Source organism: Rana temporaria, chromosome 3 (genome assembly GCF_905171775.1).
Source record: "Rana temporaria chromosome 3, aRanTem1.1, whole genome shotgun sequence".
In the NCBI taxonomy this organism is placed as follows: domain Eukaryota; kingdom Metazoa; phylum Chordata; class Amphibia; order Anura; family Ranidae; genus Rana; species Rana temporaria.
The window spans coordinates 370,647,815-370,714,589 of record NC_053491.1 but is presented as its reverse complement, the minus strand read 5'-3'; the positions used below and the strand labels follow the sequence as shown (position 1 = coordinate 370,714,589).

At 43.7% G+C, this 66,775-nt stretch overlaps 1 protein-coding gene across 4 annotated transcripts; it reads left to right on the top strand.

Moving 5' to 3' along the window:
- The first annotated feature begins 13,802 nt into the window (after positions 1 to 13,802).
- AEBP2 (AE binding protein 2) lies at positions 13,803 to 48,987 on the top strand. Of its 4 annotated transcripts, XM_040345461.1 has the most exons (11): positions 13,804 to 14,066; positions 26,652 to 26,780; positions 33,263 to 33,467; positions 34,635 to 34,742; positions 34,916 to 35,099; positions 40,738 to 40,785; positions 40,881 to 41,005; positions 43,465 to 43,532; positions 46,034 to 46,147; positions 46,256 to 46,322; positions 48,193 to 48,987. In XM_040345461.1, exons 1-10 carry the CDS (start codon positions 13,852 to 13,854, stop codon positions 46,308 to 46,310), a joined length of 1,251 nt encoding a protein of 416 aa, XP_040201395.1. In that variant the 5' UTR covers positions 13,804 to 13,851; the 3' UTR covers positions 46,311 to 46,322; positions 48,193 to 48,987. The 4 variants fall into 4 exon arrangements, with proteins under 4 accessions (XP_040201397.1, XP_040201395.1, XP_040201398.1 ...); XM_040345463.1 differs by lacking the exon at positions 40,738 to 40,785 and having other exon boundaries at positions 13,803 to 14,066; XM_040345464.1 differs by lacking the exon at positions 26,652 to 26,780 and having other exon boundaries at positions 13,807 to 14,066.
- Positions 48,988 to 66,775: the final 17,788 nt, after the last annotated feature.

Genomic DNA, 66,775 nt, shown 5'->3' with positions numbered 1-66,775 from the left:
CCCCTCTTATGGGGACCATTTTGGGAGGCATACTGCTTGCTACAAAACTGAGGTACTCCTCCTATGGGAGGGGGTTATATAGGGAGGGGCATTTCCTGTTTGAGATTGCCAGTGTCCATCACCTGAAGGTACTCCATATAACCCACATAGTAATGAATATGCCGCTCTGTGTCCCGTGATGTACTCCAAAAAAAAGATTTTACAGGTAAGCTGTATTAAAAATCTCTTTTTTGTAATTTGTTGGTAGTTCTATAACTGCTTGCCAACCAGTCGCCACAGTTATACTACAGCAGCCTGGGATGGCTGCGCAAATCGCCATAGCTATATGCCGGCTCTTTAAGAGAGCGTGTCCCTGGAGCCAATGCGTGCGCCCAGGGAATGAACGAGAATGGGGATCTCTGTGTGTGTGTAAACACAAATACTGGTTCTGTCAGAGGAGAGGAGACAGATCCTCTCCTCTCCTCTGACAGATTCCTACTAAGTATCTCCCCACAGTTAGAAACACACCTAGGGAAAACATTTAACCCCCCTTCCCTGCCAGTAAATTTTTTACAGTAATTGGTGGCTATTTTTAGCTCTGATCGCTGTATAAATGTCAATGGTCTCAAAAAAGTGTCCGATCTGTATGCCACAATGTAGAAGTCCCAAATTAAAAAATCGCAGGTCGACGCCATTACTAGTAAAAAAATAACTAATTTATAAAGATTACAAATCTATTACTTATTTTGGAGACGCTATAACTTTTGCGCAAACTAATCATTATACGCATATTGCGATTTCTCATATTTTGTAAAAAAAAAAAAATGTAGCATACATATCGGCCTAAACTCGGGAATAATTTTTTTATGGGGATATTTATTATAGCAAAAAGTACAAAATACTGTGTTTTTTCAAAATTGTTGGTCTTTTTTTGTTTATAGTGCGAAAAATAAAAACCGCTGAGATGGTCAAATACCACTAAAAGACAGCTCTATTTCTGGGGGGAAAAAAAGACATAAATTTTGTTTGGGTACAGCGTTGCATGACTGCGCAATGGTCAGGTAAAGTGACGCAGTGCCGTATCGCAAAAAATGGCCCTGTCAGAAAGGGGGCAAATCCTTCTGGGGCTGAAGTGGTTAACAAAGGCCTGATCACATTTAGCGCACTGCAATGTGAAGTGCGTTTTCTATGCATACACATTCACATTGTACCCTAATGCAGGGCATAACACAAGGTTGGTTGCAGTTCACTGTAGTGAAAATAATGGGTACAGGTGCAGTTTTTCTGTGTTGGGACTCATTTAAGGGCTCTAGTACACAGTGGTGCTTACTTGCTTTGGTAATGCCCATTAAACATGAGTCAACAGATTTCCATCCACCTTATTGGTGACATATGAATGACTGTTCTGAGACTCGTGTTGCATTCGTCTGAATACAATCTGATTCAAAATGGAATCAATTTGTGTTGCAGGCAAAGCAGGTCAAGTGTAACCCTCGAAGAATGAATGCATGCACTTGTATTGCACTGTGTTCCAGTGTAAAATCTACAAGCCCTAAAAATGAGCAGACTGTGGTGGGGGGGGGGGGGGGGTGGGTCGCAGCTCACAGTCTACAATGATCACAGTACAGACAGCCGCACTAAGGCTCTGTTTCCACTAGTGTGACTTGTCATGTGACTTTGGACACAGTCACATGACAAGTCACAGCCCATTGATTTCAATGGCATCCGTTGCCATCTATGCGACTTTGAAAATCAGAGACTTTGAAAAGTTACACGCACTACTTTGATGCAACTTTGATCCAGAGAGTGTAAAGTTGGATCAAATCTGCACTCAGTCACATCAAAGTCGCACTCTAAATCACACAACTTTGGGGTCGTAATAGTGGAAATGTGACTTGTCATGCGATTGTTTCCAAAGTTGCATGACAAGTCACAGCCCATTCATTTTAATAGTACCTGTTCCCATCTATGTGACCTTGAAAAGTTACCTGCACTACTTTGATGCAACTTTTGATGCGACTTTGATCCAGAGAGTGAAGCTCGTCACCCAAAAAAGTTCAGAAGCTACTTTTGGGTGAGAAGCTTTGGGCAATGCGGTTTGCTGTGACTGCAGTGCGATTTATCATGGCAGATCTGCACCATGTTTTTAGGTGTCATTAAAATGAATGGCACCTGAAATTCGTGATGTGCGATTTGTCTACCACAAGGTTTTGAAATCGCAGTCAGAATCACGAAATTCCAACAAATTTTCTTTAGAAAATCAGGAATTGTGTGGGTTTTGTTATGCCATGGTACCACCATTGATTTCTAAATTCGACCAACCATGTCTTTAATTTTACCAACCTAGTTCTTTTTTTTTTCTTAGTGGCCGGGAATCTTTTCTTTCTGTGAATTTTCAATTTTTTCCAGAAATTTTTCTTTTCATGCACATTTTCTTTTCCGATTCTATTTCTCACACGATTCTACCATCATTGATTTTAGAATTATTATTTTTTTCTTTATTCTAACATGCTGATCATTCAAATTCGATGGCCGCATGAAAATCGGCTGTTGCTGCAGCCCATTAATGGTGCGAAATTCAAACGAAAATTCTTGGATGAGATTTTCGAAAAGAAAATTCTATTGGAATTCGACCCATGTACAGAGGTCATGTATTAACCTGTGCAGTGCCATACTGCGTGTCTGATGTTTGAACTGCTGACACCAAAATGTAAAGATTTATCCTACTATCGGCTGCGCATACAGAGCAACAACAGGAGAAATGCACATCTTATGCGGTGAAGGTAGCAGAAGTTATATTGCCTTTGAGACCCCTTTCACACTGGGGCAGCCCATGCGTTGGCGGTAAAGTGCTGCTTGTTTTTGCAGCACTTTACCGCTGTTTAAGCAGTGCTTTTCGGGATGCTTTTAACACCTGCTAGCGCCCCAAGGAGGTGTTAAAATACTGTAGCTGCTGACTTAGGACACCTACCTGTCCAAGGTTCCTGCAATGTCTGCACCGTGGCCAATTTTCGAATCGGCTTTTGGGTGCTGCCGCCACCATTCATGTTAAGAGAAACCGGCAAGTGAAGCCTTCAGGCTGCGCTTTCTAACTGGCCCGGCGGCCATTTTATCCGGTGCCGGTGTAGGCACGATTTGCGGTAAAGGTGGAAACATAGCTGGGCATCACTGCAAGAAATTATCTATTAAGGACTTTCTTATCACATATACATATATATTTTTTATTTTCTTTCTGTATATAATACATTTTTCTTGGGGCACATTCAATCTGTGGATTGTAACAGTAGCATATTTCAAATCTTTTTGGATTTTTTTCAAATTTTTTGATGGATTGAGAGATTCATATAGTTTGGCACAGGGCACTGTATTGGTATTTATTGCACACTATTTGTTGATTGTTTGCACATTAATTTATAACCATAGACACATGTATATACTTTTTGTTTTTTTAAGGTAACAAGTTCACAGGATCAGTTGTGGTAAAATGTTTATATAAATATAAGTTAGCGCTATTTACTTCACAAATTTAAACCCAACCTTTTTGAGGTTGCATTTTTATTGCAGCAAGACTTAATAAGAATATTGATATCATCTTGGCGCCAGTAACACACAAAACATATTCTAAATGTTAGAGACAGAATATTAACCTAAAATCCAGGAAAAACACATAAAACAAATGCTATAAATTAAGTTGCAGTGAGTAAAATAACTTTGATCCCCAAGCAAAACTGACTTGGTTTTTGTTGGAGAAACCCTTGTTGACAACCACAGATCTAAGACATTTATTTTACCAAAAGTTTTAATATCCATAGCAACTTCACAGCTTGACAGTGTAATGGATACATCATGAATAACCATAACAGAAAGATAGCATTTTATGAAGAAAATTAAAAATGCTAATAATAAAAAAGGTAAAAAACAAATGATAGATAAAGATAATTGGATATGCCTAGATCACAGGAATGCCAGAAGGGCATTGTCCAATATTTAACAGATGTTTAACAAAGTCTATCTTAATGGGTGCCCAACTGTGAACAGTATTGGGCATCTAGGCATGTAACCAATTCATCCAGGCCTATGAGAAATAAGTAGTGAAAGGGAGAAGAAAGAAGAAGCAGGGTCTAAGATTAGCAGAGATGAAAAGGGTTAAGGGGGGGGGGGGTCCTTGCGGTGGGGAGCAAGAACACATCAGATCAGAAGGGTGGTGTCAAATCTAGACGATTTAGTATAATCAACCCAGGGCTGCCAGACCCTCAGGAACTTATCATGGGTGTCTGAGAGGATAGTCGTCAGCTTTTTCATTAACCATTATATTGTCCATGTGATTTTTAACCCCCTCAAAACTTGGCATCGGTGTCTTCCATGCCCTTGCTATTGTTAGCTTACTTGCAGTAAAGAGGTGCAGAGCCAGTTGGCGTTCCAGGCGAAGCTGTTCTGCATTAAGGTTACAGAGAAGAGCCTCAAATGGATTTTTTTTTTTAAGGTCAGTATGGAGTATGTTTCGAAGGAGGGAGTAGACTCTGATCCATAACCTTCAGACAAGTCCACCAAATGTGCGCCATGGTGCCCTCCTGCGAGCACCCACGGAAACACAGAGGATAGTAGGCTGGAATAAAACGATCTGGCCAGTGTAGTGTGTAGTACCAGTGTAGTGTGTAGTACCTTTTTTATAGGCATTTTCTAAAAAGAGAACGTTCTTTGAGCATTTGGATCTTGTTAAAGTCATGACCTGCCAGTCCTCAGAGTCCTCCGAGTCTAGCTGTCTCCTTAGTTCTCTTTCCCACTGGAGGTCATAGGGTCGTATCAGTGTTTTTTTTAGAGGCAATAATAGAGGAGTAGATCAGTGATATCAAACCTGAGGTTTGGGGTCGAGCCCTGCAAAAGCATTTAAAGGGGTCAGGGTCCAAAGGTTGGCCAAGATTTTATAAGTCCCTAGAAGAGATTTCGAATCTGTAGGTAGCGAAAGTGTTCTCGTAAAGGGATCTCGTGTGAAGAGCATACCTTCTCGGATATTATCCTGGTGGGGGTAAACAAGGAGTGGATTTTGATATAACCGTTAGCCTTCCACCAGGAGAACTGCTGGGGGTTATCGCACCCCGGTGGGAACAATGGGCAATGGAGGATTTGGAGTAGAGGTAGATAAGGGGAAATCAGACCTGCCGAGTACTTGATCGAGTCCCATAGACAAAGGGAATGAGACAAACATGGTCCAAAGGGAATTTTGTGGTTTGCAAAGTAGCGAGTGACATATGACTAAAACAGGGTTGAGGTCTGACCAAGGTGCTGCCAGGACAGAGGCAGACACTACTAAAGGAAGATGTTTCTGCAGAACAAACTGGAATTCTGGAATGGGAATGATGGGAGTAATGGATGTAGTCCCTACCTATGGGATGAAGCTCTCTCCAGATATCTACCAGGTCATGACTTTGTAAAGAATGTGTAAAGTTTTTAGCATCCGGTGATGTAGCTTTGTCTTCCTTATCCAAAGCAGGATTCAGTGTGACATTGGAGTCACTCGCTAAGAGGAGAGTGCCTCTTTGGTGGGACTTCAACAAGGAGCAGATATGGGTGAGAATATTTGGTTAATATTTGGAGCATAATAAGATAGGATAGTGACTTCTGTGTCCTGAATAGTACCTTGTAGTAAAAGGTACCTACCGTTTGGATCAGCAATCTCCTTACTGCAACTGAAGGGGACCGACATGCGTATGGCTATTAGGACACCCATCTGTTTAGTCGGGCCATTGGCCAGAAAAACTTGAGGATACAGGGCATCAAAGTATTTGGGACAAGAGGAGGATGAGAAATGGGTCTCCTGTAGGCATGCTATATCCACTTTTAGTTTTTTAAGATATTTAAAAACCTTCACCCTTTTTTGGGGGGAGTTCAGTCCCTGTATATTCAGGGACAACCAGTTAAGTGTCATGATACATGGGAAGTTAACCATATAACGTCTCTGTTCAGCCACCGCAAGGACCTAGGGAAAATAAATGAAGTAGAGAGGAAGGGAAGAAAAGAAGGGAGAGAAGTAGAAGGGCATACTGCAGTGCATAAAAGGGCCAGGAAAAATGTGTAGCATATTGTGCTGAAAAAGCATGAGTGCTACTAGTTGTGAGACAAAAGGCCCAAAAGGGGGTCGGATGTTGGTCGAAACTGACGTCTCAGCCAAGTGCCAATGTATGGGAGGAGCAGTGGTCTGTTAAAAACCACTGGGCATTGTTTTTTTTAGTAAAATTAACTGTATAACTATGAGCACAAAACTTGGTGCACCAACTAAGGCACTAAAGAGGAGCACAAACGCTTCTGCCTCAGAATTAAGGGAGGACGTGGCCATAACCAGCCAGACCCTCCAAGAGTTCGGGTGGGTCTTGAACATTCAGAAGTCGGTTCTGGTTCCGACTCAGCATTTGGAATACCTGGGGTTGATTCTGGACTCCTCGAAAGCGAGGGTCTTTCTTCCCCTGGAAAAATTGCAGATGCTCCAGTCTGCTGTGAGAGCTTTGACATCCCGCAAGTGGTCGTCTCTTCGGTTTTGTATGCGAGTTCTGGGCCTCATGGTGGCCTCGTTCGAGGCGGTACTGTTCGCCCAGTTCCATACCCGAGTACTACAGAGGGAGATCCTGTCCAAGTGGAACAGATCCCCATCATCTCTGGATCGTCAGATTCAGGTCAGCCAGCTGGTCAGGACTTCTCTGAATTGGTGGTTGAGATCCCCGGCTCTTCGGGCAGGGAAGTCTTTTCTCCCCTTCCAGTGGACGGTGGTTACGACGGACGCCAGCCTCTCGGGCTGGGGGGGCATCTGGGGGGTCCAGTCGGCCCAGGGTCGTTGGACTCTAGAAGAGTCCCGTCTACCGATCAATGTCTTGGAACTTCGGGCAATCAGGCTATGCCTCTCCTCGTGGTCAAGGAGGTTGCAGGGCCGCTCGATCAGGATCCAGTCGGACAACGCCACGGCGGTGGCTTATATCAACCATCAGGGGGGAACCCGAAGCTCGGCTGCAACGTCCGAGGTCGCTCACATCCTAAGGTGGGCAGAAGGAAGCGTGCCGGCACTGTCGGCCGTCTACATCCTGGGCGTGGAGAACTGGCAGGCAGACTACCTGAGTCGCCAGATGCTGGACCAGGGAGAATGGTCGTTGCATCAGGAGGTGTTTCATCTCATTTGCAGGAGATGGGGAACTCCGGATGTGGATCTCCTGGCCTCTCGTCTCAACTGCAAGGTGTTGAGGTTCGTGGCCAGGTCCAGGGATCCCTGGGCAGACGCGTCAGACGCGTTGGTAGCCCCATGGGGTCAGTATCGGTTGATCTATATGCCTTTCCCCCACTGAAGTTGCTGCCTCGACTGCTCCGCAGAGTGGAGACCGAGGGGATCCCAATGATCCTAATCGCCCCGGCGTCCGTGGTACGCCGATCTCATGCGCCTAGTGGCGGATACGCCCTGGCGGCTGCCAGTGCGGGAGGACCTTCTGTCCCAAGGTCCTATACTCCATCCTGCTTTACAGTCGCTGGCTTTAACGGCATGGCTATTGAAAGCCAGGTTCTAAGGGACCAAGGTCTTTCTGACTCGGTCATTCCAACTATGCGGCGGGCTAGGAAGTCTTCCTCTAGGAAGATTTACCGTCGCACTTGTAAGGCCTAGATCTCTATGTGCGAAGAGATGGATTGGTGTCCACGGACGTATTTGGTATCCAGAATCCTGCTGTTTTTACAGCGTGGCGTGGATCAAAAGCTTGCCTTAAGCACCATTAAGGGTCAGATTTCAGCCTTGGCTGTGTTCTTCCAGCGGCCTTTGGCGGCTCATTCGCTGGTGGGTACTTTTGTGCAGGGGGTTCGTCATGTACTTCCCCCTTTGAGACCACCTCTTCCCCCATGGGATTTGAATCTGGTGCTCTCGGTTCTTCAGAAATCTCCCTTCGAGGACATCAGAGAGATTCCTCTCTTGACGCTTTCTCAGAAGGTGGCCTTCTTGGTGGCCATTACGTCTGTCAGAAGGGTTTCTGAGCTGGCGGCCTTGTCCTGCAAGTCACCATACTTAGTTCTCCATAGGGACAAGGCGGTGTTACGTCCGCGACCTTCTTTTCTTCCGAAGGTGGTTTCATCTTTCACCTTAACGAGGACATTGTGCTTCCGTCCTTGTGTCCTAAGCCAGTGCATGCTAGGGAGGTTGCACTTCATTCCTTGGACGTGGTACGCGCTCTGCGGTTGTACCTGTCAGCTACGGCTCCGTTTCGGAGGTCTGACTCACTTTTTGTGTCGGTATCTGGTCCACAAAGGGGCCTGACGGTCTCGTCAGCCACCATTTCTCGGTGGATTAGACAGATTGTCATACAGGCTTATGCTCTTAGGGGTCGGGCGCCCCCATTTCCGGTCACGGCACATTCCACCAGGGCAATTGGTGCTTCCAATTGGGGCTTTCCGACTTGGTCGTCCGTTCACACTTTTTCAAAAGTTTACAAGGTTGATGTGAGTGCATCTTCAGATGCTTCCCTCGGGCGCAAGGTTTTGCAGGCGGCTGTTTAAAGTTGCATCTCCTCCGTTGAGGAGCTCTGCCTGTTTGGGGTGAACTTGTGTGTGTGTTTTTTTTTTTTGACTGATACTGTTCCCACCCCTCATTTTTTTTACACTGCTTGGGGACGTCCCACTTTGTCATGAATGAAGAGGCTGTGTCCGTCCATGGACGACAAGAGAAAATAGGATTTTTTGTACTAACCGTAAAATCCTTTTCTTTGTCGTCCATGGACGGACACAGCACCAACCCCTCCTTTTTAGGTTTGTACTGCTTGTTACGAACTGAGGCTGCATGCTGCTGGGAGGAGGGTTATGTCCGGAGGGACCGCCCCCTGGGTGGGGCTGTTCAGCTCTGTTTTTAAAATGATATGTATCTAACATGTTCTGCCTAGTCCTCTCCTGTAGACAGGGAACATAACCCACTTTGTCATGAATGAAGAGGCTGTGTCCGTCCATGGACGACAAAGAAAAGGATTTTACGGTGAGTACAAAAAATTCTATTTTTTAGGAAAAAATACACCTTCATTAATAAAAAAAAAAAAAAAACGAAACTGTAAAGTTAGGCCAATTTTTTTATAATATGAAGGAGGATGTTACTCTGAGTAAACAGATACCCAACATGTCATGCTTTGAAATTTCACACACTTGTGGAATGGCAACAAACTATGGTACGTAAAAATCTCCATAGATGGCACTTTAAAGAAAAAATGACGGTTACCAGGTAAGAGTTACAGAGGAGGTCTAGGCCTAGAATTATTTCTCTCACTCTGACGATCGCGGCGATACCTCACATGTGTGATTTGAACACGTTTACATATGCAGGCGCCACTTACCTCTGCGTTTCTTTGCTGCGGGTGCTCGCGGGGATGGGGGCGCTTTCCATTTTTTTTTTTCAATTTATTTTATTTTTATTTATTGCTTTAAAAAAAAAAATCACATTTGCTGTCACAAGTAATGTATTATTGAGCAGTGATTTTTTTTTTACACATCCATTACTAATATATGTTTAAAGGGGTGGTTCCCCCTTAAAAACAAATTTCTAACAATACATTTGGAATACTGCTTACACTGCGGGTAGGCTGGCTTTTTTTTTTTTGTACATACCTCGATATCGCCGTTTCATCCCTCAACTTCCGGGTATGAGTCTTGTGGCGGTGGGCGTTCCTAGTTGATTGGCGTTCCTCTGACCGACGCATACTTGACGTCACGACTTTCCGAAAGAAGCCGAACGTCGCTGCGCAGGCGCCGTATAGAGCCGACTCTATACGGCGCCTGCGCAATGACGTTCGGCTTCTGACGGAAAGTCGTGACGCGCAGTATGCGCCGGTCGGAGGAACGTCAATCAACTAGGTCCAGCAAGACTCATACCCGGAAGCCGAGGGATGAAACGGCGATATGCGATATGATCGAGGTATGTACGAAAAAAAAAAAAAAGCCAGCCTACCCGCAGTGTAAGCAGTCTTCCGAATGTATTGTTAGAAATTAGTTTTAGGGGGAACCACCCCTTTAAATGCATCCCCTGTAGCCACGCTTCTCAATATTACATATGCCCCTTTGAGAAAAGTACTGCCCATCATGCGGCCTCTTCTGTATGCATCCGCCCCTTGTTGTATTAAATGAATAACCCACCCGAGTATCGTGAGCGTGGGGCGTGTTGATTGTGCAGGCGCTGTGTACAGCTGTCGAAAACAGCTGTTCATGCGGCTCCGTTCGCGCCTGCGCAGTCAAGCCCGCGCATTATCCGACGGGGACCCATCTTTTCAGAACACCGGATCGCGGACCGGGTCTCCCGATGGGACGGGAGGCTCGGTAAGAGCAGCGGGAGTGTGGGGTGCTGAAGGGGAGCCCACACTTTCTTTAAAGGTACAGGAGCACACTGAGTATCCAGTGTGATGGACAGCTATAGGCCTCTTTTTTTGTATCACGGTCATGTGTATTGGTCAGGCAACACACCGACACCTTTGCAGCCATTGAGCTACTTGTTGGGTGCTCAGTGTGCTCCTGTACCTTGTTAGTTAGCGTTGAGTACCACAGATACTAGGGTGCTGTGGCGAGGATCTATGGCTTACGCATGCATTTGCAAATGCGTGTGGACTCAACCCCTATTTTTAACGCATACTGTTGGACAGGTTTAATTGGTTGTCTGCGAGCTGATCAGTAAGTAAGCGTGGTCTTTTTTTCACCATGGATTGATCTATGGCCCCAGTGGCGTAGCGTGGGTGGGGCGAGGGGGGCCGCAGCACCAGGGCGCAACATTTAGCCCCCCCGCTCCGTCCTCCCAATTTTGATCTGTGTCCCCACGCTTAGGCCCCCATGTTTAATTTTAGGCTGGCGCTCTGTGATTGAATGAATGGGGTTACGTGCGGTGGCAGGGCTGGCCTATCCCTGATTGCTGGTGAGCGGGGCTGGCCTCCACTTAGCTGTGAGTTGCGGCTGTCGTCTTCTCCTCCGGACCAGATCCCAGATCGTTGTACCATCAGCACTGATGGAAGAAAAGCAGCAGGTGAGAGACTCCCTCGTGAGTCATGCTGCTGGCCCAGGGGAGTGGACATGGTCTGTCCAGTGTGTAGTGTAGTGGTCAGTGTGTTGTGTAGTGTAGTGTAGTGGTTGGGCCAGTGTGTAGTGTAGTGGTTGGGCCAGTGTGTAGTGTAGTGGTTGGGCCAGTGTGTAGTGTAGTGGTTGGGCCAGTGTGTAGTGTAGTGGTTGGGCCAGTGTGTAGTGTAGTGGTTGGGCCAGTGTGTAGTGTAGTGGTTGGGTCAGTGTGTAGTGGTTGGGTCAGTGTGTAGTGGTCTGGTCAGTGTGTAGTGTAGTGGTGTGGTCTGTTCAGTGTGTAGTGTAGTGGTTTGGTCAGTGTGTTGTGTAGTGGTGTGGTCTGTTCAGTGTGTTGTGTAGTGGTGTGGTCTGTTCAGTGTGTTGTGTAGTGGTCTGTTCAGTGTGTTGTGTAGTGGTGTGGTCTGTTCAGTGTGTTGTGTAGTGGTGTGGTCTGTTCAGTGTGTTGTGTAGTGGTGTGGTCTGTTCAGTGTGTAGTGGTGTGGTCTGTTCAGTGTGTAGTGGTGTGGTCTGTTCAGTGTGTAGTGGTGTGGTCTGTTCAGTGTGTAGTGGTGTGGTCTGTTCAGTGTGTAGTGGTGTGGTCTGTTCAGTGTGTAGTGGTGTGGTCTGTTCAGTGTGTAGTGGTGTGGTCAGTGTGTAGTGGTGTGGTCTGTTCAGTGTGTAGTGGTGTGGTCAGTGTGTTGTGGTCAGTGTGTTGTGTAGTGGTGTGGTCTGTTCAGTGTGTTGTGTGGTCTGTTCAGTGTGTTGTGTAGTGGTGTGGTCTGTTCAGTGTGTAGTGGTGTGGTCTGTTCAGTGTGTAGTGGTGTGGTCTGTTCAGTGTGTAGTGGTGTGGTCTGTTCAGTGTGTAGTGGTGTGGTCTGTTCAGTGTGTAGTGGTGTGGTCTGTTCAGTGTGTAGTCTGTTCAGTGTGTAGTCTGTTCAGTGTGTAGTCTGTTCAGTGTGTAGTCTGTTCAGTGTGTAGTCTGTTCAGTGTGTAGTGGTGTGGTCTGTTCAGTGTGTAGTGGTGTGGTCTGTTCAGTGTGTAGTGGTGTGGTCTGTTCAGTGTGTAGTGGTGTGGTCTGTTCAGTGTGTAGTCTGTTCAGTGTGTAGTGGTGTGGTCTGTTCAGTGTGTAGTGGTGTGGTCTGTTCAGTGTGTTGTGTAGTGGTGTGGTCTGTTCAGTGTGTTGTGTAGTGGTGTGGTCTGTTCAGTGTGTAGTGGACAGTGTAGAACTCAGGTTAGTGTAGTGGTCAGTATAGGAATTGTGAAGGGTTAGTGTAGTGGTCAGTATAGGAATTGTGAAGGGTTAGTGTAGTGGTCAGTATAGGAATTGTGAAGGGTTAGTGTAGTGGTCAGTACTATTGTAGGAAGGAAAGGGACAGGACTCAGGGAATGCAAAAAGCCCAAAGGTTAGGGGGTGCAAATTACTTGCTCTGCCCCGGTGCTTACAACCCATGCTACACCACTGCATGGCCCTGTTTATATCTCATGTAGCCTTCCAATGCAGCTTACTGCGATGGCCAGTGGTGTCTTTTTTTGTCTCATTAAAATTATAGGCTGATACTTTCTTTGTCAGTGGGCAAACGCACAAAATCAGCAGGGGGTCAAATACTTTTTCCCCCCTCACTGTATCTAGCCCTGTAAAGGAGAAATCACTATGCATACCTTTTCTAAAGCCAAGTCTGGTTTCCAGCAGCGGATGCTGTGTGTGGGAGAGAACCGACAATGGCTGGGAAATGATGGCACTCATAGGGGCTTCCGTTGTCTGCTGCCTGTCCTGCGCACACTGAAGCCGCCGCTGACAGCGCAGCGTTTGACCATATCGCAGCGGCTGCAGAAAAGTATAGCGATTTCTTGTTTACAGGGCTGTATAGATTTATTTTAGGATGGAAGTTATGTTTTGGGTGAATGTCTACTTTCATGTGCTGACAAGAAGCATGCTGATAGAGCCGAGGGTCACGCTGCATAGGAATCGCAAGGCATTCCTGCGCACGTCACATGTGATGTTGGTGCGGTGTGATTGTGAGCCATATGTTTTGTATGGCTCAAATTGTGCGAACCAGGGCACAGGGAGGAGAAAGCACTTGACAAGAGTAATGGACTTGTCACTGTTGCTTCTCCTTTCCCTGTCCAATCACAGGCTTGGGTCCTGGATGATCTGGGCTCAGAGGAAGTGGGATAAATGATGTCAGCCATCAGAGTGATGATGACATCTAATGCAAGAAGTGCTACAGGGACCATCTGTGAGTCCACATTTCACCAAAGGTGGATTCTGAGATTTTATCTACAATAACAAAGAAGCAGTACTAGATAACATGGGAGGTGGCTGTTCTGTGTACAGCAGACATTATGCGGCGTTTAGAGCTTCTAGAGATGAAGAATCAAGCCCCGCCTTCTTCCCCATAGGCTGCCATATTGGTCACCTGTTACCATGGCAACACTGGGACGGTCGGATTTAAAATCGCAAAATACACTAAAACCTCCGCCTTCACTATGGCGTATTCTTTTTTCCATGTAGTGCAGATTCGGAGGGAAGCCTCTAAGTAGAATCCGGGTTAAAAATATATGTTTTATTAGCACCGCAGGGGGAGGAGCCAAACGTCACTCTCCGGGGTGATAGAGAAGAGGCGGAGTCAGGCGGGCAGCGTTTTATATCTCAACGCCCCCATGTCTCCGCCCACTCCTTTTATGAACGCTGTTCCCGCCCCTCCGCGATGTCTCTTCAGGTATCCCGCACCTCCCCCGTACAAAGCCCCCGCCCACTGTGACGGCGGTCCGTGTCTCCTCCCCGCACGCAGTCGCCGCCTCCTGGTGGCGTCAGTTCGTTTTGGTGCAGTGATGGCGGTGGACGTTCCAGAGACCCTTTGCTGTGAGAGCCCCGTCATCCCCTATGAGGAGGACGGAGATGATGGCAGTTCGGAGAGGTCCAGTAGTCCGGGGAGAAGCGGGGATAGCACGATCAGCAGCGCCCCGACCACAGGGGCCTCCTCACGTAACGGAACCACCGGAGGGGAGGAGGCCGAACCCCTCAGCCGCATGGACTCCGAGGACAGGTGGGGTTATTACAGAGAGACCCCCCACACCCCATCCCCCACCAGAAAGGGGGGCAGAGGGGAGCACAGCGAGGGAGACTCCGCCCATTCTAATGCAGCGAGGGGGGCAGGTGGGGTCTAATATAGAGAGAGACCCCTCCTAATATAGAGAGGCCCCCCTAATATATATATATAGAGAGAACCCCCCCTCCTAAAATATATATAGGGAGAGAGAGCCCCCCCTCCTAATATAGAGAGGCCCCCCTAATATATAGAGAGAACCCCCCTCCTAAAATATATATAGGGAGAGAGAGACCCCTCCTAATATATATAGAGAGCCCCCCTCCTAAAATATATATAGAGAGAGAAACCCCTCCTAATAAATATATATATATATATATATATATATATATATATATATGAGAGAGAGAGAACCCCCCCTCCTAATATATATAGAGAGAACCCCCCCCCCCTCCTAAAATATATAGAGAGAGAGAGAGAGACCCCTCCTAATATATATATATATATATATATATATATATATATATATATATAGAGAGAGAGAAACCCCCCCCCCCCCTCCTAAAATATATATAGAGATCCCCTCCTAATATATATAGAGAGAACCCCCCCCCCCCCTCCTAAAATATATATAGAGATCCCCTCATAATATATATATAGATATAGAGAGAGAACCCCCCCTCCTAATATATATAGACAGAACCCCCCCCTCCTAATATATATAGAGAGAACCCCCCCTCCTAATATATATAGAGAGAACCCCCCTCCTAAAATATATATAGGGAGATAGAGACCCCTCCTAATATATATAGAGAGCCCCCCCTCCTAAAATATATATAGAGAGAGAGACCCCTCCTAATATATATATATATATATATAGAGAGAGAGAGAAACCCCCCCTCCTAAAATATATAGAGAGAGAGAGAGACCCCTCCTAATATATATATAGAGAGAGAGACCCCCCCCCTCCTAAAATATATATATATATATATATAGAGAGAGAGACTCCATCCTAAAATATATATAGAGAGAGAGAGACCCCTCCTAATATATATAGAGGGAACCCCCCCCCTCCTAAAATATATATAGAGATCCCCTCCTAATATATATAGAGAGAACCCCCCCTCCTAATATATATAGAGAGAACCCCCCCCCTCCTAAAATATATATAGAGATCCCCTCCTAATATATATAGAGAGAACCCCCCCCCTCCTAAAATATATATAGAGATCCCCTCCTAATATATATAGAGAGAACCCCCCCCCCTCCTAAAATATATATATAGAGATCCCCTCCTAATATATATATATATATATATATATAGAGAGAGAGAGAGAACCCCCCCCTCCTAATATATATAGAGAGAACCCCCCCCTCCTAATATATATAGAGAGAACCCCCCCTCCTAATATATATAGAGAGAACCCCCCCCCTCCTAATATATATAGAGAGAACCCCCCCCTCCTAATATATATAGAGAGAACCCCCCCCCCCTCCTAATATATATAGAGAGAACCCCCCTCCTAAAATATATAGAGAGAGATCCCCTCCTAATATAGAGAGGCCCCTCCCTCCTAATATATATAGAGAGAACCCCCCCCCCTCCTAAAATATATATAGAGAACCCCTCCTAATATATATAGAGAGAACCCCTCCTAAAATATATATAGAGATCCCCTCCTAAAATATATATAGAGAGAAACCCCCCCCCCCTCCTAATATATATATATAGAGAGAACCCCCCTCCTAAAATATATATAGAGAGAGATCCCCCTCTATATATATATATATATATATATATATATATATATATATATATATATAGAGAGAGAACCCCCCTCCTAAAATATATAGAGAGAGATCCCCTCCTAATATAGAGAGGCCCCTCCCTCCTAATATATATATATATATATATAGAGAGAACCCCCCCCCCCCCTCCTAAAATATATATAGAGAGATCCCCCCCCTCCTAATATAGAGAGAGACCCCTCCTAATATATATAGAGAGAACCCCCCCTCCTAAAATATATATATATATATATATATATATATATAATCCCCCCCTCCTAATATAGAGAGAGAGAGACCCCTCCTAATATATATAAATATATATATATATATATATATATATATATATATATATATATATATATATATATATATATATGAGAGAGAGAACCACCTCCTCTTAAAATATATATAGAGGCCCCCTCCTAATATATATATAGAGAGAACCCCCCCTCCTAATTTACATAGAGAACCCCCCCCCTCCTAAAATATATATATATATATATATATATATATATATATATATATATATATATATATATATATATATATATAGAGAGAGAGACCCCCTCCTAATAGAGATAGGCCCCCTCCTAATATATAGAGAGAGAGCGGCCCCCTCCTAATATAGAGGCCCCTCCCTTCCTCATATATAGAGAGAGACCCCCCCCTCTCCTAATATATAGAGAGAGAGAGACCCCCCTCCTAATATAGAGGCCCCTCCCTTCCTCATATATAGAGAGAGAGACCCCCCCCCCCCCTCTCTCCTAATATATAGAGAGACCTCTCTCCTAATATATATAGAGAGAGACCCCCCTCCTAATAAAGGCCCCTTCCTAACATACAGAGAGGCCCCTCTCCTAATAGAGGCCCCTCCATATATATATATATATATATATATATATATATATATATATATATATATATATATATATATATATATATATATATATATATATATATATATATATATATATATATATATACCGCTCCCCTCCTAATATATAGAGATAGACCCCACCTTCCTAATATAGAGACCCCACTCCTAATATAGAGCCCTCTCCCTTCCTAATATATAGAGAGAGAGATATATCCCCCTCCTAATATAGAGAGGCCCCTCCCCTCCTAATATATATAGAGAGAGGTAGAAAGACCCCCTTCTTAATAAATATATATATATATATATAGAGAGATAGAGGCCCCTCCCACCCTAATATATATAGAGACCCCCCTTTCTTAATATAGAGACCCCTCCCCCATCTAATAAAGACCCCTCATATAGAGAGAGAGACCCCTCCCTTCCTAATGTATAGAGACCCCCCTCCTAATATAGAGACCACTCCCCTATCTAATATAGACCCCCTCCTAATATATAGTGACCCCTTCCCTCCTTGTATAGAGAGAGAGACCACTCCCCTATCTAATATAGAGAGAGTCCCCCCCCATCTAATCTGTAGAGAGAGAGAGAGACCCCAAATATAGAAACCCCTCCTATCTAATATATAGAGAGACCCCACTCCTAATATAGAGAGAAATCCTCCTCTCCCCTTTTATATATAGAGAGAGAGAAAGACCCCCCCCCCCCTCCTAATATAGAGATAAATCCTCCTCTCCCCTTCTATATAGAAAGAGAGAAGAAGACCCCCCCCTCCTCCTAATATAGAAAGAAATTCTCCTCTCCCCTTCTATATAGAGAGAGACCCCCCCCCCCCTTCTCCTAATATAGAGAGAAATCATCCTCTCCCCTTCTATATAGAGAGAGAAATACCCCCCCCCCCCTCCTAATATAGAGATAAATCATCCTATCCCCTTTTATATAGAGAGAGAAAGAAAGACCCTCCTCCTAATATAGAGAGAAATCATCCTCTCCCCTTTTATATAGAGAGAGAGAAAGACCCCCCCCCCCCCTCCTCCTAATATAGAGAGAAATCATCCTCTCCCCTTCTACATATGGATCCTAATACACAACTTTTCATGAAACTTCTCCCCACATTAGGGCTGAAACAACTAATCGATTACAATTTTCATAATCGATTAATCGGCCAGTAACATAATGGGGTTAAAAAATAACTAAAATTAGCCCTTTATTGTACAAAAAAAGCAAATGGCTACTGTAAATATTACTCTCACTGTCCCACGGTAAAAAAAAATGAACCCCTTACAGTAGCGATTATTTGCTCTTTTTGTACTAATTTTATGTTTTTTAACCCCATTATGTTACTAAACATCTCAGGCCGGGGTCACACCTCTGTTTTTTGGTGCTTTTTGTAGAAACACACTACAGTTCATTTACATGTTTTCCTATGGGACACGTTCACATCCAGGATTTTTTTCAGCTGCTGCGTATTTGGAAAGGGCAAGGACTTTCTGTGCCAGCTGCAGAAAAGTATGTAATGTGTTTTTGCGGCAATTTGTGTTTTTTAATCTGCCCAACAACAAATTGGCCAAAAAAATGCAAATCACCACAAAATTATAATTTTTTTTTTTTTTTTTGTTATTAATCGGCCAACTAATCGATTATGAAAATCGTTAGTTGCAGCCCTACGGCCCACATCTTGGAGAAATCCCAACCTCCCCTTATATAGAGTGGAAAGGTAGGGACCAGTGGTGGCCCATCCATAAGGGGCGCTGGTCCCTTTACCCATGCGCCTGCCCCTAATCTACATGCAGGATTCATGGATTCTGGGGGGGGGGGGGGGGTTGGTTGTTTTGAAGCACCTGATCAGAGCCTGAGGCTCTAATTGGCTTCAAGAAAAAGTGGGTTCAGGATGCAGAGCACTGCGCCCCCAGAACCCAGTTGTGTGACAATAGCGAATTAATATTCGCTATTGTTTTCCTGATTCTCCTCCCAGCCAATCAGGAAGGGGGTCCTGAGAAGCGATTGTATTGGTCGCCGAGGAGGAGACGCAGGGCAAAGACGAGGAAGCATTGCACGCAACCTAGATGCGGTAAGGGCGGGGCTGGTGGGCAGATTGATCGAGCGATGGGTGGAATCCTTCTCTCCTTTCTTAATATAGAGAGAAATCCTCCTCTCCCCTCTATGTAGCGGCGGATGTCAATGGTGTCTGTTCACTAACGGCAACTGGCCTTAAAGTGTTACTAAACCCACAACAGTAACATCTTGTCTGTATATGCCGAATAGCATGCTTGTTATACTCACTGTGGAACTTAAGGGGTTAATTCTCTGTATTGTGTAAAAAAGGCTCTTGTATGGACTGTAAGGACAGAGCCTCCCCCTCCTGCAGGGTCTCTCTTGGAAAGGCCAGATACGACACAGTGAGGGTAGTACTGCTGCACATGCTCAGTTTGGTCCCTATTGCTGGAGAGAATATTTCCTTGTTTGAGCTGAGCTTTCCAGGTCACATGGTGTGACATCACACATTTGGGCGTGTATACAGATCCTAAATGACAGCCCAGTCCCTCCCTGCTCAGTAACTAAAAAAAGAACACAGTGGGTGGGATGTCACATCTTGATTCATGGATGATCTGCCTCCCATAACAGCATGAGGACACACGCTGTAGTGGAAATGTCCTCCTACCTGAACACCCAGCACTCAGGCAGACCCTGCAGTTTATCATGTGACCAGCCAAACAATGTATATACTGTAGTGGCAGTATTTTAATGTAAAAAGATGATTTATAAGATGTGGGGGGGGGGGGGTGCAAGGAGCACGTGGAAAGCAACGCATGTCAAAACACAAAGAAAAATTCTCAGCTTGGCAGCCAGCCTGCAACAATACCGAATGTTCAAGTTAAAAACCGCGGATTAGTTTGCACACATTTGTAAATACATATATAAGCTGCAGAGGCCCCGGCACCCCAGTGTTATTTGCAGTAATAACGATATGTTTTGAGAGCCTCCATAGTAGGAGCACATACTCGCCGGCCACTTTATTAGGTACATCTGTTCAATTGCTCGGTAACACAAACTGCTAATCAGCCAATCACATCGCAGCAACTCAATGTGTTAAGGCATCTAGATGTGGTGAAGACAACTTCCTGAGTTCTAACGGAGTATCAGAATGGGGGAGAAAGGGGCTTTAAAGCGGGGTTCCGGGCATCATTTTTTTGTCAAATCCTGGGCTACAGCAGCAGAAGACCACACCAGGAGCCACTCCTGTCAGCTAAGAACAGGAAACTGAGGCTACAAATTGCACAGGCTCATCCAAATTAGACAATAGAATATTGGAAAAACGTTGCCTGATCTGACGAGTCTCGATTTCAGCTGCGACATTCAGATGATGGGGTCAGAATTTGCTGTAACAACATAAAAGCCTGGATCCATCCTGCCTTGTATCAGCGGTTCATGCTGGTGATGTAATGGTGTGGGGGATATTTTCTTGGCATGATTTGGGCCCCTTAGTACCAATTGAGCATTGTTTAAATGCCACGCCTACCTGAGTGTTATTGCTGATCATGTCCACCCCTTTATGACTACAGTGTCCCCATCTTCTGATGGCTCTTTCCAGCAGGATAATGCACCAAGTCACAAAGCTCAGATCATCTCACCACTGGTTTCTGGAACATGACAATTAGGTCACTGCACTCCAATGGCCTCCACACTCATCAGATCTCATCCAATAGAGCACCTTTGGGATGTGGTGGGATGAGAGATTCTCATCATGGATGTGCAGCTGACAAATCTGTAGCAACTGCATGATGCTATCATATCAATATGGACCAAAATCTCTGAGGAATGTTTCCAACACATTGTTGAATCTATGCCATGAAGAATTAAGGCAAAAGTGGGTCCAACCCAATACTAGCAATATGTACCTAATAACGTGTCTGGTGAGTGTATATGATGATTGTTAGATTGAGGGCAGGTATGCCTGGAGGGAGCCCACTTCTCCTAAAAGGCAGAGGGGTCCTTGCCTTTGCAGCAAGTAGCACGTGGAAGGGCATAGCGGAAACCCCAGTTTTTAATGTGAACTGTTGGGACAACTTGATTGGTCGCAGGCCTGACTGGTAAGTTAAGCTGAGAATTTTTCTTTCTTTGACGTGTCCATTGACATCCGATCTTGTCTGCCGAAAACCGTGTCAGGGCATTTCTGTCAGTACTGAAGGAGACGTTGCCGCCCAGCTTCCTAGTTTCTATGGCAATGGAACGCACTCAAACCCTGCAGAAAGATTCACTTCCTTCTCTTCCCCATCCGGGTGCAGGCATAGAAGGGCACTGACTACAGAGGATAGGCGTCTTGGCGGTAGGTACATTTTTCTCTAATCGGCTTATTATTCATCTGTTTAATCCATTGTCTCCTGTTGGGGACTCTAGACGACATCCAGTCCTTGGCTATAAGTTTGCGAGTCAAACAAATGGAGCTTTATTTTGGTGGTATTCCATCTCCATTTGGGCTTTTATATATATATATATATATATATATATATATATATATATATATATATATATATATATATATATATATATATATTATACTGTATTTATCTGGGTATAGCGCGCACCCAGTTCTAGGAGGGAAATTTCCTGGAAATAAAAAACTACTTTGTTTAAATGTCCCTCTTCGGTCTCTTGCCCGGCGGCCTTGTCCGGTCCGTCTTTGGCCTTTGTGGTGTCCTCCCTGCTGTCTCCGAGCGCCGCCGCCGACATATACCGAGCGCAGTACGCTCGACTCCTCCCGCAGGGCGTGGCCGAGCCTAGCCGAGTGTACTGCGCTCGGTATATGTCGGCGGCGGCGCTCAGAGACGGGCTCGGCGTATAACGCGCACCCACGATTTTCCCCTGTTTTTAAGGGGGGAAAAGTGCGCGTTATACGCCGATAAATACGGTGTGTGTGTGTGTGTAGTATAAATATAAATATATATATATATAATATATATATATATATATATATTCGCTCATTTCTGCTATAAAACATACCAAATAAAAACAATTGCAATAAGTGTATATTGATTGGTTTGCATGAAAGTTAGTGTCTACAAACTGGTGTGTGTGTGATATATATATATATATATATATATATATATGTGTATATATGATTATTGGAATTTTTTTTATACATTTATATGACGGTGATCAGCGACTTATAATGGGACTGCGATAGTGTGGCGGGCAATCTTGGACCCCTTTCATCCTGGAGGTGTTTTTCAGGTGCTTTTGGGCTAAAAAAAAAGGCTGAAAAAATGGCTCCCCTGCAGTCTCTGTGTGAAAGCCTGAGTGCTTTCACACAGAGGTGATGCCCTGGCAGGACGTTGGGAAATGTCCTGCAAGCAGCATCTTTAGAGTGATGTGTATACCGCTCCTGCCCATTGAAATTAATAGGCAGCGCGGCTGAACTGCCGGCAAAGCGGAGCTTTGCGGGTGGTTTTAACCCTTTTTTGGCCGCTAGCGGTGCTTAATAAGCGGCCAAAAGTAAGCGGCCGAATACCTCCGCAAAAATGATGGCAAAGCGCCATTAAAAATAGCAGCGCTTTACTGCAGACACCACCCCAGTGTGAAAGGGCTCTAACTGATGCTGGGGGGGGGACTGAATGTCATTAACATTGCAAGTGACTCGAATAGTGATCAGTGATACTATACACGGTCACTACTAATGACACTACTGGGAATGGGGTTAACATTTAGGGTGAGCAAGGGGTTAAATGTGTGCTGCGTCCTAGAAAAGGAGTTACCAGGTACCGAACGGTTTGCCTCGGTTTTAGGAGCTTGGCCTGCATGTAAATGTGAGATAAGCAGGAATGTATAATCTGATTATCTTTACAGGGATTTACCCCATAGTGACTTTACAATATTTTTCAGTATATTGGAGGGCCTTCAACCTATACAGACAATGTAATGAATTATTGCCTTCATTTCCTTCCCAGAATTCCCCTGGGCCTGCTGTAACCGTGATGTAACTGCTGTGACAGGGTGTATACCAGCTGCAACATTATTCCGTTATTTTATGATATGATTCCTCTGTGATTTTTGTGTTTTAGGCAGGTTTGAAGAAACGCTGTAAAGCAAGAATGCTTTAAAAAAAATTATATATAATTATATTTTGATTATCAATTTACAAAATGCAAAGTGAGCCAACTGAAGAATAATCCAAATTAATATTTGGTGCGATTGCCCTTTTTGGTTTCAAACCAGCATCCATTCCTCTAGGTACACTTGCACACAGTTGTTGAAGGAACTCGGCAGGTAGGTTGTTCCAAACATCTTGGAGAACTGACCACAGATCTTCTGCCTCAAATCCTTCCTTCTGTGTCTTCATGTAATCCCAGACAGACTCCATGAGACCGGGGCTCTGTGGGGGGGGGGGGGACATCACTTCCAGGACTCTTTGTTCTCATTTACTCTGAAGATGGTTCTTAATGACATTGGCTGTATGTTTGGGGTAATTTTTTTGCTGGAAAATCACTTCGAACCCCCAAGCATTAGATATATTTTTAACAGAGACACCAGAGAATAAAATGGCGATTGTTTATAATAATTTATAATTTTATGTCGCACTGTATTTTCACAGCTGCCTTCCAGACGCAATTGTTTTTGGAAAAAAGATACTTTTTTGAATAAAAAAAAAATAATGTAAAGTTAGCCCTATTCTTTTGTATAATGTGAAAGATGTTTCACCAGATTTAGAATATATAAAACATGTCATGCTTTAAAATTATGCACGCTTGTGGAATGGTGACAAACTATGGTACTTAAAAATCTCCATAGGAGGTTACCTGACTAGAGTGCAAGGAGTTGTAGTGCTAAAATGATTTGTCTCACTCGATCGTGGCGATACCTCCATGTGTTTTAAACTATTTACATATGTGGGTGTGACTTGCGTGCGTTTTGCTTCTGCGCATGAGCACAGAGGGACAGGGTGCTTTTTAATTTTTTATTTTTTTTTCCCTGCCGCTTTAAAGTGATCTTGTGGCGAATCTACTGCTGGGATCACTTTTTATCCTGAAAAAGGACCGCCCACAGTACAAAAGGCTACCAACTGTATTTGGTGTAAGTAATGACAAATGTACTGTGGGTGGTTAATGCAGCAGATGACGCATCATGCTTGCTTCCCTTCAACTTCAGATGATGTCCATAGTGCCACCAGCACTGAACTAGGAGAAACCAGTGGGACCCAGGTATACCCATCTGTCTAAAGAAAAAAAAAAAAGTGGTTGCCAGAATTGGTCTTCAATACTCCCGACATAGAAACAAGGCTAAGTGACTCAACTATGCATGAAAACATAGGAACTGGGGAGCAGAAAAATGGCAGCGGGGTCTCTGGACTGAGTCAAATTTTGAAATATTTGTCTGTAGCAGGAAGCAGTTTGTTGACCGAAGGGCTGGAGAGCGTTACAAAGTGTCTGCAGGCAACAGTGAAGCATGGTGGAGGTTCCTTGCAAGTTTGGGGCTGCATTTCTGTAATTGGAGATTTGGTCAAGATCAATGGTGTCCCTCAGTGTTAAGAAATACAGGCAGATACTTATCCATCGTGCTATACTATCAGGGAGGCGTGTGATTGTCCCTAGATTTATTCTGCAGCATGACAATGACCCCAAACCTACATCCACAATCATTAAGAGCCATCTTCAGTGTAAAGAACAAGGAGTCCTGAAAGTGATGGTTTGGCCTCCACAGAGCCCTAGTCTCCATATCATGCAGTTTGTCTGGGATTACATTAAAGGGGTTGTAAAGGTTTGTTTTTTTATTTTCTAAATAGGTTCCTTTAAGCAAGTGCATTGTGAAAAATAGAAAAAGGGGTGATGGCACTACCTAGAAGTAGTCCCAAAAATGTGTGACAAAATTAAATTGGGCAAGCACAAGGGGCACACAACCCTCGCCCTATGTGGTAAAAAAATATGAAAAACAGTTGAACATGCAGTGTAACCCAAAAGCAATGTGTAAACACTAGAATACTGTATATGTGAACTAAATAATATAAATCAACTCTAATGTATATGTGATAATAAGCCACCTCACATAGATAAACAAATATGATAAAGATCATGAGAGTGTGACAGCTGCATGCATAACCTAGGATATCCACCACATACAAATTTCAAATGACAGTCTATCCATATGAGGGTAAGTATACAGCTATAGTTATGAGGAGGTGCTAGTAGCCACCTCCTGATAATTCATATAGCACATATGGTAAGTTAATTAGATGAAATAATGTAACCTAGTTTATAAATAAAGTCAAATATAGTCAATATTCAAGTCCAGCAGAACCATAACCCAATTCCTCCTATAGGTAGGATTGGTAAGGCTGTACTGGAAATATTCAGAAAACCAGTGCTGAGTGCCCCGTAGTGACAGGCGTTCAATCAGGTGACTTGGGTGCTCCCCCACATGTGTCCCCACTCGCCAGATTACGGAGCCCCTGCAGGGGCAGACAGCATAACAGGTGGACTCCACACCAAAGCTACTGGTACTCCTGAAGTCTCCTAGCCCGACCTGTACAGATCCTCCTCTCCAACTCACTCCAGACAGGAATAAACGCTGACAAAATCCTCCAAATAAAAATCAGTAGGCGCCTATGGTGTAGTATAAAAATATAGTGGCCTTTATTTGAAATTAAAAACGGCAGCAAAAGCCGCTTAAACAAGCTAAAATTGCTAAATAAGTGTACAACGGAACATTCACAAGGCAAACGAGCAGGCACTAGTGGTGACAGCGTGCGCAACACCTGCGTTCCACTGCTAGCTCGGAAGTTCCGGTTGTGACGTGAGTGCGTAAGCTCTGCCTTACTAGTTTTGACAATGACGTCTTCTAGTGCATTGTTGGTTCACTTACCTTTTCCTTCGATTTCCCATCTAAATTTTTATTTTCTTTGTCTGAATTTCTCACTTCCTGTTCCTCAGTAAGCTTGCCCCCATTATCCGAGCCGTTCTGGCTGGGGGTTAGTCAGCCAGAACAGCTTACTGAGGAGAAACAGGAAGTGAGAAATTCAGACAAAGAAGAAAAAACATTTAGAAGGGAAATCGAAGGAAAAGGTAAGTGAACCAACAATGCATTAGCTTAAAGGAACCTATTTAGAAAAGAAAAAACAAACCTTTACAACCCCTTTTTAAGAGACAGAAGGATTTGAGGCGGTCTACATGAAGACAGTCTTGGTGCTACTTAATGTTGAAGCATGGTGCAATGCTAATTTATTATTTTTTTCAGCTTGTGGTTAAAGTGATAAATCATTAGGCTTTATTCACACAGACGTGCTATGATGTAGGCTTGCATTGGGAGGCGCTGGTTTTCAAGCAGTTCCATGCAATTTTTTTTTTGTATAATTACTGTTTATTGAAATTTTGTACGAGACAATATAAAAAAAAATGTGCATGCATACATAAAACAAAAAATCAACATTTGTGATAGAAGTCCGGGCAGTATGCAATAAGGCAAAGCAACAGGGTAGATTGCATATCAACAGATTGTGCCCTTCGGCCAAATAAAGTACATCAATCCATATATTAAATTCTAACCTGTTAACAAGGAGGACATACCCAGATAATATATTGTGCAAATTCTAGGTACCATCCTCCCATATAAAATGTACCATACAGAACCATATCTAACAGACGGTGAAAAAAAAAAACGGCAGAAAAACTACTATGATCACAATAGGGGTATACCTAATAACCAACCACCGGGGAGTGAACATACCCGGAAGAACATGGTTATAAAGGGTATGAGCGCTTCGAAATCCATATCATAAAAACATAACGGTGTGGCTGTGAAAGATCAAAATCACCTTAGCAGGACCTAATACTGCATAAAGGCCTAAAATTCAGAAGGTCAGTAGTATAGCAGATGTGGCGGGTTGTGTGGCTTGAAGAGTGAAGGTACCAGCCTCTCTTTGCATGTTGCAGGGTCAGTTTAGTGGTGGAATGTGCTGCAGCCGAGGAGAGAGGAGGAAGCACCTGGGTCGTGCTGAACAACAGCAAGCTGTGCAGTCTGGGTCAGCCGTTCATTGTCAGTGGCGATGATGGCTTGATTAGGTAAACGCAAGCGGGGTAGAATGGTAAAGGCGGGTAAACATGATTACAGAGCTCTCTGGTAAGTAGCAATGGTTGTGTGGGTAAGTACCTTTTATACTATACGTATGTGTACTATATTGGTAATACCACTGACCTCAACAAGCTGCCACTGTGTACATTGACACATGGGGATAAAAATTCCCAATCCGATGTCTGAACAGGAGACCATGGTAAAACTAGTACCAGTTATACCTGCGTAAGCAAAGGGCCAGTTTGCTCTCTTTCAGACTTTTCAGGGGCTGTCCTATGGCCATTGAGTAGAAAATGTCCTGGCGTTTGTAACCATGTCCCATAATTGGTGTCAGTGGGAGGAATAGTGCCCCATTTTTGGTGTCAGTGGCAGGAATTTTTGTCCCACTGTTAATGTCCGTGGGAGGAATAGTGCCCCAGGGCCCAGACAAAAGGGCTACAGTTAGACCCCTTTCACACTGGGGTGCTTTGCAGGTGCTAGAACGCTAAAAATAAGCCGCTCCGAGGGCTTTCACACTGGAGTGGTGTGCTGGCAAGACGCTAAAAAAAAGTCCTGCTAGCAGCATCTTTGGATCGGCGGAGGAGCAGTGTGTATACCGCTCCTGCCTATTGAAATCCTTTTGCGGGTGGTTTTAACCCTTTTTTTTCTGGCCGCTAGCGGGGGTTAAAAGCTGCCAAATAGCGCCGCAAAATTGACGGTAAAGCGCTGCTAAAAATATCGGTGCTTTACCACCGACACACCCACCGACCCAGTGTGAAAGGGGCCCCCACCAAAACCTTAAAATGTGTCCAAATTTAAAAGATTTCAGCTCGCTTCCTGTCTGTTGCATCATTTCATCCACCAAAAAAATAAATAAATTGCTTGACTTGCAGTTTAATATGTTTTGAACCTTTCCACACTTTTGCGCTGTTTTGAGTGAATGAACATGCGTTGTGTAGCATGCTGATGCGATTTGAATGAACAGTCCGTAAACTCCACAGCTCACCATTGTCCTCCCATGTGCTGTAAAATGTGCATTAAGACATGCAATAAGTGTGAATCGGCCTTTAAATAACCACCTCCAATTGTAGAATTTGCCCACCAATACCGTAACTTGCCCTACACTTTGTATCTGATGTGACAGCAGATGACGTGACGTGTGGGGTCACATGTACAGTGGCTTATCCTGCATGTGCCAGGGAAGCTCTGATCTGGAGTTTGGGCCAAAAACATAAAGATCACTTTCCCTTTTTACTATGTCTTTGTTAAAGTCTTGGAAGATGCATAGTATGACCTGTACAAATGTTCGAACGTAATCAACATTGTTAAAAGGAGTGCAGCTGTGAGCCATAGAAAACCGTAAGGCTCCATGCACACTGGCTTAAAAAAAAGTTTTGTGTTCTGCCTGACGAAGCAGTTCACTGTTGTATGTGTACATGCACATTAGGAGGTTAAGAGGCATATTTTAAGTTTAACATTTAAAGGCAGAAAAAATAAACCACCTCAATTGAGTTTCTGATTGGAGCCAGAAAAAAAAAATGTAAAAACTCGTCTAAACTTTGTACAAAAATGCCAATATGAGCGTTCTTTACTCCCAAGAAAACATTGCAGTTTTTCCCATAGGAAAACGACCAAAAACTTGGGAAAAAATAGACCAGGTTCTCCTTTTTTTTTTTTTTTGTCTGGCGGTTTTCGGGCCCGTTGAAAGAACTGCTAGGAGCATACACACAGCCAGGATTCTCAGCCAAAAGCTCTCCTCGCAGTCTTCCCGTTGGGAAACCCGGCCGTGTGTACGAGGCTTCAGAGTAGGTATGAGTCGGGCCTTGCACAGAGATAAGTTAAGAGACATAGTGGTTGCGCTCCCAGAACATAGGGGACAGATAAAAGTGGGAGAGAGAACGGAATGGAAAGAAGGGGAGATCAAAAGGAGGACATCTGGGACACTCCAGCCAGAAACCAAGGGCATTCCATGCCTATAGCAGTGTGTAGCATCTCTGGGAAAGGGGCAGGTTAACGTTTGCAACAGTTTTAGTGCCTTCACTCAAAATCTAGAAAGCATTATCACCATGCGTGGTGTATGTCCCCTGGAAGGGAGCATCCTCAAATACCGGTATTGGAAGAGTTGGGGCAAAGGTGTGCTAAATGGGTTGGGACCATATACCACATGGAGATGGATTTAAAGGCAGATTCAAGCATAAGCGTATCGATGGAACAGGAGACTATTGTGGCCCAGATTTGTATCCAATATTCCCTATCTCTAGTGCCTTTTTTAAAGCGTTTTTATATATATATATATATATATATATAAAGACATGTTATACTTGCCTGCTCTGTGAACTGGTTTTGCACAGAGCAGCCCAGCCTCCTCTTCTTGGGACCCTGGCTAGAGCTCCTGGCCCCTCCCTCCTGTTGAGTGCCCCCCACAGCAAGCAGCTTGTATGTTATGAGGGAAATAGAAATGGCAGGCTGCACAATTCTAGCTTACAATGTTCCTGCTGCCCTGTAAAGTGGCAGTAAACTCCCATGCATTACTTTTTACCTATAGTAAGACTTGCCTATAGGTATAGTAAATATTTGCTAAACGTGCACCGTTTAGGAAATCTTTACTTTTGATGCAACTGATGGTGTCGCCGGCACATACTCTGAAAGAACAGGACGGTATGCCGTGAACGGTGACGTGGGAGTGACTTCATGGCTCCGGCCACTCCACACAGCCAGAGTCCATATGGGACTGCTGGAGGGTTCACGATTCTTTTGCTTAGACTAAAGATCACGATTCTCAACTGAATGCCAGAACCCCCCCCCCCCCCCCTAATAAATCTGTGATTTATCTGAAAATATGAATATATAAAAAACAGACCAGTGATATGTCTATAATGTTAAAGACCATATAACTCCTATGAGAAAAGCAGAATTAAACTTTGATTCTGCTTTTTTCATAGGAGTTATATGGTCTTTAACATTATAGACATATCATGGTCTCTTTTTTATACATCAGAAGCAGTACCGCCAGAAACCATTGGATGGCGCATGGATACACACTACAGTTGTACAGATCTGCAAGAGAAGCCCAGGCATCCATCCAGTGACGCAGGCCGCTGATGTCGGTTCCGATATCGGCGCCATTTGCGTTCCACGCTGGTTACGTGGAACTGGCCGTGAAACAGAAGAATCGTGGGCGGGGAGCCACGAAATCGCGATTCTCTCTGTGATTAATCGTGCAGCTCTAATGTGCATAACTAAGCCAAGGAAAGATGGAAAAATCTCCAAGGCATCAAATTACAGATTAGACATTCTTATAATATGTAAAAAAAAAAAGTTGGATTTTATTTCCATCTTTTACACTTTCAAAATTACAGAAAACAAAAAAAATGGCGTCTGCAAAAGTTTGGGCACCCGGCAGAGTTAATATCTTGTACTGCCCCCTTTGGCAAGTATCACAGCTTGTAAACGCTTTTTGTAGCCAGCCAAGAGTCTTTCAATTCTTGTTTGAGGTATCTTTGCCCATTCTTCCTTACAAAAGTCGTCCAGTTCTTTAAGATTTCTGGGCTGTCTGTGTCACACTGCTCTTTTTAAGGTCTATCCATAGATTTTCAATTATGTTGAGGTCAGGAGATTGTGAAGGCCATGGAAAAACCTATAGTTTATGCCTCTTGATGTAATCCCCTGTGGATTTTGAGGTGTGTTTAGGATCATTATCCATTTGTAGAAGCTAGACATGTGCAGACTGGAATATTTTATTTTGTTTTTTCGTTTTCGTTTGGAAAATAAATTTATTTAGTTACTCCCGAAAATCGTTTTGATTTATTTCGTTTTTCGTTGGGGAATAGCTTTCGTCCGAAAATCCAATAATACTTGGTTTCTGTCGAATGGTCAAAAGAATATTCGCCGGAACGTCGAATCTTTGTAGGTTGCTGTCTAATGGTCAAAAAAAATATTCGACGGAACGTCGAATCGTACATTTCCGTTCGAATATTCTGCCTACAAGAATTCTAATGTTGTATGACTAGTAATAATGTCGAATCTATTCTCTATAATGTCGAATCTATTTTCTCATAAATCGAAATCTATTCTCTGTAATGTCGAATCTATTATTTCTATAGTGACGAATCTTTTCCCTATAATGTCAAATCTCTCTATATCGAATTTTTACTGCAACGAAAACGAAAATAAAGCATTTTTATGTCGGATCTTTCGGTTTTCGTTTCTTGCACTTTCGTTATTGTTTGTTAAAACGATAACGAAAAAACCTGATTTTCGGACGAAAATACATTCTAACAAAAACGAATGCACATGTCTAGTAGAAGCCATCCTCTCTTTAACTTCAGCTTTTTCACAGATGGCATCAAATTACCATCCAAAATTTCCTGAAATTGTATTGAATCCATTTTTCCTTCTACTTGTGAAATGTTCCCTGTGCCACTGGCTGCAATACAACCCCAAAGCATGATTGATCCACCCCCATGCTTAACAGTTGGACAGAAGTTCTTTTCATTAAATTCTGTGCCCTTTCTTCAAACGTACCTTTGCTCATTCCGGTCAAAAAGTTCTATTTTAACCTCATCGGTCTACAGAACTTGTTTCCAAAATGCATCAGGCTTGTCTATATGTTCATTTGCAAAGTTCAAACGCTGATTTTTGTGGTGAGGACGTAGAAGAGGTTTTCTTCTGATAACTCTTCCATGAAGACCATATTTTTACAAGTATCTCTTTATAGTGGAATAGTGTACCACAACTCCAGTGTCTGCCAGATCTTTTTGGAGGGATCGTGCAGTCAAACGTGGGTTTTGAATTGCTTTTCTCACAATCCTACGAGCTGTTCTGTCTGATATTTTTCTTGGTCTTCCAGATCTTGCTTTAACTTCCACTGTTCCTGATGACTGCCATTTCTTAATTACATTCCGAACAGAGGATATTGACATCTGAAAACGCTTTTCTATCTTCTTATAGCCTTCTCCAGCTTTGTGAGCGTCAATTATTTTCAGTTTTCTAGACAATTGCTTAGAAGAACCCATGGTGCTGATTGTTGGGGCAAGGTCAGATGAGTCTGGGCATTTAAAACCTTTGAGATTGACATCACCTGGTTTTCCCAGACGATGATTGAGAACAATCCATGACACTGGCAGGTCTCAGCTTTGCAAAGGGGGCAGTGCATGCTATAAATTCTGCAGGGTGCCCAAACTTTTGCAGATGCCATTTTTTTGTTTTCTGTAATTTTGAAAGTGTAAATGATGGAAATAAAATCCAACTTTTTTTGACATATTATAAGAATGTCTAATCTGTAATTTGATGCCTTTTGGAGATTTTTCCATCTTTCCTTGGCTTCGTTATGCACATTTTTACCTGGGGTGCCCAAACTTTCGATCCCAACTGTATGTATAGTACATAAGCCAGACTACTCCTTGGTAGTAATGAGTTGGTTCTAGACTCTGCTGGCTAGTAATGTGTTGGTTCTAAAGCCCTTCTGGCTCATAATGTGTTGGTTCTAAAGCCCTTCTGGCTCATAATGTGTTGGTTCTAAAGCCCTTCTGGCTCATGTGTTGGTTCTAAAGCCCTTCTGGCTCATAATGTGTTGGTTCTAAAGCCCTTCTGGCTCATAATGTGTTGGCTATAATCTCCTCTAGTGGTATTATAATGGCACACTGTGTGGAGCCTGCTGCTGCCTAGGTGCTTCTAGACTCAGATTTTTCCATCTTTCCTTGGTTTCGTTATGCACATTTTTACCTGGGGTGCCCAAACTTTCGATCCCAACTGTATGTATAGTACATAAGCCAGACTACTCCTTGGTAGTAATGAGTTGGTTCTAGACTCTGCTGGCTAGTAATGTGTTGGTTCTAAACTTTGCTATCTAGTAAAGTGTTGGTGCTAAGCTCTTCTGGCTTATAATTTGTTGGTTCTAAGCTATGTAGGCTAAAAATGTGTTGGTTCTAAGCCCTTCTGGCTCATAATGTGTTGGTACTAAGCCCTTCTGGCTCATAATGTGTTGGTTCTAAGCCCTTCTGGCTCATAATGTGTTGGTTCTAAACCCCTTCTGGCTCATAATGTGTTGGTACTAAGCCCTTCTGGCTCATAATGTGTTGGTACTAAGCCCTTCTGGCTCATAGTGTGTTGGTACTAAGCCCTTCTGGCTCATAGTGTGTTGGTTCTAAGCCCTTCTGGCTCATAGTGTGTTGGTTCTAAGCCCTTCTGGCTCATAATGTGTTGGTTCTAAAGCCCTTCTGGCTCATAATGTGTTGGTTCTAAAGCCCTTCTGGCTCATAATGTGTTGGTTCTAAAGCCCTTCTGGCTCATAATGTGTTGGTTCTAAAGCCCTTCTGGCTCATAATGTGTTGGCTATAATCTCCTCTAGTGGTATTATAATGGCACACTGTGTGGAGCCTGCTGCTGCCTAGGTGCTTCTAGACTCAGTTGTGTAAGGACCGTAGGTCTATGAGCTTCAGTATTCAGAAGTTTAAAGGGACTGACAGTAATGGACTTGTGTTTGAATTTCTAGTATAAGCAGCACCCTGATGGATGTGGACAGCACAATCTCCAGTGGACGCTCCACCCCATCCATGAACGGTCTAGGATTATCCAACTCATCAGGCAAAATCATTTCCTACAACTGCTGCTGGGACCAGTGCCAGAACTGCTTCTCCTCCAGCCCTGACCTCGCCGAGCACATCCGTTCTCTTCATGTTGACGGCCAGCGTGGAGGGGTAATCCTTTATTGATCAATCTAACATTGATGGGGGGTTATTTTGCCATCAACTGATGCTAGTACTTGATCTGGAGCATTAAAGCACAACTTAAGCCAAAGCTTTTTTATTTTGTTTTTGATTAGCATGGGGAAGGGTTCAGAGACCTGCATTTTGACCTTCCCTACTACATCCAAAGCTACATGCTGTTAGGCTTTAAACCACCATCTAGCAGCACATAAACTTTTTTCTGCCCTAACTGCATGTAAAAAGTTGTATGAAACCGGCAAGAGGCAATTCCAGTCCCAAAACTGAAAAGTCAGGATGTAGTTGGTCAAAACCGAAATTCAGTTTTGAAAAAATTTGATAATTTTTTTTCTAAGTTTATTATATTCGACTTTTTAAGTATCATTTATTCAAATTAATATGAATTTGTTGGACATTATTTGCACCTTTCTTGGAAAAAATGCACCTTCCTATTGAAAACGCAGCAAGAATGCATAAAAAATGCACCTGTGTTGCGTTCTTGATGCAATTTGAGTCGCATGACCTTTTTTTTTTTTTTTTGGCATAGTGCCTGAAAACCCTATCTTTGGCCTGTAATTTTCAGCGACCGATAATTTTGGTGCGTCACTAATGAGCAGAGGATAACATTTACAGACAATACATCCAATTGGTCGAACTCTAGTGGAATAGAGGCAAGAAAACTCCAGGGATTGCATCTACTGCCAAATAATTTTACTACTGATATTTTACTAGTGATTAAAGAGTCAAAGGGCATTTTCTGTTGCAGGTCAATGCAAAGATGTAGACTTTCTTCGGTAGAACAGTCCAGGTGTCGTTTTAGTTAAAATGAATGAGGGCCTTGCAAAGGTTTTAAGGGCCCCCTATGGAACACCTAATTACTAGGTTGCCATGCCTGCATTAAGATGAGCATTTTTACGCCAATATGGCATTTCTTTAATATAAAACTGTATTTTAAGGCCCCTTCTACATGGGGCGGACTCCGCCGGCTAAGCGGGGAATCTGTCCGCTGATCTTTAGGAGCCCACTGGGCAGATCAACAGGTATTTTCCCTTTCCTCTTCGGTTGTGTTAAAGGGATAAAATAGGGAATGTGCCTTGACTTAAACTTTTAATTTTGAATTGTCTGAATAATATTTTGTCTTGTCACATCCTTTTTCTGCAGGTGTTCGTCTGCTTTTGGAAGGGATGTAAGGTGTACAACACACCCTCCACTAGTCAAAGCTGGCTGCAGCGACACATGTTGACACACAGTGGAGATAAACCCTTCAAGGTAGGATAGTGCTGGAGGCTTCCCTTGCACTGAACATTATGGGAAATAATGCTGCTGTTATCACTTATTTTTTTTTATTTTTTTTGATGAATTGTAGAATGGGAGACCAGTGCTTTTATCTCCATTGTGCTGGTAGTTATCCGTCTGACCGTTTTCTTGACATGTCTTTGCAGTGCGTCGTTGGAGGATGTAATGCCAGCTTTGCCTCGCAAGGAGGTCTTGCCCGCCACGTGCCCACTCACTTCAGTCAGCAGAACTCTTCGAAAATGTCCAGCCACAAGTCCAAAGAGGATTCTCCCTCCAAAGCTGCATTGAATAAGCGAAGGAAACTGAAGAATAGACGGAAACGCACACAACGTAAGTAGATGGTGCAGATTGTACATAGGGGATAGAGCTGGGGTCTGCCATAGAGGGAGGAGGTGTAGTAGCCTGGCCACTGTTGGGGGAGGCTACACATCCTCCCTAATCCTTCTTGGCTCCTATATGGAGCAGAGTAGGTGTAGCAGCATGACCACTGTCGAAGGCTTAAGATCCTCTCTGGTCCGTCTGGTCTCCTCCATAGAGCAGAGGAGCGATTACTGTTAGAAGCTATATTCTGCCTCTTATTAGTGGAGGCACAATATTCTGACCACAGATCCTCTCTGACCCTTCTAGTCTTTTCTGTAGAGCAGAGGAGGCGCAGTATTGTAGCCAGTGATGGAAGCTACAGATCTTCCATAGTCCTTCTGGTCTACACTTTAGAGCCGACCAGGATGTAGTTGCCCAACCACTGCTAGAGGCTACAGATCCTCTTTAAGACCCCTTCCACACTGAGGTGCCCATAGCATCGGCAGTAAAATGCCGCTATTTTTACCGCCAATGCTATGGGCGGATTTGTGGTGCACTTCAGCTGCTAGCGGGATGCATTATAGCCACGCTGTCCCATTGATTTCAATGGGCAGGAGCGGTGGTTGAGCGGTATACACACTGCTCCTTTACCACTCTAAAGATGCGGCTAGCAGGACTTTTTTTACCGTCCTGCTAGCGCAACGCTCCAGTGTGAAAGCCCTCAGGCTTTCACACTGGAGACAATAGAGCAGCACTTTTAGGGCGGATTGCAGGCGCTACTTTTAACGCTATATCTCCTGCAATCCGTCAGGGGGTTTAACCTCTTTTGGTCTCCACTATATTGAGCAGAGAAGGAGCAGCATTGTAATCACTGTTAGAGGATACAGAACCTCTGGTTTCTGATATACAGCAGAGGAGGAGACCTGTTGGGCTACAGATCATTTCTTGTCCTTCTGATCTCCTCTCTAGAACAGAGGAGGAAACATATTATTGGCCACTGTTTTCATGTCCTGGTCCCCTCTGTAGAGCAGAGAAGGAGCAGTATTGTGGCTATGGTTAAAGGCTACAGATCTCTCTGGTCATTTTGGACTCCACTATAGTGCAGTTGAAAGGAAGTGGCCTGACCACTGTTGGAGGCTACAGGTCCTCTCACGTTCTTCTGGTCTCCGCCTAGAGCAGAGTGTGACTACTGTTGGCAACAGATGCTTTGGTCCTTCGGGTCTATCCCTATAGAGCAAATGAGAAGCAGTATTGTGGCCACTGTTGGCAGCTGTAGATCTTCTCTGGTCTGTCATGGGTAGTCCTGGGATCTCTTATTTTGCAGCTTTAGGACAGATGAAGGGTAGGTTACACTGCTATCTCCATTGCCAAAAAGTCCAGGTTCTGTATTAGGGGGAAGCAGTGGAAGTGATTTATATCTTCAGGTACATGGATACCCAGAAGTAATGGAAATATATTCTGTTTATCCTGTTATCATGCCTTGCATACAAAGACACCAGAGCAGTCGCACTTATTCCACTTGTCCTGGGGATAATTATGGCAGGAGTTCATCATATGTACAACATCGCACTTCTCTCTCACAAGGTTATATACTCTGTTTCGCTGAAAATCTTTCTTTGCCTTTTATAACGTTGGGATGATTATATAACATGCAATTGTAAATATAAAAAAATGTTATTTTATTCCCTTAGATGATTTTTACATAATGAAGAAATCAACATTTGTTTCTCAGTTCTATCTCAAAAATTCTACAAATGTCTTTTCTATTACACTGTAGCTTCACCCGTTTCTGGGTGTTGGGGTTAAAGGTCAAATGTTTACATCTAAAAAAAAACAAACGTTTCAAATATTACATTATTTGTGCTATTAATTTCCACAATGGATGCAGCAGCTGTTGTGTGTTTCCACACCAAATCACATGAAAATAAAAACTCTCCGCAACCAAAATCAAAAGTGCATCAAATTGAGCATATAGAAATTCATATACAAACACCACATGTATAAAACATATGTGAACAAATATATTCTACGTTATGTCAGTGTCTACTGAAACCTACTGAAACCATTCAAAGTATATTTATTCTATATATTATATTTTTTCTGTGAATATTTTAAATATGGCTGTTCTGTCCCCCTCTATATAAATCTATAATAAAGTGCACAGCCTATAATTAAAGTGCTTGTAAACCTTCCTTTTTAAACAAAATCTAATTAAATAACAAACATGTCTATACTTGCATGCGCTGTGCAGTGGTTTTGCACAGAGCAGCCCTGATTCTCCTCTTTTAGGGTCCCCTGCCAGTGCCCCAGGCCCCTTTTCCTCGGGTGCCCCCACAGAAGGCCACTTTCCCTAGGTGCACCCATGCGTGCCTACTCCCGAGTCCCGCTGCTGCGTCCATTGACGCAGACAGCGGGACTGTGAGGAGCGTGCGCCTGGAGCCGCAGTGCTCGGGCGCATCCCAATAAGCATATATTGATTGGTTTACAATATAGCGTCTACAAACTATGGTATATATTTATGGATTGTTTATATATATATATATATATAGAGAGAGAGAGAGAGAGAGAGAGAATGTGTATGTTTTATATATATATATATATATATATATATATATTCATGTATATAGAGCGAGAGAGAATATCATAGATAGATTATCTCTCTATGATATTCTCTCTCTCATTTTTTTTATATATAGATAGATAGATAGATGAGAGAGAGTCATTCTGATCCGGTGACACTAATACAGTAATCGGTGCTAAAATTATCTAATGACACTGGCTGGGAAGGGGTTAAACCATCAGGGCGATCAAAGGGTTTACTGTGTGCCTAGCCAGTGTTTTTGTGTACTGTAAATGCTACTTTTACTAGGGGAAGAGATGGATTTTTAGTCCCTGCTTTGCAGAAACACAAAATCTATTCCTTGCCCCCTGTTAGAACAAAAAACTCTGCTTTGTTTACATAGACAGAGCTCCTTTCCAGAGTCTCTGCTCCGACAATCAGTGGGTGCTGGCAGACATTGAGTGCCCTGGCAGCAGACGGTCACAGTAGAAGTATAATCACAGCAGAAGAGGCCTGGTAGTGGACGGTCCCCCCCCTGCACAGGCGGGAGTGCAGGATCACGTATGTATACGTGATCCATCGCAGAGTAGCAGTAAAACTGCTATAGGGCGGTCAGCAAGTGGTTAAAATAACACACCCTCAATGGTTTCATTAAACTTAGGAGTGATATATACCGTATTTATCGTCGTATAACGCGCACCCCAATTTTAGAGGGAAGTTTCAGGAAAAAAAAACGTTGTGTTAAATTTTGTGGTCAGTATCCATCTGCAGCCTCAATGCAGCCTAATCTGTTCCCATCTCCAGTCTATGTGCCAATCTCCAGTAATCCAAAAGTGTCACTCACTGTGGGTGCTCTGTTGGTCCAGATGGTGGTGGACTGGGGTCGCTGTTGTCCCTGCCTCTGTCAGCGGCGGTGGGAGATCGTATTCCTCCGGTGCTGTGGAGAGGGGGACAGCGTTCCGTGAAGCACAGTGGTCACTTCCGGGTACTGATCGCGGTAGGATACACAGTCCCGCCTCCGCCATCGGCACTGGACCAGCTCTTGTGATTGATAGAACACTGGTCCAATGCCAGTGGCGGAAGCGGGACTGTGTTAGAGCCGAGTAAACAGGAGAGATGGCTCGTGAATTCCGGCGACACTCGGCACTATCGGCGTATAACGCGCACCCGTGATTTCCCCCCTATTTTCAGGGGGGGAAAGTGCGCGGTATACGTTGATAAATACGGTAATAATTTATTTTTTCACATTGGTTTTATACGTGTGGTGTTTGTTTGTATGAATGTATATATGCTTAATTTGATGCACTTTTGGCTTGGTTGTGCAGAGTTTATATATTCAAATGTTTACATCTGATTTTTATTTGCAGCTGATTGAAATGAAATCTTTAACATGTCAGCTTTATCTACAGCATGGTCAGGGTTGTGTGCCAAAAATTTTGGCAGGTCACTACATGTTTTCTGGTGGGAAGGAAGCGGGGAGGTAATTGCCAGGGTGGCCCCTGCATTCTCTGTAATGGTCTGGGTTGGGTTTCCTCCATGCTGGCTGACAGTTCCCGCCTCCATAGGCACCTTTGGCTTTGTCCAAACTGGTCCATAGTACTGTATAATATATCCAGTACAAATTGTGGATCTGGGAGTCAACTCCATTGGGTTCTGGTTGGTAATAAACAGATTTTGCAGTCCCAGTGTAGTTGATCGATCAGTTAGTTTTAATCTTTCTAATCGATGAGTGTGCTGAAATCTCCTGGACAGATGGGACGAGATAACATCTCTACAAACTGTGAGTTCCCTTTATAACCTACCCCTTAAAGGGACCGTCATATCCCGTTACTGTGTATTTTCTTCCATCTTGTGGGTTTATATCAGACGAAGCCACAGTGCACTCTTTGTGCAGCAGAAATCCATGTTGTTTATACACAATATATACAAAGTGATCGTTGCATAAGGTGGGCCATTGTATTGGGTACATAAAGTGATGATATCCAGCATTTTATAGCCGTCTGCCGAAGCCCAACTCTCTAAATGCACTTTACTGCTTAAAATGGAACTTTACTCATAACAACTTGATAACTATTAATGTTCTTTATCAAGGAACATAATATAATAATAATTATGCCAGAAAAATTAGGGTGTGCTGTAAATTTCCTCTGGCATTGCTTCTTGTACATTTTTCCCCGAGGCTGCCATTTTGCCGGAGCCCAGAGCAGTTACTTATCTGAGATCTCTCTCCTTTTCTTCGTCTCAAAAAATGACACATTCTGCAATTCTATATGTAGTTCCAGCCTTGACTGCATGTCTTGGCTCAGCAAAGGGGGGAAGTGCAGGAGCTGCAGAGCGATCGGATTCACAGTGCTGCCAAGGGAGAACAAAATCATGAAGATCAGACACTCTCCCCAGCAGCAGCAGTCTCTTCTGTCCTCTCTCTCCTGCTTTTCTCTCCCCCTAATCAGCACAGGCTGTCTGTTTCCTGTGGTTTCTTCCAACCCCTCAACAGCAGAATGTGCTATGCGGTCAGCAGATCGCCCTCTAGTGACTGCTTTGGTGCTCTGATTCTCGGCAAAGTGCCAAGAATAAAGGACAACCGAGGCTGCGCAGAAAAGGATGAGCAAGTGAACTACTGGGTTTTAAACCGCGTGGGTACTTAAGCAATGTGTCAATACTTAAATTTCTGATGAAGGTTCCACTTTAAAGCAGATTTCCGAATTGTGTTTAGTAAACTTCAGCAACTAAACTTTGTTCTTGTTTTTACCTAAAATTGCAGGATTTTTTTTAATGAACTGAACGTTTTTAGATCCTGTTGAGGATCTGAGATCACATACTTTCTCAATTTGTACGTCGGGGGGGATTCGGACAAAGGTGAACTGTTATCGAACACCATTTAGACAAATCTCCTTCACAATTGTTAGTAAAGCCAAGATGTTGCAGTATGTTTGAGGTCTAGTAGGTTATGATGTAAAGATCTTGGCTGGGGAGGTGACGACTGAATGCTTTGTGCTGTTTTTCGCTAAATAAAGTACTAAATTAAACTCAGGATCTCAGCTGTAGATTGTAGATTTCTAGAAAATCAATCCAGTGTGCCATATTTATCTTTAAATACAATCTTCATAGGAAGAGCTGACTCCTGCCGGAGATCGCAGCCATCTTCTAGAGAAAGAGGTATTCATAGCCACAATCATTTCTCATTTTCCTGCAGTGCCCTGTCCACTGTCCTGCTTCTATTGGTAGAATCTGACTTGTTTTTTACTTTGCAGCCCGACCACATGACTTCTTTGATGCTCAAACGCTGGACGCCATTCGCCATCGTGCCATTTGCTTTAACTTGGCAGCCCAGATCGAATCATTAGGGAAGGGGAACAGCGTGGTCTTTCACAGCATGGTGAGTGAAACGGGCAGTGCTGTTCTGCTTTGGTTAGCTTACATTAGGGTCGCCACTCGCTGTTCAGCTTGTATAGATGGATCTTGTCACACATAGCCTTTTGCATTTGAACATTAGACTCTCAAACACGGCTTTTTAACAGAAAAAGACTGAGCTTTGCTGCATCTCGGACTGGCTGCATCAAAGAAGCACAAAGCAGGTCAAATGCAGCCTCAGAACTGTCATCTACATTGATAAAAAATGAGAATATTCTGCCCATGGTTGGTCTGCACCTCAAGCAGAAGAATGCCTATCTACATAATCCCTTATACAGAGGCAACATCCAAAAACTAGGGGAGGATTGTTAAAGCCAATAAAAAGGGAACAAAAAGTCTCTGCAATAGATTTGTAGTATTTTGTGTAACTTTTTCCTTTATTTGTTTCCCCCATACGTTGAATTTTGGTGAAAATATCTGTTAAACCTGCCTGTGAATTCCTCCTGCCTAATGGTGGTGGTGGCAACAATTTGTGGGCTTATCTGCCCTCTGCAGCATTGCCACTGCTTGGTGCGTATTCTCCAAACGATTAAAAAAAAAAGTACAGTCTACAGATTCCTCTGCTCTCTGTTCCAAATGGCCTGAGTGGTGGGAGGGACCCGTCTTCCCTTCCATTAATTGCAATGACAAGTGCTACTGTCAGTAATACACTCGCACCCACCCCAGGGCATCAGGTCATGCCGCTGGTATCATGGGCAGCTGGGAACTTGATGGAGTGAGTAGGAGTGTCTGACTAGCTCCTCCTGTTCTTGCCATTCACTGCAGTGCAAAGTGGTTCCACTCGCCACCCGAGTCATTCAGATACAGAGAGTCTTGTGACCTGAGACAGAAGCACCGGATAAAGGTATTTTAGAATTATTTCTGCTTTCTAGTTTAAGAATACAATTCTTAACCTACATTTTGTGAAAACAGCATTTCAGTTTTACAATCCAAATTGCTGTCCATGGTTTCTGTAGGCAGCGATGTTTAAATGACTCCTCACAAAGGCCTGAAACGATTCCTTTGTGTGTTCCACATGTTGGAATGAATGCCACTGTGACAATACAAAGGCAGATGGCACTAGCAGGTCTGCGCCCCCCTCAAAAATCTGATCCTTTTTCTTACCTCTGGAAATGTGTGGCTGTGGTGGTACACATGCACCGAATGATCACTGATCTACAATGTTGGAAAGTCTCTGACATACGATGATAAAAAGGTGATACCCTTAAATCCACGGCGGTAGCACTGTTGCATCTGTTTCCTAGCTTAAAGCGGGGTCCCGGGCATAATTTTTTTTTTTTTTTTGCAAGCTAAAATGAATCGCATTAGATAGTCCCTAAAACCTATTAATGGCTCCCCAATCGTTCCAGAAATAATTGAAAACTCGCCTTATATCCTCCAGCTCATGTTGTGGCCGTATCCATCATATGTGTGGGCATTTTTCTTCCTGGTTTTCAGGGAGAGGTGCATGCTGGGCAATTTTTTTTTTTGGCACAGTAATGCCCAGAGACTCCTGGGAGCTCTGACCCCATGAATCTGCTGGTGTCTGCTGGTGAATATTACATCAGATGTATATAAGCTTATATAGCCTGTTATACCATTGCACATGGACTGTTCATTACAGTGCTGAAGTTGATCTCTAATAAAAAAGGATTGTTTTTCCCAATAATTCATTTTCCTATATTTTTTCTCTCAACACTATTTGGGTTATTTTACATTGTGGATATCCACGAGTGTTTTCCTGGGAAATGAGTGTCATCATTTCCCAGGAGGCAATGGGGTCTTAGGACAGGAAGTTGAACCACCTAGGACCAGGAACTAGGCAGATTACTAAATCTGCCTAGTAACAGCCAGATAGAAGTTGGTAAAAAAAAATCTGTTAATAGTTCATTTTTAGGGTGGCATTCCGCTTTAAGCTGGCCATACATTATACAATTTTCGTATTCACTTTCCTTTAGATTTACCCTCAACTATGTAATGTAAGGGCCTACCTGATTGCATACAAATTGAGTGTTTAGGTGTGACCTCCATATTATATGGTTAATAATGTAGGGCCAGCTTAAGGAAATGTCTTTGCTAGTACTTCTAACACTCCCCTCCCCTCAGACTGACAATTCTGCTCTCCAAATCTGCCCACTGTGCCCCTTCATCCAGAGTGGTGTCTATAATACAGGAGATGTTACTGGCCGCCAGATCACCAGGGAAAAACCGAGGGGGAGATGGTCTAAACAAATAATAATAAAGAAACCTAGTACAGTTACTACATCTAATGATTGGTAAGCTGCTGTATAGTACACGTTAGGTTTTGGGTTTAATACTGCTTTAAGAGACCCTGTCATTCACATCTTTAAAACTATCCCCCCTATACTCCCCTTAGTTACACTTTATAAAGTTGTACATTGTTCTGAATTCCTCCAATGTTCTAAATGTGAAATTTTCTTCCAGGTGATTGCAAAAAGAAAAGAAGATTCTGGAAAGGTGAAGTTGTTGCTGCACTGGACCCCAGAAGACATGTGAGTCAGTGACGGTTATCTGCCTTCTGTGACTGTCTCATGCTGAGCACGTCTGTGACTGTCCCCTCCTATGTTCTGTCTCATGCTGAGCACGTCTGTGACTGTCCCCTCCTATGTTCTGTCTCATGCTGAGCACGTCTGTGACTGTCCCCTCCTATGTTCTGTCTCATGCTGAGCACGTCTGTGACTGTCCCCTCCTATGTTCTGTCTCATGCTGAGCACGTCTGTGACTGTCCCCTCCTATGTTCTGTCTCATGCTGAGCACGTCTGTGACTGTCCCCTCCTATGTTCTGTCTCATGCTGAGCACGTCTGTGACTGTCCCCTCCTATGTTCTGTCTCATGCTGAGCACGTCTGTGACTGTCCCCTCCTATGTTCTGTCTCATGCTGAGCACGTCTGTGACTGTCCCCTCCTATGTTCTGTCTCATGCTGAGCACGTCTGTGACTGTCCCCTCCTATGTTCTGTCTCATGCTGAGCACGTCTGTGACTGTCCCATCCTATGTTCTGTCTCATGCTGAGCACGTCTGTGACTGTCCCCTCCTATGTTCTGTCTCATGCTGAGCACGTCTGTGACTGTCCCCTCCTATGTTCTGTCTCATGCTGAGCACATCTGTGACTGTCCCCTCCTATGTTCTGTCTCATGCTGAGCACATCTGTGACTGTCCCCTCCTATGTTCTGTCTCATGCTGAGCACGTCTGTGACTGTCCCCTCCTATGTTCTGTCTCATGCTGAGCACGTCTGTGACTGTCCCCTCCTATGTTCTGTCTCATGCTGAGCACGTCTGTGACTGTCCCCTCCTATGTTCTGTCTCATGCTGAGCACGTCTGTGACTGTCCCCTCCTATGTTCTGTCTCATGCTGAGCACGTCTGTGACTGTCCCCTCCTATGTTCTGTCTCATGCTGAGCACGTCTGTGACTGTCCCCTCCTATGTTCTGTCTCATGCTGAGCACGTCTGTGACTGTCCCCTCCTATGTTCTGTCTCATGCTGAGCACATCTGTGACTGTCCCCTTCTATCACTGTCCTGTGACTGTCCCCTTCTATCACTGTCCTGTGAACGTCTGTGACTGTACCCTATGGCACAAGACAATCAGATATTCCCCAAAGCCCACTTCCCAATGAAGGGGCATCCTCGCTCCTAAGAGTGTGAGGATGTCTGTTTAGTTGTCCCCTCTCTGGGTCTTGGACTTCGAAGACTTGTGAATTCAGTGGGTGGTTTCAGAGGTATTCTCTGGTCAGGGAGCTCTGAGAACTGAGCTATCAGCAGTGTTTGACTGCTCAGTTCTCAGCCGTAGAACCTGTGGGGGACAGATGCAGCATCTGATCGATGCGGCATCCACCTAGGTAAGTATAATTCTAAAATAAAAAAATCCCATACTTCTCTTTTAACCAATTGTCCACGGGAGGACGTCATATGACGTCCTCGACTTTGTGCGGTGATATCTGAATGATGCCTGCAGCTACAGGCGATTCTGTGCGCGATAAGAACTATCAAAGCGGCGATTCCGCCGCTTGATCGTTCTTATAGGCAGCAGGAGGGGACGCCCCCCCCCCTCTCCCGCCGCCATCCGGTGCTTCTCAGGGCTCTCCCGTGCCATCGGGGGCCCGGAGAGCGAATCGGTCGGCGCTGCCTGGAAAGCATAGAGATGACTGGTGACCAAATGGTCACCAGTCATCTCTATGATCGTTGGAGGCCCAGGCGCAACGTTATGACGTCACGCCCGGTACCCGGAAGTAAACAAAGCTGCAATCGCGGCTGTCGGCATGTGATCAGTGATTTTTCTTTTTTTTCACTGATTTCATGCTTGTAAGCCTGGAAGAGACATGTGGGGTCTTATTGACCCCACATCTCTGCATAAAGAGGACCTGTCACACTGATTCCTATTACAAGGGTATTGTGTTTGGCCACACTAAAATGCATTTTTCCTGAAAATTTGCATTTGATAAGCTGTTGTGCTAAGGCTTCTGCTTTCAGAAAATATATAATGGTTGGGGGCTCTCAATTTTGTAGCAAAAAAATGCTGATTTTTAACACAAACAATATGTGAGAAATGCCAAAATTTGTTTGTATGGAGAGTCGTTAATGGTTGAGAAAAAGTAAAACATTTTTGTACTTCATTTTTTTTTTTTTTTTTTTTGGGGGGGGGGGGGAGTCCATTGAGGGACACAGATCCTGCTCCCCTGTGTTTGTTGCGCTTTCCCTTAGTACTGCTTTCCCCAAAGCTGAGGCCTGCTGCGTAGACCAGGGGGTTATACAGGAACTGGCCTGCAGACTCCCAACCCCCTGTAGGCACCAGTCTCTGAATACCTGTGTCCCTCAAAAGATTCCAAGAAAGATTTTATGACAAGTGCTAAAACTGTATAATTTCTTTCTTCGGGTGTCGGAAATGAGACCGTAAATTTGCATGTTGACCAAAACAAACCGTTTTTAGATGTTGTTGCCATGTACACAGATTGTATTGGATTACGCTGTATGATTTGAATTGTACCTTCCTTGTAGCCTCCCGGATGTCTGGGTGAACGAAACAGAATGGCACCAGTTGAAGACCAAGGTTGTCCACCTATCCAAACTCCCGAGCGACACCGCGCTGCTCTTGGACCCCAACATATACAGGTCAGTCACTATGCACATTCCCTGCTCACACGCTTCACATGTCAAGTGTAAATGTTTGTCTCTTAATCTACAAAGTATTGTTTGATGCTTTTTGTGCTTGATGTACAGAAATCCTAATAAAAGGATGGCACACAGTGGATCACTGAAAGATCACTGCTTTTAAGAACCCATCCTGGTTTGTATACAATCTTTTATTTTTTTTACTATAAATGTGTGATAATTCCAGATGCCTTAGCTGGTAAACCAATATCAACTGTTTGTTCCTGATTTCTTTGGCCATTGCCTCCTGCTAGAGTAATGTGCCCTATTTTTTGCCCAGATGGGGAGGTGGCGCATACACAGAGCAACTCCCCCAGGAGAATTGGGGCTCATTCATATCTTCCCATTTTGGTAAAATGTCTATTTTCTGATCCCCGGCTGATCAGTCACAAGTGTCCTTTTGTCCTTGTTATCTAGTCTGCTAGTAGATTGACAGATAACAACCTTGACAATAGTTTCTCAGTGGTTTAATTTCTCCATCTGCAATCTCTAGTGTATCTGAACTCGAGAAGAAAAATGTCATATTGCCCCTTGCCTGTCCTTTTGATGTGGTGGCTTCGTTGGATTTTTTTTTTTTTTTTTTTTTCTGGCTTTATTCCTATTTTTACCCTGGTGATTTTACCAGTAACACTTCTTTTTCTAGGCTGGCAACAATCGCTCACTGCATTATGCAGAAGCAGCATTGTCACTACAGATCACCTCACTTTGTTAAAGGGGGAGGTGTTCTGTAGTGCACAGAGGGAGACCTGGGCAGGACGGATAACACTGAGAAAAGCAGAGATTTCTGGCAGGTTAAAAGTTTATTTGGTACTTGCCGACCGCCTAACTGTAAATGTACATCATGGATTTTACCTTAAATACTGGGGTTATGGCAGCAGCTAGTTGCCATAACCCCGGTATCATATTTTGTATTTAATTTTTTTTTGTTAGGAGGCCAGCTTTCAGATAAAAGTGGTCCCAGCGGCAGGAGAGTTTTTTTGGGTGACGGGTGCAGCAAGTTGGTTGTTTACCAGACCTGACGGTAAACTCGGAAGCGGTCCCATTCGGCAGATGCCCTTGGAGGACTAAAGCAACCTCCGACGTCCCTTTCAGTTCTCGGGCCATTAACCTTTTTTAATTTTGGACTTTAAACAAATTACTTTTTTGACCGAGGACCTGTAATGTTTTTTTTCTATTATAAGGAATGTTCACATTCCTTGTAATAGGAATCAAAGTAATTAAAGGGTCAGTGTAAAAATAGAATAAAAATCGATCCCTCAATGCCTGTGCGCAGAAGTGAACGCATATGCAAGTCTGTTAAAGTAAATTGAGAAAAAAATGGACTTACTGGCAGGATCAACAAGTGGAAATGAAAGGGGAAAAACTGGTAAATTGCAATTTAATTTTGGTTTTAATACAGCTATAACAAAATAAGCCTTTAGCCTATAAGGTGGCAGTGTTCACCTGTTTAATGCTGTAATTTGAAACCACAATTGCAATATTAAAAAAAATTACATTTTTTTTTAATACTGTTTTTCTTTCTTTTCTCTTAAACAGTGCACCATATGCCCTCAAAAAATATTTTAAAAAAAAAACAATTTTATGTATAGAAAATTAACTTGAAAATTGAACTGATTAAATTTGCCCAGGGCATCTAGACCTCAATGACCTTGAAGCATAAAAGCATAATATGATTGCTAACTTCCAGAGCAAATCACGAAGGGCTGCCAACATACCAAGCAGATTAGACGAGATCCATCTGGAACTTGTGGTGTTCCTGATTTTCTGTCTCCTTCACTGATATGTTGACTGGGGGGGGGGGGGGGGATTGAGCAGGTGACGGCTGACCCCCAGCTTACATCCTACACAGTGGCCTTGATGGGAGCCCTGTATGCTGACAAGGTTACATTGTTGAATGTCTTAACTGTTTTGTGATGAGGGACTGCAAACCTCTGTACCAGTTTCTGCACATGTGGCAAGCCTGAATCTGCCAGTCCCTGCTGACATTCCAGTATCTTGTGTTTCAGAGCCGTGCCACAGGAGCATCCTAGGAGAAGATAACGGCAGATGGCACCAGAGAAGCAGCACAGTCTTCACCACTGAGAAACATTTTGATTGGAAAATTGCACATTTGCTTAATCCTTGTCCCGCCAGTCTTTGATTGCAGTGTACACTGATTGTAACATTTGTGTTGTGGGGTATAAATGTTGACTTCTTGCTTATCTCTCCTCCCTGATTTGCCATGTCAGGCCGTGCATGGTGGCCGCCCTCGTCTAATGTAACTTGTGCTGTGATATCATTTTATCCCAGTTTATGGCGGATGTCCTCTTGTACTGGCTTAATTTGCTGACCAGTATGTTCCATCTGAACCATTCACTGTGTCACAGCGGTCACAGCCCAGTAAATGATCCCCAATAATGTATCTGCTGGGGGCGCCCAAATTCCCCCCCAACAATCCTGACAACAATCATGGGAATCAGAAAGATGTACTTTAATGACCTATAAAATATAACGCACCAAAGTCAGACATGATATCTGCTGAAATAACTATATTTTTTTTTACGAAGAAAACTGAAAATCAGGCTTATTTACTGGTCCTGTCCAAACGTTGGAGCGGTTTGTGCATCCCTTGTAAATAATCCCGAAGATTTGTAATATATTTTTATATTATGAACTTTACCTTTCTGTAGATTTTGTTTTTAGAAGCATGAGAATTACTGTACATATCTGGGAATCATAAAGTCCATTTTGTTAGGCCAGGTTTCCCTTTTATAATGAAAGAAGCACCTTTTTGTAACAATAAAAATGTCCCTACAAACTAATACTGTCTTGTGTTGTGGGTGGAAACGCTGCACAGCTAATGGGGACTTGGATGATGTCCCTGCATTTTACGGTAGGGCACTCTGTGTTATCTCCCTCTGTATTCTATAAGGGGAAATGACGCACATGGGGCAGTTTATGAATTCTTCTGCTTTGTGATGTTACCACCTCCGCCTGTCACTGTCCCATCTGCGTTTTTTCCCTTTTCTTTAGTGAAAGCACTTCCAATGACTCAGACTTGTATACTGTCTTTAGGGCACCATGAGATGCCTTGATTCTGATGTAGCTATTTGTTTATGTATTTGTACTTCTATCATGGTACGATGGCACCTTGGTGGAATATTTTTTTTTTTTTTAATTTTTACAATAAAATATTAGAAAAAAGTAGTGTTGTGTGATGTAATTCCTTTACACTCTGCGTACTGGAACACTAAACATTGGTGTGTCTGCTAATCATCTTTCTACAGTCCATCACAGGAAGTGCTAAACATAGCAGACACAGACTTCTACCAGCTGCTGGGAGAGGAATGGGTTAAATAAAAGTGTAATTCTGTCTAAAAATGTATTTTCTTTCTTGTCCATTAACCGCTTGCCGTCCGTATAACGTCATATGACGTCGCAGACTTTGAGCGGTGATATCTGAATGATTTCTGCAGCTACAGACATCATTCATAGATCATCTTTTAGAGCCGGCAATTCTCTTCACCATAAGAACGATCATAGCAGCTTCAGCCATTTGATCGTTTTTATAGGCGACGAGAAGTGTCACTCTTCCTCCGGTGCTTCTCCCGGCTTTCCCCTGCTATCGGCAAACTGGACAAGGAACCTACCGGCCCTGAATGCTGACATAGAGATTTCCAGCCGGCCAGATTGTCCCCGGAGTCTCTATGATCGTTCAGAGTCCTGCCACGATGTTATGACGTCACGCCCGGCCTCTACATTCGAAAGAAAATTCCGCCTCGGCTGGGAAGCTGAGATCTTCCCCCCTTTTTTTATTTCAGGTTTCAGCCTAGAGGTGAGATCTGGGGACTTATTGACCCCCAGATCTCACTGTAAAGAGTACCAGTCCAGCACTGTTCCTATTACAAGGGATGTGTACATTCCTTGTTATAGGAATAAAAGTGATAAAAAGTATCAAAATAGAAAAGTAAAATGAACAATACATTTTTTCTTTTTTTAAAGTGCCCCTGTCCCCGTGCTCACTCGCAGAAGCGAATGCAGAGGTAAGTCGCCCCCACATATGTAAACGACATTCAAACCACACATGTTGGGTATCGCTGCCAATTTTGGAACGAGAGCAATAATTCTAGCACTAGACCTCTGTAACTCAAAACATGTAACCTGCAAAAAAGTTGAAAGTGTCGCCTATGGGGATTTTTACCCCCTTCCATACAGGGCATTTTTACCCCCTTCCTGCCCAGACCAATTTTTAGTTTTCAGCGCTGTTGCACTTTGAATCACTGTACCCAAACTAAATCTTTGTTCTCCCCCCCCCCCCCCAAATAGAGCTTTTGTTTGGTGGTAATTGATCATCTCTGCAGTTTTTATTTTTTGCTCTATAAACAAAAGAACAGCGACAATTTTTAAAAAAAAACACTTTTTTTACTTTTTTATTTAATAAATATAATAAAATAAAATAATTTTTTTCCCTCAGTTTAGGCCGATACGTATTCTACATATTTTTGGTAAAAAAAATCGCAATAACTGTATATTGATTGGTTTGCGCAAAATTTATAGCATCTACAAAATAGGTGATAGATTTATGGCATTTTTATTTTATAATTTTGTTTACTAGTATTGGCGGCAATTTGCGATTTATTAATTTTTTATTGTGACCGTGACATTGCGGCGAACACATCGGACACTTTTGACACATTTTTGGGACTATTCACATTTATACAGCGATTAGTGCTATAAATATGCATTGATTACTGTGTAAATGTGACTGGCAGGGAAGGGGGTAACCACTAGGGGGCGCTGAAGGGGTTAATATGTTACCTAAGGTGTGTTCTAACTGTAGGGGGGAGGGGACTCACAAGGGGAGGAGACCGATGTGTGTTCCTCTGTACTGGGAACACACATTGGTCTCCTCACCGCTGACAGGAGGTGGACCTGTGTGTTTACACACACAGATCCACACTCCTGCCGTGATTACCGGCAATCGCGGGTGCCCGGCGGCAATCGCGTCCGCCGGGTCACGAGCGGTGCCGCGGGCGCCCCAGATCGCCGGGAACGCAGGACATGTGACGTCATATGACGTCCACCTGGATTGAGGGAGGGTTCCTGCCGGTGTCATTTTACAATGCGCCGGTAAGGAAAGGGGTCAAGTACCAAAGCTTGGCACCATTCCATGAGCATGTGCAATTTTGAAGTGTGACGTGTTGGGTATCTATTTTGCTCGGTGTAACATCATCCTTTGACAGCCGATTACAAATTTTTGTCAGGCAAAAACTGCATGTGCAGGCTCTAAAATTTTTGTCTGATGTGACCACAACGTCTGATTTTTCTTTTCATTAGTACGTTTTTTTTTTTGCCCCCCAAAAAAAATCTGAAGAGCAAGACTAGGCACGCTCAGAAATGAAAGAACACGTACAAAACCATTCAACACATTACGTCACTTCTGAGGTTGAATTCCGTTGTCTGAAAATTTTCTGAGTACCCTCTTAACTTTGCAATCTGATTGTGTGTGCAAGGCTTAAGAAAATTAGGTGGGTTGAATGCTTCGATTCCAAATATTTTGGGTGGGGCAAGTTTGGAACCTGTTCTCATCAGCTGTACTCACATATGCAGAAGCATTGGCAAGACTTTTCCCACCAATGTGCTGCACTGACAAGTCCTGGAGATGGGTGAATTGTCATGCATTTTGCCATGCAGAAGAAAATGTCTGAAATGCCTTTGCATCATGTGTTAATGTGTGTTGTCAGGCATTCAGATGAAAAGAGCCATCATTATTGGTATTATCCCCAATGTTCCCAGCCTTGTTCAGAGGGTACATTGTATTCCAGCACATTGTGATAAGATAAGAGGAAATAACTGAGAATAAATAACAGGAGATAAGAGGATGACGAGCCAGGTACCTCCATCCCCAGTGCTAGGAGGCTTTCTACGGACCTCACTTATTCTCCACATTAATTACACTTTCTGAGGAAAAGTGTCTGTCACATAGAACATTTGTTGGATGATATGCTGCATATACCCCATGCTATACATTTCACACAGACGCTGTATGGGGTGGTGCACTCCAGGCAGCCGCACAAACTGGAACAACTTGCTGCTTCTAATTTTGAATGTCTTATCATCCTGGACCACAAACCTTTCTCACCGTGCTAGGTTGTCTGCTGCACCATTGGAATGGTTATATCTGCTTGGTCCTCTACATAAAATTATCAGAAATGTGTACCTAACCCAGTGTTTCTCAATTCCAGTCCTCAGGCCCCCCCAACAGGTCAGGTTTTCAGGATTTCCCTCAGATGAAAAGGCTGTGGTGATTACTAAGGCAGTGAAACTGATCAAATCACCTGTGCAAAATAATGGAAATCCTGAAAACCTGACCTGTTGGGGGGGCCTGAGGACTGGAATTGAGAAACACTGACCTAACCCCTTCCATACAGGGCATTTTCACCCCCTTCCTGCCCAGACCAATTTTTAGTTTTCAGCGCTGTTGCACTTTGAATGACAATTGCGCGGTCATGCAACACTGTACCCAAATGAAATCTTTGTTTTTTTCCCCCCACAAATAGAGCTTTCGTTTGGTGGTATTTTATCATCTCTGCAGTTTTTATTTTTTGCACTATAAACAATAGAAGAGCGACAATTTAAAAAAAAAAACACAATTTTTTTATTTTTGATTTAATAAATACCTTTTTAACTGTTTTGCCTCAGTTTAGACCGATACGTATTCTTCTACATATTTTTGGTAAAAAAAAATCTTAATAAGCGTATATTGATTGGTTTGCGCAAAAGTTATAGCCGCCCCCCTGAAGACGTACTAACGAAACGATCGTCGTCGGCGCAGCTTGGTCACTCCTTTTGAACTTTATCCCCCTCCCGCATTCGGCTGTCAGCAAGGACACCTGACGGACTCGCACCGACACGGAAGGAGAGCCTGGTGCCTCCATATCTGAGCCTGCAGACCTAGTGCCGGGTTGGGCACTTTCTAGTGTAAGTGGCCACTTGGCCCCTCTTTGTTTTTAACTTTTTTTATTTCAATAAACCGGTTGCACTATGAGTTGTTCTCTGCCTTTTCATGTCCGATCTGCCTAATTCCCTGAAGTGAGCTAGCCCGTGACACAAGTGGAAGACGCTCCATATGTTTGCAGACATCATTCTGCTAATGCGATTTTGGCTTTCTTTTTACTAAGCAAGCCCTATCGCTCTGGTAAGAGCCCATTTCACTTCTCGGGTGTTTACTCATAAGTGGTGGAAGATTTTAATTGTATACACTTGGTTCAAAGAAGATTGCATGCCTATCCGTCAAGTTGAATCACTGCGATTTTGGAATAAGCCAACTATCACTTTAAGAGTGCATGGACAGTGTTGTCAATACAATTTTTCTCTTTGGACTTTTTTACTTTTTTCGTTTTGTTCTTTCTGGTTTTGGGAGCACTTTTTTTCTCATTGTGTTTCACATTTATATTGTTTACCGGTAGATCCAATTTATGGCTATTGGCACTTTATATTTTGTTTTCAAGATCTAGTTACACATATCACCTTAAGCAGTTCCTGCTGTTAGGGCCTGAATTGCATGTAATTACTCACCTTTATGCATATATTCTATTGAGTGTATGTTCTTCTAATTGTGGTACACTATTTAGTTAGCCCACTGCTCTAGCGCCCCCTACCACTTCCAAATATTCGCAAAAGTTATAGCGTCTACAAAATAAAGGATAGATTTATGGCATTTTTATTTATTATTATTTAATTTTTTTTTACTAGTAATGGTGGCAATCTGCGATTTTTATTGTGACCGTGCCATTGCGGCGGACACATCGGACACTTTTGACACTTTTTTTGGGACCATTCACATTTATACAGCGATTAGTGCTATAAAACTGCACTGATTACTGTGTAAATGTGACTGGCAGGGAAGGGGTTAACACTAGGGGGCGCTGAATGGGTTAATATGTTCCCTAAAGTGTGTTCTAACTGTAGGGGGGAGGGCACTTACAAGGGGAGGAGACTGATGTGTGTTCCTCTGTACTGGGAACACAGCATCGGTCTCCTCACCTCTGACAGGAGGTGGATCTGTGTGTTTACACACACAGATCCACACTCCTGCCATGAGCTCCGGCAATCGCGGGTGCCCGGCGGACATCGCGGCCGCCGGTGCTGCGCGCGCCCTAGATTGCCCGGGAAGATAGGACGTCATATGACCTCCACCCGGATCGAGGGAGGGTTCCTGCCGGGGTCATTTTATAATGGCCCGGTAAGGAAGAGGTTAAAGTAGAACTATAGACAACACTTCCCCCCCCCCCTATTTTGGATAGTGTAAGGGAGGGTTATAGCCCCTGTCAGTTTATTTTTTACCATCCCTGTCCCACTGCAGAGATTTCCCTTCACTTCCTGCCCCAAACAGGAAGTGAGAGGAAATCTATGCAAATTAAGGGAATTCATTGTCGTCGTCCCTCAGAACGAGTGTCCCCACTTGAAAATTTTCAGGGTGGGTTTAAACAGCAAGGGGTGTGGCCTTGACATAAAGGGGTGGGTCATATTTAAATTAGGGGGTGCATGTGTTTAGTCAGGCCTAGGGCAGCACAAAACCTAAATGCACTACTGGGCTACCCCCTACCTCCAGCTGTTCATTGAAGTCAGAGCTGAGGGTCCTACATCTGAGAGGGTATCTTAACACGTTGAAATTTCACCTAACGATCCAGTCTGCATAGTGACCTGGGAAAAGTGTGTGGGCTACTAAGGCTCGATGGAGAGGGGGGTATGTAGACAGTGCATTCGCAGCTGCTGCTAGAGTGTTGATGGGATGGAGCCCATCCTGGCTCCTGTGAGGGTACAAGAAAGGAAGGGTGACCCCTGGAATCCTCATGAATAAGCTTCGGGGAGAGGGGATTGAAATGTGTTGTGTGTGGCCCTGTCGGAGTCCAGGCTGAGGTTGCCACTCCATCCATTCACTCCAGCAGGGGTCATCCTTTGTTTCTTGATCCAGTCCGCATAGTTTCACTGGAAGACACTATGACATCCTGTTAGGGTGCGCCGATTGTGGGGCTGCCCAGACTTTCACGAGCTGCATCCACTGGACACAGCCGATGACTGATCACTGTACCGGTCTGCTGCTGGTCAGCAGAGGGAAGCATGAAGTGCTCTAGAATTTCCTGGTAGAGGGCTGCACTATTACAACTTTGGACTTGATAAAACACAATGGACCAACGCTAGCAGATGACATGGCTTCCCAAATGGTCGCGGACTGTGGAAAATGTTGCATTTCATTTGGAAATCAAGGTCCCAGAGTCTGGAGAGGCACAGAATCCAAGTTGCATGAGGTCCAGTGTGAAGTTTCCACAGTCCGTGATAATTTGGGGAGCCATGTCATCTGCTGGTTTTGGTCCACTGTGTTTTATCAAGTCCAAAGTCAGCACAGCCGTCTACCAGGAAATTCTAGAGCACTTCATGCTTCCCTCTGATGACCAGCTTTATGGAGATGCTGATTTTATTTTTTTAGCAGGACTTGGCACCTGCCCATACTGCCAAAAGTACCAAAACCTGGTTTAGGCTGGGTTCACACTACTACACTACTTTCATCCTACTTTGCTCTGCTACATTGGTCCTACATTTATCCTACATTGGTCCTACATCCATCCTACTTTCATGAACAGGATACTACGTTGGTCCGACTTCAATGATATTCAATGGGCCTGAAGTAGGATCAATGTAGGACCAAAAGTAGTACAGGGAGCATTTTCAAAGTCGGACCGACTTGTGTAGGACGCTACAAGACGCTCTCATAGGGAAACATTGAACACAGAGCAAAGTAGGATGAAAGTAGTGTAGTAGTGTGAACCCAGCCTTAATGATCATGGTATCACTGTGCTTAATTGGCCAGCAAACTCGCCTGACCTAAACCCCATAGAGAATTTATGGGGTGTTGTCAAGAGGAAGATAAGACGCACCAGACCCAGCAATACAGACAAGCTAAAGGTCACTATCAAAGCAACCTGGGCTTCAATAACACTTCAGCAGTGCCACAGGGTGATCGCCTCCATGCCACACTACATTATGCAGTAATTCATGTAAAAGGAACCCCGACCAAGTAATGAGTGCCTACTATACTGCAGAGTTCGACAATTCCCAGGTGCCAGGTTGCAATTGCGACTAGAATTAGCGACCTGGCGCCTGGGGTATCCTGCGTCTCCGTCCCCCCCGCCGCGCGATAGCGGAGCGCCGCTCCGGCCGGTAATTGAGGCCGTGGCTTTGCGGCCTACTGCAGTCCTATAATTCCTACTGTAGTCTGGCGCCATCTTGTGGTCGCTGCTGGTATGACAAGAGACAACCAGCAATACTAATGGGGATTTCAGTCTGTATTTGCCCGCCCATCTCCTTCCCAAAGTGGAGAAGAGCAGAAAGTGATTGTGGCTATTATCTGGCGCCTTTTGCCTAATGGTGAGTGTGGGGGGAGCTGGTTTAAATAGCATCATATAGCCTTTTTTTTAATAGCTTTTTTTTTTTTTAAGTAAAAACATTTTTTTTCCTTAATTAAAATGATTTTCTTATTTGTCATTATTTTCTTATTTGTCATCTCCCTGCTTGGCCTCTTTCACCTCTTTTTATATATATTTTTTATTCTAACACCTTAGAGAATAAAATGGCAGTCGTTGCAATACTTTCTGTCACACCGTATTTTGGGAAAAAATACACTTTTTTATATTAAAAAATAAGACAACAGTGAAGTTAGCCCAAATTTTTTTTATATTGTGAAAGATAATGTTACGCCGAGTAAATTGATACCCAACATGTCACGCTTTAAAATTGCGTTCGCTCGTGGAATGGTGACAAACTTTTACCCTTTAAAATCTCCATAGGCGACATTTAAATTCTGCAGGTTGCATGTTTTGAGTTACAGAGGAGGTCTAGGGCTAGAATTATTGCTCTCGCTCTAACAATCGCGGCGATACCTCACATGTGTGGTTTGAACACCGTTTACATATGTGGGCGCTACTCGCGTATGCATTCGCTTCTGCGCGCGAGCTCGACGGGGCGCGTTTTCTGGCTCCTAACTTTTTTAGCTGGCTCCTAGATTCCAAGCAAATTTGTCAAACCCTGCTATACTGTATATGGACTTACTTTCCTGTTTTTTTTTTTTTTTTATTGGTCTTAAGTAATATTCAAATTTTCTGGGATACTGAATTTTGGGTATTCACTAGCTGTAAGCCATAATCATCAAAATAGAAATGCTTGAAATATATTACTCTGCGTGTAACGCATCTATATAAAATATATATATATTTTTTTTTTATAGAATTTCTGAAATAAATTGACTTTTTAATGATGTTCTAATTTTATGAGATGCACCTGTATATTGTTCTGGTCACACTGTGTTAAAAACAAAAATCCTAAAAAATAAATATATAACTTTTTTTTTCCGTACTGTCACCAGTCGGTGTGCCTGATCGCTGCTATACCAGTTATATTATGACACTGTATTGAACTGGTGACAGTATGTTAAAAATACATAGTTATTTTTTTATTGTTTCTTAATTTTCCAAAACAATTTAAATAATGACAAAAATGTACAACTTTCCGGCTAAAAAAACCCCCACTATGCCTCTTACTAAATACCTTGGACTGTATAAGACTGTTTATTCAAACACAGGCACAAAGAGATATACACTCAGGGGAAAAACCCCCTTTCTTTGCATAATGTCACAGGATGGGGTAAACTACATCCAATAACCAGAGACACACAGGTGTATTCAAGCTTCTCACCAGTAGACCACCTTTTCAGCAGGAAGGGCTGTTGAAGGAATTCCCCCCTCCCCCAGTATAGATGCTAGAAACGCATATATATCCCATAATAGGTTGCTCCCAAGGCAGACAAAAACCATGTATCTAGTAAAAATTCTACAAATTGTAGGAGACCAAGCTCCTACAATATTCCAGCAGTCGGAGAGGTGGAATTAATTTATCTTTTATATATTTCTTGAGGGATATTGTTCATAAATATTACTGTCCCAAGTGAAAAAGCCCCTTCATTCTTTCAATACAAGCCACCAATATAGAACCATGGATAAAAGGAGTAACACAAAATGCTGAGTCAGGTGTGGTTGTATGGTGAGCCTGGTAGTGCAGACCTGACTGGGGTTCTCGGTCACCCTGTGCTCGTAATAGACACCGGATGATTTTCACATAGGAGGGGCTGGGAGAGCTGAACAAGGAGTTTCCAGAGCTCTTTAAGGTAAGCTGGGTTCCACAAGCCCCCCAGCCAAAGTGACTCCCGTCACAGATCCCCACGACAGATGCCAGACCGTTGGACTGGAGAGGAGTCTTGGACACATAGTTGATGCAGGGGACTTGTTCGTCGGAGGCAACTCATCTCTCGACCAACATTCTGGAATGCTGGCTGATTCGTTTGCAACGTACTTCAACCATAAGGGAGGAACAGTCTCACTGCAGCAAGAGAGGTCCCAGAACCTTTTTATTCATTCAGTAGATTTCCAGTGTCTTAATATTACTAATCGGGCCTGAAAAAGGGCTCTTGCTACAACCTGCCTATGGGGATATCCTCCACTTGGAGGCTATCTAATATACCTAGTAGACAGTATTTAGAGTCTTCTGGGTTCTGATTCTGAAAGACCCGATAGAGAGTGTCTACCACCTTTTTCCAATAGAGGTGCAGCTTCGGACACCGACCATTGCAGGTGTATTAAATCCTTGTGGTCCCTGCAGCACCTAGTACATGTGGGATCTGGTCGTACCCCCATGCGGGCCAGCATGGCCGACGTGTAGTCTACCCATAAGATTATGCAAAATTGTGAGAGACATTGAGCCTCATTTAAGGAGCATTGTGTAACCGCTTGTTCCATTGTTCCTCCTCAAAAGTTCCAACATCCCCCTCCCATTGGCCTACTGCTATAAGAGACGGCTCAGGTAGGAAGAAGTTCAGTAGCATCATGTAACTGCTTAATAGAAACCCCTTATAAGTGGTGTCCTCATACATGTAATTAATTATGGGGGTAGGGGATTAGTACAGCCTTAACTTTGCTTTTTCTCCCCTGAAACAGTTTCCTCAGCTGCTCTGGGGGAGCCAAAGCAAAGACTTCTGGCAGTTGCTCCATGGGCTCTTCTAATCATTCATATCTTCTGTTTCGGGACCAATTTAAAGGCTAAGTTAACCTTTACAAAAAAAAAACATTTCAGAAAAAAAATGTGCCCTTATTTTTTTTTTTCGTGCAGGAGCCTGGAAAGCATTGAAGCTGTGATCAGTAGGTCACGGGTGCAATGAGGGCTCCTGCAGACATGTCCTCTGATTTTCGGCCTGTACCCCTGTATGGGTTTTCTGTTTGAAAACCAGAGGAAATGTCAGTGGACTATGAGAGTGCTCACCAGCACCCTTGCAGCCCATTGAAACTGCAGGTGCGTCTGCCATGGTGGAAGACGGTATTTGTAGCTTGCTCATTCACAGGACTCTGTGAATGATGAAGTGACAGCAAGTACAGGAATAAGATTCACCCCCTACTGTCACAGAAAGGGGTGGGGGGCAGGGGATGAAACATGCAGCATATCCCAAAGATGAGCTTAGACTTTAACATTCTTTTTTTCATGGTTGCTGGCTTTAACAGCTTAAAGGTTCAAGCTCAGGTCCTGAGAGACAGAGACATCTCTGAACCAGTGCTTCCCACGATTCTAAAGGCTAGGAAGTCTACTTCCAAGTTTTCCATCACACCTGGTACGCATACTGAATGCGGTGCAAGACACAGAGTTTTCATCCCAGGAAATTCTCCGTGGGACAAATCCTGTCCTTTCTACAAATAGGCCTGGAGCCGCATCAAGGGTCAAATTTTGTTCCGAAGATTTCTAGCTTACTACAGTATTCTTTAATTAAGACTTCTGTACAGGGTGTCTCACATACTGTAATCCCCACACTGTCCCGGGTGCTGATCCTGTCCGGTAGAGTGATGTCTTGCTGATGTCAGCCGGTGGAGTGAGGCAAAACTCTATGTACTGTGCAATGCACAGAGTGTTTTCTCATTTAGTAACTACTAATGTTGGTGAAATTCCTCCTCCTACGTGCTATCAATACAATGGCACTTTTCCAACCACTGACCACCAGCAAAATTCTGTATCTGTAATACTCCTGATGCTATGCTATACATTACATACTTCTGACTCTGAACTGTGTTAACTGCTTCAGCTCCGGACCCTTTTGGTGGTCAATGACCAGGCCACTTTGTGCGATTTCGGCACTGCGTTGCTTTAACTGACAATTACGCGCTCGTGCAACATGGCTCCCAAACAAAATTGACGTCCTTTTTTTCCCACAAATAGAGCTTTCTTTTGATGGTATTTGATCACCTCTGTTTTTTCATTTTTTTTTTTTTTTTTGCGCTATAAACAAAAAAAGGAGCAAAAATGTAGAAAAAAAATCAATATTGCTATAATAAATATCCCCCAAAAATATAAAAGAAAAAAAAATTTTTTTTTTCCACAGTTTAGGCTGATGTGTATTCTTCTACATATTTTTTGTAAAAAAAATCCCAATAAGCATTTATTGATTGGTTTGCGCAAAAGTTATAGCTTCTACAAAATAAGGGACTGTTTTATGGCATTTTTATTAACAATTTTTTTTTTTACTAGTTATGGCGGCGATTTTTATCGTGACTGCAACATTATGGCGAACACATCAGACATTTTTGGCACCATTGTAATTTTTACAGCAATCAGTGCTATGAAAATGCACTGATTACTGTAAAAATGACACTGGCAGTGAAGGGGTTAACCACTGGGTGGCACTGCAGGTGTTAAGTGTTCCCTAGGAAGTGATTCTTACTGTTAGGGGGCGTGGCTACACATGACACATCACTGATGACCATTCCCGATCACGGGGAACGGTCATCAGTGACAGTGTCACTAGGCAGAATAGGGGAATGTGTTGTTGATATTGGATATGAGTGCCCTAGATAACCTCTATCACCACTGCGCCAATGAAAACAATAAGGTATTTTCAGATATAGAGAATAGGGGAATGCCATGTTCTGCCCTTGCCGACGGCAACCGTGGGACTCCTGGGAACATTGAGTTCCCAGAACCAGCGTTCGCGTAAATAGTCGTGAGGCGGTTGGCAAGTGGTTATGCAGTTCCATATGTACTCCTAACCACTTTATTATATATACAATGTTTGCATGACACTGTCCTGAATGCCATGTTGTACATTATATAATCCTGATTGCTGAACTTTATACGCTATATAGTACAGTACATTGTTCTGACTTCCAAATTCCATACATTGTTGTGACTGTTTAATTCTATACACTATGTTGTACATCACATAGTCTCAGTACTGGAATAAGAACCTTTAGCACCCAAGGCAAAAAGGCCAAAGTTTGCCCTGTCAATAGACCGTTACCTACTTCATCATCATTAGGGATGAGTCGAACACCCCCCCGTTCGGTTTGCACCAGAACCTTCGAACGGACCGAACGTTCGCGCAAACATTTAGAACCCCATTGACGTCTATGGGACTCGAATGTTCAAATTCAAAAGTGCTAATTTTAAAGCCTAATATGCAAGTTATTGTCGGAAAACGGGTTTGAGAACCTGGGTCTTGCCCCAGAGAACATGTATCAATGGAAAAAAAAGTTTTAAAAACGGTAGTTTTTTCTGGAGCAGTGATTTTAATGATGCTTAAAGTGGAAAAAAAATGAAAAATTCCTTTAAATATCGTACCTGCTGGGTGTCTATAGTATGCCTGTGAGGTGGCACGTGTTTACAACTGTCCCTGCACAAAATGAGATTACTATAAGAAAAAAGTCATTTAAAACTGCTTGCGGCTTTAATGTAATGTCTGGTCCCTGCAATATGGATGAAAATCATTGAGAAAAATAGCACAGACACAGACAGTACACACACCACGTAGCTTTAGGAGCACACTGCAGAGGACACAGACAGTACACCACGTGAAAGTACTTGCAGCAATATCCTCTGCCTGTAGTTTTAATATAAGCAGATCCCTGACTCTAGGAATAAATATGAGAAACACCAGCTTTACGTTAGGTGCACAATGTGCAGAGGACACGGACAGTACACACACCACGTAGCTTTAGGTGCACACTGCAGAGGACACAGGCAGTACACACACCACATAGCTTTAGGTGAACACTGCAGAGGACACAGGCAGTACACACACCACATAGCTTTAGGTACACACTGCAGAGGACACAGGCAGTACACACACCACGTAGCTTCAGGTGCACACTGCAGAGGACACAGGCAGTACACACCACATAGCTTTAGGTGAACACTGCAGAGGACACAGGCAGTACACACACCACGTAGCTTTAGGTGCACACCGCAGAGGACACAGGCAGTACACACACCACGTAGCTTTAGGTGCACACTGCAGAGGACACGGGCAGTACACACACCATGTAGCTTTAGGTGCACACTGCAGAGGACACAGGCAGTACACACCACATAGCTTTAGGTGCACACTGCAGAGGACACAGGCAGTACACACCACGTAGCTTTAGGTGCAAACTGCAGAGGACACAGACAGTACACCATGTGAGAATACTGCAGCTAGCACAATCACCTGCCTGCCTGTCAGTAAATTAGGAAGAGCAGATCTAGCTAAACTATACAGTGTATAAATATATATACAACACCTGGGATGCATATATATCCTCTACACACTGTAACTTTAACTGACTAGCCTGCCTGCCTGCCTGCCTGCTCTATCTACCTACTAAAAATGGCACTCTCTCTCTCTCTCTCTCTTTGTCTTCTCTCTCTTAACCACCGCAACACACTACACAAGGCCGACCTGCAGGCGGCCTTTTATAGTGTGGGGCGTATACTAAACCCCCTGAGCCATAATTGGCCAAAGCCACCCTGGCTTTGGCCAATTATGGCTCTCCGTTTTTTGTAAGCTGTGATTGGCAAGTTCATAGTGCATGCTTGGCCAATCATCAGCCAGCAATGCACTGCGATGCTGCAGTGAATTATGGGCCGTGAAACGCCACTCGAATTTGGCGCGAACGGCCCAAAACCTTCGTAATTCGACGAACGATCGAACATACGATGTTCGAGTCGAACGTGAGTTCGACTCGAATACGAAGCTCATCCCTAATCATCATAGGTTGCAGGTCCTCCCTTTTTTGCTCCATCCCCCCATTGTGGCTGCCTACTCAACATACTTTTTCCCCTGGATAGTCCTGACTGAACTCTATATGACATATTTTATATTACATTGCCCAGACTGCTGCACTTTATACACTGTGTTGTACATTACATTGTCCTGACTGCTTAATTATATACACTACATTGTACAATACTTTGTTCTAACTGCTCTATACTGTACGCTATTCTGAAAAGAAAAGCATATGGGTACGTCAGTGAGTTCTGAATGATCTAACAAGCATCTTAAACTGATGACAAACTGATATCACTGACACAACCCCAAAACCTGTCCATACAGGCCCCTTATGGTTCACCTTTGTTAAAATAATAATAATAATAAATGCATGTTTTGCAGGTAAAAAAGCAGGCAAAGAATCCGCTATCAGTGGATTGTGGGTGCAATGTCAGGCTTCTGCAGACACATCCTCCCTGCCCATACCTCAGTACAGACTGTCAGTTACTGAGCTGCAGGAAGTGTCAATGGACTATAGGGGCACTGATTTTAAATGTGATAGTGGCTGTGGGGAAGTGGAACTGCCGCCTGCTGTCGCAGGGGTGCTCAGCGGGTATGGGGGGCTAGTGGATAACAACCTGTTACATGTTACACTCTACATACAAGTGTAACATGTTGCTAAAGGTGAACCTATCCTTTAATTTGTTCAGCATTCCTAAAACCATTCGAATATATATACAGTCTACTGTGTGTACGGTATATATATATATATATATATACACATACATACACTCACCGGCCACTTTACTAGGCACACCTGTTCAACTGTTTGGTAACACAAATTGCTAATTAGCCAATCACATGGCAGAAACTCAATGCATTTAGGCATCTAGACGTGGTGAAGATGACTTGCTGAACCTCAAACCGGGCATCAGAATGGGGAAGAAAGGGATGTAAGTGACTTTGAACGTTGCATGGTGGTTGGTGCCAGACGGACTGGTCTGAGTATTTAAAAAACTGCTGATCTACTGGGATTTTCACGCACTACCTTCTGTATGGTTTACAGAGAATGATCCAAAAAAGAAAAAATATCCAGTGAGTGGCAGTTGTGTAGATGAAAATGCCTTGTTGATATCAGAGGTCAGAGGAGAATGGGCAGACTGGTTTGAGATGATAGAAGGCAACAGTAACTCAAATTGCCACTTGTTACAACCAAGGTGTGCAGAATACCATTACTATATGCACAACAAACTGAACCTTGAAGCAGATGGGCTACAGCAGCAGAAGACCCCACTGGATGCCACTCCTGTCAGCTAAGAGCAGGAAACTACAATTCGCACAGTTTTACCAAAATTGGACAATAGAATATTGGAAAAACATTGCCTGGTCTGACGAGTCTCAATTTCAGGTGCGACATTCAGATGTTGGGGTCAGAATTTGGCGTAAACAACATGAAAGCCTGGATCCATCTTGCCTTGTATCAGCGGTTCAGGCTGGTGGTAGTGTAATGATGTGGGGGATATTTTCTTGGGCCCCTTAGTGTAAGGTGACCAGATTTTTCAAATGAAATCCAGGGACATATTTTTTTTTTTTACTAGTAATGGCGGCAATCGCTCTTGACCGTCTCTCCTGCTTTTACCCGCCTCACAGCCGGTAAATTCTTACTCTCCGGGCCCCGGCTACTACTGGGTGGGGAGCGGAGGAAGATCACTCCGCCAGATAAGGCTCCAGATGGTCAGGCGGCTGGCCGGGACTTGAGCCAAGGCAGAAGAACATGCGAGAGGAGCTGAATGGGCATGCACCTGAAACTGAAGAGATATTCCCTCCGCTCCGACCAGAACATGATCATCACAAAGGGGCACAGATAATTAAAAAGCGTCAATTGCGTGGGGTCATACCAGATTACCATACAACACGCCCACTCCAAGCCTACTTTGAATTACGCGGGCTTACACCGGCCGATTTACGTTACGCCGGCGCACATATGGGAGCAAGTGCTTTGTGGATACCCTACGAGCCACTCTGAGTTACGGCGGCGTAGCGCATATGAGATGCGCTACACCCGCCTAAATATACGCCCGTTTTTGTGGATCTGGCCCATACTGTATAGATAATATAGATGATAGATCTGCAGGGGTCATTCAGCACTATCCAACCAGTCCTGTAGGTGGCATTCTGCTACAGCAAACTGTTTTCCCAGCTATTCCGCACTACAGCTACACGGAACAATATTTGGGTCAGTGCTGAATCTCGATCATTATAATAATGCTGCATAGGCAGCGAAATCTCCCAGCCTGTCACAGGAAATAATCCATCAGAAATCATTTTGTAACAATAAAGAATTTATAGTGCAGAAACAATCCATGTAGAGCGCAGATGGCAGAGGAAGCTGCAACGCTCCCTACACTGTCACTAGAGAGGCCTTCTAGACTTCCACCGCCAACCCAACTTCAATGATGGGATCACAATTAGATCTTCACCAAGGCAGCGGCCCGTTCACACCCACCATCCCCTGATATTTTTATGAAATGTTTTGCATACAAGCAAGATGTTAAAGTGGAGGTTCACCCTAAAAGTACATTTTTAACATTAGATTGATGCTCATTTTGTCTAGGGGAATCGGGTAGTTTTTTTTAAAAATCGAAGCAGTACTTACCGTTTTAGAGAGCGATCTTCTCCGCTGCTTCCGGGTATGGGCTGCGAGACTGGGCATTAGTATTTGATTGACAGGCTTCCAACGGTCGCATACATCGCGTCACGATTTTCCGAAAGTAGCCGAACGTCGGTGCGCAGGCGCCGTATAGAGCCGCACCGACGTTCGGCTTCTTTCGGCTACTCGTGACGCGATGTATGCGACCGTCGGAAGCCTGTCAATCAAATAGGAACGCCCAGTCCCAAAGACCATACCCGGAAGCGGCGGAGAAGATCGCTCTCTAAAACAGTAAGTACTGCTTCGATTTAAAAAACAACACCCGATTCCCCTTGACAAAATGAGCATCAATCTAATGTTAAAAAAAAATTTTCGGGTGAACTCCCGCTTTAAACACATTCCCTGAACACAGACATTGATGTGAAAAATGAACGTCAGTACATGCAAAGAAATATTCTATCTCCTACACAAGTCTGTTCACCGCAAGGAAAGTTCCTATACGGCCGACTCCAAAACTGACCACTCTGGGCCTCTGCATGGAGTGATTTTGCAGTTTTCCCAGATGTTGTATTATACAGGAGTGACATCACCGCTCTCCAGATATAAGTTATATTATACAGGAGTGACACCCCCTCTCTCCAGATACATGGGCGTCCGCTGAACTTTTTTTCAGGGGGGGGGGGGCATCATTTTAATGTCATCCATGCTCGGTCCCTTTTTGACAATGTCATGAAGGGGGGGGCTTAGTCATTATCACATAAAGCGCAGGTTTGAGAAACCTAAAGCAACTATCAAGCAACTAGCAACTTTGAATAACAATATCATAAAAAATGGAGTCCCCCCCCCC

Bases quoted from the DNA above. Each gene is read 5' to 3' on its own strand.
- AEBP2 (XM_040345461.1), top strand. From the start codon at position 13,852: ATGGCGGTGGACGTTCCAGAGACCCTTTGCTGTGAGAGCCCCGTCATC. The intron at 33,468-34,634 runs GTAATCCTTTAT...CTTTTTCTGCAG, and splicing joins TTGACGGCCAGCGTGGAGGG to GTGTTCGTCTGCTTTTGGAA. The intron at 43,533-46,033 runs GTGAGTCAGTGA...CCTTCCTTGTAG, and splicing joins CACTGGACCCCAGAAGACAT to CCTCCCGGATGTCTGGGTGA.